Genomic DNA, 70,350 nt, shown 5'->3' with positions numbered 1-70,350 from the left:
GAGATGGGAGCCAAAGGGCCTGGGCACCCAAGGGTTCTCTGGTGTAGGGCTGGAGCAGCACCCAAGAGCTCCTGAGGCAAGACCACCTCCCACACTCCGCTGTGTCCCAAAAAGCATTCCCAAAACTCCCAGGAGATGAAGAGTTTGCATCATCGCAACCGCTGCATTGACTCCCTGGCTTCAGGAGGCTCTGCACTCACAGCTGTCTCTAGATAGACAGGGGCTTTGAGGAACTCCTGCGTGTTGCAGTGGGCAAAACCCTTTCACCAAGTTGGCTGGCCAGAGCATGATAGGGTAGAGCATTCCCTGACAGGAAAGATTGCAATTTCCACAAATTCCACACATTTTGAGACAGTTAAACAGAACAGAACTCTCCTAAGTGAGTAAGAATCAGTTACTAAGTTAGTAAAAATAAATTTGCTCTGTTTAGCCTAAACTAATATTCGTAGCATTTGACCAGGTTATCTGACTCCATTAGAAAGCTGTTACAGGTTTAAAGATCAGAAACTCAAAAAGTCATAAAAAATGACGAACTTGTACCCTTATGAGCAACAGTTCCCATGGGACATTACACCAGAGCACCCCTTTGGTCCGAAAGGGGCACACAGGAGCTTTGCTCGCCTACACACGGAGGAATAGGGCAACTAGTTCACTGCACACACTAATCCATGACATATTTCCTCAAGTATAAATAAATGGCATTTTATTTTGCAGACAAATACTGCAATAAGAGGATAGCCAGCAAGTTCATTCACTCTGGTATGGTCTTCACCACGAAGTCATCAAGCTTCACTGCTTTAATATTAGTATTGGGATGTAACATTGCAAATAGGTGAGTTTTGCAAATTAAGAAGTGAGTAAAGTGTTAGAGATACAAAAAACTACTTCAGAGTCTCATCCTGTGAAGTATTACAACCTTGTATTTTATTGTCTTCACAGGAGCTTGGGTTTAATAGCTATAGTGCTATCTAGAAAGAAGCAATTAATCCCTCAACATATGTGAATATGTTGAATATATGAATGCAGCACACTCTGATCCTGCTCTGTTCACGTTCCATTGTGCACCCAATACCATGCAATTAATACTAATAATCATTTTTTTTAACTTTTCTCTCTCCACTGCACATACTGCCAGGCAACACCACTCCTGTCCTGCTGCAAGGGGAGAACCTAGCAGTTTAGGGGTCTCCCCACTGAAACCAGCAGCCTGTTCTTTCTCCAGTGACTCCCATCCTGAGGTCCCTCTAGCGATATTTCGTCTATCCTGTGTTTCCTTATTCCTGCTGCTTGACATGGACCCCATAGAGCATCTATCCAGTGAGGTGTTTATCTCCTGGTTAACCCCTGGAGACACCAGGCAGCTGCTCCCGAGCGCCTGCGGTCCAGGGAATGGAGCCGGCACTGGGGCAGGGAGCGATGCGCGAGCAACGGGATCATCTTCCTGCCCGGGATGCACTCGGACTCCCCAGCAGGAACCAAGTTATTAAGTTTCCTTCTATGCCTCTTAACTAGCGAAAATTAAACCTCAGGCTGTTTGAACAGCCTGTCTTTTTGTTGGGTGTTTAATGAGGTCCAGCAAAATGGAGCTAGGCCATTAGGCACAACATGGATACAGAGAAAATCGTAACAAACCAGAGACAGAGCAAGACTAATTTATGAGTTCCCACAATTTAGATGGATGAGGCTGAATGTGCTGTATCTGGTAGCAAGGTCAAAAGAAGGTTATTACCAGAAAACTACCTGCATTGCAAAGATAATTTGGGGGAAGTAAGAATTGCTTCCATAAAAGATAATACACCATGATAAAATAAAAAGAGAATATCCCAATTACAAATGTAGCCAAAGCACGAACAAGGCAAAAAAAAAAAAAAAAAAAAAAAAGGAAAAATGAAAGAGACAAAGAATCGAGAGTCCTTCATCATACACACAAAAAATGCAATCCCTCATATACAGTAAAGGCAAGCATAATCCTCAGAAAGTCTTGAGAGTAGAATGGGCTGTAGATATTCCTGTCTGGTAAAAATGTTAGCATAATACTACACAATAGCTAGTTCTTCAGTTTAACCCTCTTTTTCCTTTTGGTCCACGAGTTGATTTAACGGGTCAGGAAGAGACCTCCCAAGCCTATAAAAATTCCTGACAGTGTCCAGGTGTGTCAGCACTAAGATTAAACCCCAGCTCTTTTCTCTACCACCACCTCCCTTTCTCACTGTGGTAGAACAAATGCAGGCCTGTGCTTCACATCCCTGGGAGATCTGCAGGATGGGCAGGAATGGGACCAACAGAATCCGATGGGATTCCTGAGGGCCGGAGCTGATGCAGCTCCATTTGTACTGAAAAGGGCAGCCCAAGCGTAGCAGCTCCCTGGTGCCTCTTTCAGATGGGCCGCCGTGGCCCTCGTGATGCCACATGCCATTTCAGCTGCTCACCGGGGGATTTATTTGATGCCCAGAGTTACTGTGAGCTCCTGTGGACTCATTCCAAATGAATGGGATGCAGGGACTACTTTTCCTTCCCTTGGACATCTACTAAACTAGCACCCAGGAAGAGTTTCAGTCACCTGGTCCCTTCCCTGCCGGTTTCATTGCAGCTCGTGTATACCACATCAGCTCTTATTATGCACAGTCAATAGATTGGCAAATTCCTTAAGCTATTACACTTGAACATGTGGGCTGCCCCCAGGAAAATAACCAGGGAAATCTGTTTTGCTGGCTCAGTGACAGGGAGAGGGTCAAGCTGCGAAGCAGAGACCTGGCAGCCTGGGATGGGTGGGTGCCTGATTGTCAGGGAATGATTCATGGAAAGAAGGAAGCATGGGCCGGGTTGTCTAGTAAAGAGGAAGAAGACAAAATGGTGGCAACCATTCCTGTGTCTCTGGGCAAATTGTCTCTGGGCAAATATAGGTCCAGACTGTCAGACTCAGTTGAGAAAAAAGAGCTGCAGAGGAGCTGGGGATGAGATAAGGCTGAAGTTAATGTGAGAGTCGAGGACAGGGGTCCAATGCCACAACGTGTCTCAGGCACAGATACGCTGTGTGAGCACAGGCTGCTCTTTGGTCTCTTTGGATTTTCCCTTTCCATTAAATGGGGATTATTGTACTCACCCATTATAAAGAGCTATTATTTGTATAAACACAGTCAGAGAATATAAGATTTTTAAGTATGACTTTGGAAGTGTGGCAGTATCCTGGGTGAATGAAAGGACTGTTCTGGAATGGGCTGAGCAGCTCCCGGCGTACTGCAGCACACGCACGTGGCAGCTGAGCACTCTGGCTCTTTCATATATCTAAATCATGGCCAAAGAACTGACTGTCAGTAAAACTTCCCTCTGGATAGAATTTCTTTTTTTCCAATCTAGGTTTATGCCTAAAAGAATAAAATAGGGAGATGGGGAGGAAAAATTTCTTAGAAGGCTTCCATGTTCTTCGTTAATTTTAGGGGAACACGGCACAGAACACCTGGCGAGCTTGAGACTCCCTCCAAGTGTTGTAATCAAGAACCGTTAGTGCAATTCCCCCTAAGGAGGTGTGAAGATGCCAACCGTGCTGCTGGCCACATGGCTGTCACACAAGTCTTACATTTATTCTTCAGAAGATCTTGTCTTCAGCCCTTCCAACTGCTACGTCACATCACTAAATCTCAGTTTTTCCTTTAGAGAAGGAAAATGCACTCATTTGCTAAAGCAATGCATTCACCAGAGATGAAACAGCATTGAAAGACTCCAGGAAAGGGCGCTGAAGGATCCTGTCCCACAGAATCTATAAGGTGCCACCAATAAAGATATGATTCATATTTTAGAAAGGACAAGCATCTCCCAAGGATTTAGTACCCTGGTTGGATATAGTGGGAGGGGGAAAATAAATGCCTAAAGTGGATTCTCTTGGCTTGTGAAGCTGAAGTTCCAATAAAAGTACCATGAATTTCTAGTAAAGGCCATATATATTCCATCAACACCTGAAGAAAGGAGAAAAAAGAAAAAATAATTTCTTGAGAACACAGAGAGATGGAGAGGCTAGACAAAATGGACTCTGACTGGCTTGTGTCCCGCATCAGTGACAATTTGGCAGTTCTGCATGGTGTCCATCACTATAGTCCAGAATGGGACAGAGGGGATAACCCACACCTACCTAGTCATTCGATTCTCACATTTCAATGAAGGAGGGCAAAATCCTGTGATCTGTCCAGGCGGATATACCGCATGATGTCCAGTTGCAAGGCCTGGAATAGCAAACCATGGTGCTTCATCCTGGCTCCTCCTCCTCAGACATATATCCAAGAAAAGCCCAGGAGCCTTTCAACTTACTGCATCATTTCGTAATCTCCAAGAACAGCCCCTGCTGCTCACCTGCCCTTTTATCCAACCCAGACACCTACGGATGATGGTAGAAGTTAGAGAGCCTGGCGGAGCTCACCTTTACCTGGTTCTTTTCCCCCTTCCCGGTATAAAAAGGGTAATATTTTGCCGGGATGCTCTCCGGGGAGGCAGCAGGGCTCTGCCTGCAGGGTCTGCCCGCACAGCATGGCCAGCACTGCAGCCGAGCCCGCACTGAGCATGTGCTGCTGCTTCCGCTGCTTCATCGGGAAAACAACCACCACGGCCAGGGGAAAAACACCCGAGGGGGCGGATAGGACATGGAGACGGCTGGGGGGAAAGGGGGAGCAGAGAGACGCTTCTTTTCATCTCGATTTGTTTGTTTAAACGAACCCAAGAAAATCTTCCCAAGGGGGATAAGCCCATGGGCACCAGCTGCAGACAATTACAGATGGCTCCTTATAACAAAGATTTGCTGTGAAAAAAAAAAAGAAAGAAAAAAAGAAAATAAAGAAACAAAGGAATAAAACCGATTTCCTCCATTTACAGGATTTGTTTGCCTTTATTCTCTTGCTTTTGCAGTCTACTTTCTATGCCTGCTATAAATGCAATAGTTAATGGAAAGCTGCTCCCTGCAAAGCGGCTGGGCGAGGCTCAGCCTGGCTCCCCTCCTCAGCAAACGCTTTCTCTCTATTCTTTTTTCCTGCTGCCACAAGGCTGCTTTCCCATGACTTTTCTACTTTCTGAAGCTGTTTCTCTGCTTGATCTGAGCCAAAAGGAAACGTGCTTTCTCTGAAGCACCATCTTCAACATGATTCTAAGTCTCCTTTGACAGTAAAACTGCTTTTTTCGAGAAGGTGAAATATGCCACAGATCTATGGTGGGCTTGGGAGGGCAAGAATGCACCAAGTGAAAAATGCACCTCGTGTGCATGGGTGTTTCATGGCTGCTCAGTCATGCCAAGTTCGATGCAACCTTGGTTAGATGGCTGCTAGGTCTGAGCTCTCCCTCCCACCCCCACTTTGCAAATTAGATCCGATTCTGCAGGAGAGGAAGGCAGATGGGTGGGACCTTCAGAGCAGAGACCAGCACACACGCCCATTGACAGAGGGATATTCACACTAATATATACAATAACTGAAGATTTTCTATCATCTAGACACATTTTTACCATGTCCCTTTGCCTTTTCCAAAGGGTATGCAAAGCCTACTCTGGATAAACTGCACCCTTAGCCACCCCCCATCTTTCTGCCGTTTTCTTGTTGCTTTTACTGATCTTTTAAAGGGAGAAAGCAATAGAAAATACACAGCAGGAAATACAGAGAAAAGCCAGTGAAAGAAGCAAGAAATATTGCCTGGGATCCCCCTGGCTGCTGCTCTGCCTGGGAAGGGGCACAAGGCAATATCACTTCTCGTTTTTGTCTTCTGTTCCCATTCAGACCTATATCCTTGCTGTCTAGGACTGAGCTTCACCCACTCAAGCCCCTCTATAAAGCGCTATAGAATTAAGAGCAGTTTTAAGAGAGAACTTTTTCTTTTCTTTTTTTTTCTTTCTATTTTTTTTTAAAGAAAAAAAAAAACACCCTCCAAACCCACCCACTGCTCATTATACCCTTCCAGGCTTTTCTTCTCCTCCAGGTTTCCCATTCCAGACATTTGAATCCTTTCTCCCCAGGAAAAAAAAGGAAAAAAAGGGAAGTGGCTGGAGTCCTGGTGAGGGCAGGTTCCCTGCTGCAGCAGAGCATCCCTCCAGCAGCCCAGCCCGGCGCTGGGAGGCAGCTCCGCGGCGGCGAGGACGACATGCAGCACTGCTATTATTCCCGTTCTTACTGCAGGAGGGAGGAAGGGCTCCCCTTGCAGCACTGGATTGCACTCAACGCCATCAGAGGACCGCTCCCCTGTAGCATCTTCTAATGAAGAAACGCAAGTTGTGCAAGATATGCGTGATGGGAAGCTCCGAGAATGCACAGAAACCATCTAGGTTTTTCTCTTTGGGTTCGGAGGCATTTTTTTTAGGGCATTGCTGCCAATTTCTTGCCAATCTCCTTTTATTTATTTATTTATTTATTCATTCCATGATCTGTTTGGGAAATAAATCATTTTCACAAAACAAAATGTAATTTCTAGTTTCTCTGCATCCAGCTACACAGTGAGCAGCTTTTTCTTAGGGGAGGGGAAAGAAAAAAAAAGCAAAGCTGCATTGTGTTACAAAAGCTGCATTATGTTACAAAAATAGCCATTAATTGACATGCAGCAGCATCTTCTTAGGGTTAAATGTAAGGTTGGGAGTATTTTAGATTAGTGTGTTTATCTTGTGTGAATTCATATTAAAATAAAAAGCCCACCTGCTATCTTGCATGAGAGGGGTGTGTGACTGGGAGAGGACGGGGAACAAAGCTGCCGTAGCAGCCCTCTCCCCACTACCGAACTCCCCCAAAATGCAAGGGAAAAAGAAAAGAACCCCCCCAAAGCTTGCAAGAACAGCAAGGAAATAAGCAGGACCGTGGTGCAGGAGCGGCGCTCACCTGAGACGGTGCTGGCCATGGCGCGGAGGCGGCGGGCGCTGCGGGAGCGGGCGGCTGCGGAGCTGCTGCAGTGCTGCGGGGAGGGCACGACTGACTCAGCGCGAGGGGGCTGCAGCCATCGGAGGCTGGGAGAGGCTGGCGGGCTGGGAGGACGGGAAGGGGAGGAAAGAGGAGGAAGGGTCACTAGTTGGGAATATTAATGAGCGCATCAGGCCTCCTTTCCTGGGTGGCTTTGACGGCAGATCCCTCCCAGCGCCGCTGCCTGCCAGGAACACGGAGGCGCGAGGGGAGGGGGAGCAGGCACACCCAGCCGGGGCTCGGGAAAAAGATGGGTTTTCCCCCTCTTCTTCCCTTTCTTCTCTGTTTTACACAGGCTAAACCGTTTTTCCCCTTGTCTCTTGAAAGCAAAAATGTGTGAATTCACTGTTTTTTTTAAAAAAAAACAGGTCGTTCCAAGGCTTGGCAAGCCACAGGTCAGGCAGCCTGAGCTCGCCAGGGAAATAAAGCCCAAACCTGAAGCTTGCGGCAGCTTTGGACAAACAGCAAAGGAAGGAGCAGCCGGAGGCCGCTCCGCATCCCGAGGCGGCTTCCGCACCTTCCCGCGCACAAAAGGGATCGCCCTGCGGCAGCGGGAGGAGAAACTGCTGCAAAAGTGGGGGAGCAAGAGCAGGACGGAGCCCTCCGGCCTCACCGGGCTCCCCTGCCTCTTCTATTTCATTTTTCCCCAGGTATCAGGAGCTCCTATTTCTCCGTTTTTCTCTTCCTTTTATATTTTCTATCATCTCTCCTGGCGTGGCTGTTGCAAGGGGCCAACCCCGTGCTTGCTTCTCAAGCACCGCACACCCACTCCAGACCAAAGACACCTTGTGGGCGCGATGTCCCCGCACCCACCGCCGGCTGCCGCTCCCCTGTCCCATCCGCCCGGCCACGGCGGCACGACCTGCACCTCCTTTTCCAGCAGACCCCGCAGCTCGGGGCGCTCGCACGGGGCTCCCGCGTGGCCTGGGGCACCTGCCACCCGCGTGTCCCCTCCTGGCACCCGTGTGTCCCCTCCTGCCACCCGCGTGTCCCCTCCTGCCACCCGCGTGTCCCCTCCTGCCAACGCAGCCCGAGTCGCTGCAATGCAGAGGGCCGGGCAGCCCCTGCGCTGCAGGGACCTGCACGAGTCGAAGCCACAGACAGCACCTACTGCACGCAATTAAAGAGGGATTTTCCTTCTTATTCCCCTTATATTTTACCTCCCATCCCTACGTGTCCTCATCTCTCAATGACATAAAAGTCTCTTTAGCACTGAAAAAAATTACTGTAGAATATCAAATCTGATTCGGAAAAATACTAACATTGTGCATAACATTTCAATTTATGTTTGGAGCAGGAGCTTTTCTAGTCCAAGGGGACAATTAATCTCTCTGTTCTGTCCAAGGCCTGTTTCCTAGGTGCAGCCTTTCTCTGCTTTCTTCTTGCGTTGAAACTCTCCTGCCAATTTTAAGCGTAATTATCATTTCAAGTTGTCCCTGATTTTCACTAGGGAGCATTTGAAGGCACTGGGTATTTTTTTTGTGACAAAGATTAGGGAAAATAGGGGAGCATTCTCCTAACGTGTCCTTTCCCTTCATCACATGTGATATCTACCCAGGCAGACTATTACAAAACAACAGATTTTTCTGAGAGAAACAGCAAAGACGCTGACTTTGTAGCATGCACTTTTTTCACTACTGCATTAGAAATATTTTCAATTGTTTTAACAGTTAAAGATCCCTATAGGTCTCATGCCAGAGGAAGGCATCTTCCAATACTTCCAATCATATTTTCAACAAATATACATTTTCAAGAAGAAAAGCAAACATGTCAGTTTACTGTAGCAAGTACATGCAGACTGCTGGGTGGGAGGACGGGAGGGATTGATCTATATATTTTGAAGAACAGAAAGAAAATTCCCAATGTGATAGAGAAACAGAGCAAACTATCTCCCCAATACTGGGTACATCCCCAAACCAGAGAGCTTGGGCAATCCTCCTTGTGCGTCATGATAGAGAATATCTAGGGCAGCTGTTCACAAAGGGAGATTTGTGTGCAAGATCTGTGGCTCTTACGGGAAGGTCACAGGCCTCTGTATTCTTATTTGTGGCTTTAAGTCTGGCATAAGTCAGGCTTGCAAGCAGCAGTATTTGGGAAAATTGAATCCAGGGACTAACGAAATAAGGTTGAAGGATGAAAAACCCCTGGTCTAAAAGAAAGAGCAGGGATCGTCATATATGACTCCAACCCAACAGCACAGCTAAGGCATTAGTGTAGCTATGAGACCTTCCAGTAACATTTCAGTCTCAAGGAGCTAAGTAGACTTTTTTTCATTAAATAATAAAAATCCTGCATAAAGCAGCAGTCAAACCCCCTGCTGTCAAATTATTAAGTCAAATTATTGAACAACACAGGAGAATGGAGATAAAGAATGTAGCTGTCAGGCAGAAAAACTACCTGAGCCCAGTTTAAGGAAACGCTGCAGAATTTAGGAATTTAGAAAGAGGAACCAGTGATAACAACATCAACAATAGCTCAAGAAAGTGTTTCCCTGAGGCAAGGGTTATTCTGAATGTTTCTTCTTTGGTGTCTATCATGTGCACCTGAGAAATGAGGCCAAATTGTACAGAGGAGCTGAATCACGAGGAGGGAGAAGAGAGGTATTAATTCAGTCACTTAAAAGTGTGAAGCAATCTATAAATTCAGGTCATCACAGGGCCTGTTCAGTTAAAACTGGCCAAGGGTGTACAAAAAAAAAAAAAAAAAGGGAAAAAAATGTAGAAGGGCAGAGCTAGAGCCCCGACCGAGGAGCCGCAGCTGGAAAAGAACAGAAAATGTGGAGCACGTGAAGCTGTTAGTTCTGATTTCCACAACAATTTGTCACGTGGCCTTCCCCGAATCACTAATCCCATCTGCTTCAGTTTCCTCATCGGACAATAGGTAATTCCTTCCAATAACAGGAGGATTGTGATTAAAATCAGTGTGACAAAGAGAAAGCAGTTTTAGTTCACGCATTTCCCAGCAGTCAAAGGGCAGCATGGCTCTGGATTTTCTGGAGTCAAGCAAATAAATAATTATGTGGTCAAACAAAAGTTTCAGATGGTTACCATAGGAACCATCTCATATCCTCAGGAGGGCAATGAATGGCAACTTCACCCTCTCATATCTAAGAGAAGAAAAACATCCTTCGCATGAATAGCAGTGGTCTCACGGTTGGTCGTTGCGGCTCTTCAGGCTCTTCTGTGCCAATCGTGGAGATTTTTGCTGTCCTCCAAACAGAAGTGATAATTGTCCTCCTTGCACCCCTGCGTGCTGCCAGCTTTCTCCCTGCAGGGTCACTCACGCATCCACTTCCCTGTGGGGGTTGAGGACTGCTTTTTTAAAGGTTTTTTCTTCCATATGTTCTTTTCTTATAGACATGTCTTTACTTTGTACTGCCCCCTTTCAAGGGAGAAATAGGTCACCCACGACCTTCACCACCTGCCAGCCCGAGGAAGCAGCGCAGACCGCCTGGAGCGCCGCGTTTCCGATGGGATGGGAGGCTCCTGGAAGCCGTTAACTGTCACTGTCACCATCCCCTCTGCCACCCTAAAAACTCTCTTTTCCCTCCCCAAACCCGTGGCCTGTAAAAACACACATTTTATCCTAGGGAGCCAAACCCCTGAATGAGAACCCAGGAACAAGAACGATGTCTGAACACACGTGTCACAACACACACAAACGCTCTGGCTGTAACAAACCTTTATGTTATTTTTTTCTGAGCTGAATGGCAAGCAGATCTTTCTCTTTACCCTTACAAGACGCTGTTCGCCCTGTTCCCGGTTTGCAGAAGCGCCGGAGCTGCCGCCGGCGGGGCTGGCACTGCAGACGTGGTCAAGTGAGGTGAGTGGTGCAGAGCAGGAGCCCTCGGAGCCGCTCGGCGGTGCTGAGTCATCCCGGCCCCTGGACAGGGCACATCTGCTGAGTCATGGGGCCTGCTACCCTCCCGGCGCTCCGTCCTCCAGGTAACACCACTTAAATTATTTTTACTGTTATTTAAGTAATGTTGACTTTATATGAGACTGATATTCTTCAATATATTAAAGATAATTTCAGGAAATAACACCAGAAAGGACAGGGAGGATTTGGCAGGTTTACAGCCAGTTTTAAACCTTTGTTATCTCTTATTTTAACTGTTATTTAAGTAATTTTAATTTTATATGATACTGATATTCTTCAATACATGAAAGATAATTTCAAGAAATAACGCCAGAAAGATCAGGGGGGATTTGACAGGTTTACAACCACTTTAAAAGCTTTATTTTCTGTTACAAACACCTCATTCCACATCCTCACAGCCCAGCAGTGCCACAAATCACTGCCTCCGCAGCCTAATCCTGCATGGCTTGCGCAAGCTATGGAGCTAACGCGCTCAGAAACACCCACCAAGCCAGGGCTTGCACTTGGTGTGGGACACGGCGGAGAATGAAGGCGATAACCCAAGGAGAGGCCACCAAAAAGCCGCAGCTCGGGGCTGTGACGAGGACACCCCTCACCGCCGCCTCTGGGCTCATTCGCTGCCAGTCTCGCGAGAGCGCGCGCGCGCCGGAAGTGACGCGCGGGAGGAGGGCGGGCGCGGGCAGTCTGAACGGCGGCGCGGGCAGGTGAGGCGGCGCTGCGCGGGTCTCCATGGCAACGGGGGGGGGAGGCTTGGGCCTGGACCCGGTTCGACCCGATCCGACCCGATGGGGCTCGGGGAGGTGGCGGCTCCGGCTACCATCGTGTGGGAGGACGGGCGGGCGCTGCGAGGGAAGCGGCCCCGTCCGGTAACGGCCTGTGAGGGCCCGGGGTTCTCCCCGCGGCGAAGGCAGGCGGAGCGGTTGCCGTTACCGGCGCCGCCCCCGTCGCGTTAATGCCCGTGTTACGCTGCCGGCACCGCGGGGGGCTGCTGCGCTAGCACGTGCCTCCTCTCCGGCCCCTTGCAGGCAACATGCCCAGGATCACCCTGAACGGCGTCCCCGTGGACTTCCCCTTCCAGCCGTACAAGTGCCAGGAGACCTACATGGCCAAGGTGCTCGAGTGCCTGCAGAAGGTAAGGGCCCGGCGCTGCCCCTCGCAAGCCCTGGAGCAGCAGGTTCCCTCTGCTGAGCTTGACCCCCACCTGCTTATGAGTGAGATCTACAGCTGCCCCCCTGCCAGATGTGCTCTAGGTCTTTTATTACACATATCTCCTTCTGACAGAGGAAAGGGATTCCTTTAATAAGAAGTCATGATTCTAACTTACTTTTCTTTGTCTCTATCCCCTTTTTTTTTCAACTTTCTCTAGCTTTTTCATTTTGTGCTCTTATTCTAGCATGTAGTTATTAAAACCCACAAATATGCAAGTGTTGTGCCTCTCAGTAGAAATACGGATTAGGATATTTTATCCTAACTTGGGAAAAGGAAGAAAAAATAAGGAAGCAGTTCTTATGTCCATGCAGTGTCCTTAGGTGTTTTGATTTTGTATCATTAGTGAATTGCGCAACCAGTGTAAGTTGCCATTTTATCTATGATGAGGTGATCTTGCCAAATGAATAGCAAATGAAGAATTGCTTTTTACAGTAGTTATTTTTGTTCTGGAATGGGTGAACAGGATCTCCAAGGTCACTCTTTCTTCTTGGAGAGGAAACTTAGGACTTCCATGGTAGCCCAGCCTTCCTCAGACACTTAAGCAGTGCCTTGATTCTTGCTTCGTATCTTTCCATATCGTAGTAAAAATTCTATAAGCATATTTATAGATAAATCATGTTTAAGTGCATTAAAAGAATTTATCACAGCTGTGCAAGCTCATCTGTTACCTGTTGTAAAACCAGTTGGAATTTATAATGTGCAGCAGGACACAATGTTTAAAAATGGATCCACTTGCAAAATTTTCTGCCAATACTTCGTCTGGATTTTGTGTTGTGGGATGTAGTCATCATTCTAAATAAAATAAGCATTTCATAAGAACCAATTCTCTAATTTTTCTTTTCTGCAGTAAACAGCAGACTTTTGCTGTGTCTTATGTTGAACTGCAACGCATTCTACTTACTTTAAGAAAGGAAGATTTCTCTATTAAGGGAAGGATGCTATTGTCTCTGGATTTTAGCTTAAATTTCACTAAGCTACCTAATGAAACTTACCTTAGGTCCTATACGTAAAAACTTTGTGGGATATGTTTGTTTCTGTCTTATGGTATAGTTTATTATATAGTGAATACTCTTCATGAGAAGATGCTGTACTGCATAATCATTTATTCTGCTGAATATTGAAATAACTCTATTTTTCTCTTCAACAAAGAAGGTAAATGGCATTCTGGAGAGCCCAACAGGGACAGGAAAGACCCTGTGCCTCCTGTGTTCCACTCTGGCTTGGCGGGAACACTTTAAAGATACTATCTCAGCCCGCAAGATTGCGCAGCGCATGAACGGAGTGGAGCTCTTTCCTGACAGGCCTATGTCATCGTGGGGCAACGCTGCCGAGGATGCTGACGTCCCAGGTACACATGTTGTATCGCTCCCACTGAGCACAAAAATCGGGAAAGATAATAAATGCTTTGGATTTAACCATTTCTTACAATGAGTATGTAATCATAAAAGTTACGGGGACATTGTTTAGCCTGGTTTCATACTATTTTATAGATTTTGTGGCTGTTTGATGTATCTTTAATTTTCTTAGAACATTAGAAATCTGCTTAGCTTGTTTCTTGTGTGTGACTAGTTGATATTTTTTTTTGCTCTCTATACAAAGCAAATAATTACTGCAATACCATAGAGAAAGACAGCTAATTATTAGCACAGAAAGCCTTATTATGTCTTCCCTTTTTTTTCCCCCTCTGTGTGGCAGCTTATTACACTGACGTTCCTAAAATAATCTATGCCTCCAGAACTCACTCGCAGCTTACACAGGTCATTAATGAGTTAAAGAACACAGTTTACAGGTATGTAGTATTATGATAATAATGTGAATAGAGTTCACTGTTATTGTTCCTTGAGCACTAATGGTTTGTGAAACTTCTGCAGATACAGCCTTGTAATAAGCAAAAAAGTATTGTGAATGACTGTAGTGCACTGGTTCTTGTCATAATCTTAGTTTAAAAATTATTGACACGTGCCAGATAGTCACCTTGTGATGGGTGATATTAATGGGTGACAACATCCAGATTATTTGGCTAAGCCATCATAAGAGATTTCAGTTTTCATAATGAATGATGAAAGCTGCTGCTCAGAGCTCTCCATAATAAACTGCTGCTTGATACCTCTGTTGTTGCTGGAGGAAAGAATACAATAAAGTCAAAGAACAAATAGCAGTTACAAGGCGGGTTCTGGTTTCCACCCATCTTATGAGCCTTTTGCGTTTGACATATTGTGCCCAAATTATGCATGTTAAAAATAAAGCAAGAAAGAAAAATACAGTTGCACATCAGCTTGCATGTTCTGTTTGTACAGGCCAAAGGTATGTGTTTTGGGTTCCAGAGAGCAGCTTTGCATCAATCCTGAAGTGAAGCGACAGGAGAGCAACCACGTGCAGGTGAGACCCTGGCCTTGTGAGTCCAGGTAGTGTGAATAAGCAATTGTTTTGGGTTGGTGTGTGGTGTGTAGCTTTTAACCCTGGCATTACATTTTGCTCCCAGTGACTGTGAAAGTGAAGGGTATTAATTTACCATGTGTTTTGAAGAGCTGGTGCAGTTTATTGTTATGTAGAGCATGAGAATTAAATTAATAGCTTGCGATCTGCCATTCGAGGGCTTTTCAACGGCAATAGTCGATTGCTTTAAAATCATGCTTCTGTGATTGATTTACCTGTTGTTTTTACTGCTAATATTAAAGATTACTCTTCTGAAAAATATTAGTGGCAAAATATAACAAAATTTCTTCTTGTCACGTTGCGTATTTTGTACTACATAAGTGTATGATGTTTAGGTGGACACAAGGACGTGTGATTTTAAAGCTAAAAAAAATTGTTACCATTTATTCGTTCTCTGGCGTTACGAAAAACTGATAATTCTTCACTCCTTAAGTTACCTTTTAGTGCTTGACAATCTGTGCTACTTTACTAAAATGTACTGTATTTTATAGATCTACATGTGCCGAATGAAAGTAATGGCCCGTGCTTGTCATTTCTATAACAATGTGGAAGGTGAGTTTGGCTGCAAGAATAAAGCTCTGCTTTTTGGAGAAGGAGATCTTTGAGAGACAGGCAGAGAAGATTAAAAGAGCTGGCAGAATCTGCTTCTGTGTGTTTATTTCGTATCTATGTACATGTATGTGTACAGTTTTCCTCTAGGTAGATTCCAGTCTTGAACAGTTTGAAGTTAAACATCAAATGGAGAGACGTATTATTTAGGAGAAGGGACACTGTTGACACAAGAACAACTGAAATTAACTTAGCTATGAAAAAATTAGGTTCAGAGTGATGAGAAGATTCTGAATTATTAGGGACATGAGGTGTTCTGTGGGTGTGCAGTATGGCAAGTAGCTTTGCAGGTAGAAGAAATAAAGCCAGTGCACCTAGAAAGGATTCAGTGTCTCTGTATGATACCTTTATTTAAGCATGTGGTTGTAATGTTATATCATTTTTCTTCACAGAGAAGAGTACAGAGAAAGAACTGATTGACTCCATCATGGATATAGAGGACTTGGTTAAAAATGGGAATAAACACAGGTGAACGTTTCTCTCTGACCTTCCTCCTCCTCTTTTGTGAACACTAGAAGTAGTAAAGCAATAATGAGCAATGTGGAGTGGCAAGATAGATTGCACAGAGACAGCTTTCAAAAACTTGTGTGGACTTAGGCTTTAACTTCTGCTACTGTAGTTCTCATAATGTAGTAAGGTGTTTCGGGTCTTACTTATGTAAAGACTGAATTGGATCAGAATGAGGCTCACCTGATTCTTGTGTAGAGGCTGCCAGTATTTGATTTGGCAAATTTTGCAGTTGTATTTCAAATCTAAGAGGATGAGATAGCTGATTTGTTGAGATTTAATAGTCTAGTCCAGCATTTACTTATTGCCTGAAGGGGAGAAGAGAGAATGCAGTAATGAATGTCCGTCTTTCCCCTGTTCATTCCTTGTTTTTGAGCTGAACAGCTTGGCATTTTTGACACTTCTTTTAACTAGTGTTGCTGAACTGGGCCCATATGAGTAGTGCTAACCATCTGCCCTGAAATCTAATGTGTCAGTTTCAGCTCATTAAGCAGTTGATTAGAAATCCTTGAGAGTCTGAAATAAAATACACGAATGTGGAGTGTTTCTCAGTATCATTGCAATTATTAATATTACTATTTCTCTTTAACAGAGCTTGTCCTTATTATCTCTCTCGGAGCCTTAAACAGCAAGCAGATATTATTTTTATGCCTTACAACTATTTACTAGACTCAAAGGTAATCTGCATTTTTAAGTGCAGTTGTTTCCCTTTTTTTTTTTTTTTTTGGCCTGTAGTGGGTAAAGCTAAAGAAACAATATATAGAAAACAAATGTATTGTGTAATATATTTCAGAACTAGTAAAAAATCCCTGTATTTTTCCCTGTTAAGTTCTTCCTCATAGTTAAAGATTTTTCTGTATTGTTTGTTTCTTTGAAATTGAGCTCTTGCAGTGTTGTAGAATATGATTTTTGGTTATATTTGACTTTTGAATGTATGTCTTCAGTCATATACTCTACAGTGCCTTTGCACACATTCTGAAATGTTTTTCTGCAGCGTTAGAAGTCACCTGGCTTCTAGCATGAGGAAACCTGGTTGGTAGAAATTGAATGTCCCTCATGGGGATAGTTGCTGTCTGTGTGTAAAAGCTGCTGTATAATAAGTTGTCCATATTTCATGAACAGAAGATGAAACTTTTGAAAACTCTGAGGAAACAGATCTACTGACATCTTCATACAAGTCAGCAAAACTAATGAACCTCAGTAGAAGATATTTTACATCCTGTTGTGTTTTGTTGTAGCAAACATTTATTTTGTTTTTATTTATTTATTTATTTTAAATCTGACCAATGTAAGCAAAGAAGCATTTTGAAGTGAAATGATACAGTATGGTCTGGGATGTTGTCAGAACATCCCCTTCTTGCAACGATAATACACTTTATTTATTTATTTATTGAAAAAAGGGGGGCTCCTTCACACATATCCCTCCTGGCAAAATAAAAGATTGAAGTTTAAGTCTGATAAAACTTGTGTGTCTTAATATGGTACACAGGATTTCTTCTTTATTATGATTTCATTTGTAAAGTCTGTAAACTTCTGTGAATGCATTTCATCACTTTGATTTCCAGAGAAAACGATTTCATTATTTACTGTTTTTCCAGGCAAACAGTATCCAAATCACATCAAAATCCAAATCTGTCTTATGAGCTAGTTTCTCAGTAAGTCAAATCACTTCTCTCTGACCTTTATGCCCATTACACATTTCGTGTCCCTCATTTTCAGAGCCGGAGAGCGCATAATTTGGACCTGAAGGGGACTGTAGTGATACTTGACGAAGCTCACAATGTGGTAAGTTGCATGTTCTTGGTCTGTTGCCATTTTTTTCAGATTTCCTCCAAGGAGAAAAACACATCACTGTCCTATTTCAAACAGTGTGTAAAAGCTGTACTTGGCTATTTCAGTTGTTGGTATTAACCATCATCAGTGTTTTGAGTTGCCAGGGCAGTTAGAGCTTTGCGAGTTTGAACACCAGTCTTTTGACTCTACTATGATTTTCTACAAGGTGGTAGTTTCCTAAAGCGGGTGTCTCCAAATCTGGTTCTGGTTCTCTGTCTTTGGAGTTCTCTTCCGGATATAAGAATGTGACAAGACCCTCATAAGAAGCTTATCCGCATCTGCTGTTCAGGTGTGCTAGATGACAAATGTGACTTCTAGTTATATTTCCGAGGTTTTTTTTTATCAGGACAAAAATAACATACTGCATCAAGAAACCTCTTGATTGTCTCAAAGCTGCAGTGCTTTGCTTAGAAAATGAAACACAAAGGAAACTTTGAAATATGTTCCCTTTATTCTATTAAGGAACAACCTAACAGTGAGATTCCTACTAAGCAGCTTTTCTCTCTCCCTCTTTTTTTTTTTTTTTTTTTTTTCTTTTGTAAAAAGGCCACTGAAAGGTGTGCTGTTTTGGACTAGAGGTAGTTGCAGATTTGCTATTCCACAGCCATTCATTTAGCAATATTTCTCTCATGTGAATGTCCCTGTTTCACCTTAGTAATTATTCTGAAATAAAACTGGCTTTGTTCTGAATGAAATATTGACACATGAAACTAATTAAACATACTTTTTTCTTTATAACTTATTTCTTGACAGCCATTGCAGTTGGCATGTGTGTATTTAAGCCCTTACTATTTCTTTTCATGTCTCCTGTTCATTGAATATTCTAGGAGAAGCTGTGTGAGGAGTCGTCGTCTTTTGACTTGACACCCTATGATTTAGCTTCTGCAGTGGATGCTATAAATGTAGTATTGGAAGAGCAAGCCAAAGTAGTTCAACAGAATGAAATAAATGCTGAATTCAATATGGAAATGGCCAATTCAGGTGTGTTAATAGCCATGGACCACTGTTTCACTGGGATTATAGGGTGTCCTTATCGAAGAGGAGACAATAATTTAGTTTCCCAGAAATTTGATTCTGATTAATAGATAAATAATTTTTATTTAGTAGTACTGTCAGCAAGTATGACCAGATATGGTCAAACCAACATGATATTAGAGGTCCTGAGAGAGCAGTGCATGGAATGCAGATGTCTCTCCTCATATACACAGATGCAGCCATCATAGCTATAATTTCTAAAAGGCATAAAGAAACTAAAGAATGAAGCAGAGATGAAATGTCCTATTTAAAATCATTCTTTTCTTCAGCAGGGCTGAACATGGAACTTGAAGATATAGCAAAGATAAAGAGTAAGTATTTTGTTGTGTTCAACAAAATTGTTATTGAAAGAATTTCACAAGGTGAGTTCCAGAAGTGCATTTCTGTGAGCCCTAACTTTTTTTTTTTCCCCCTTTGGTTTCCTTGAAGAAATTCTTCTTCAGCTAGAAAATGCTATTGATGCTGTGGAACTGCCAGTAAATGACAATGGAGTCACCAAAGAGGGGAGGTAAATGTATTCTCTTCCTGTTAGGGTGTTTGCATGTTTAGAGGTAAACAAACTGCAGCACACTCTAGTGTGAGCGTCTTGCCAGTGAAAGCAGTTTTGTGTGTTTACATAGCAAACATGCAATGGGACAGCAACAAATAAGTGTTTAAAGGTCTATCAGCAGCTGCTAGGTTTGGTAGTGCTATTCTAGCTTACGAGAATCTTTTTGGGTTGCCTAAAAGACCTTTCTGTAGGAAACGTGCCTAAAAGACCTTTCTGTAGGAAACGTGTCCATGTGAGTGTTTACTCATTGAGGCAGATTTGATATTTATGTGGGTGTTCTTACCCATTTGTGTCTTTTCTTTGTATATTGCAGCTACATCTTTGAACTGTTCGCAGAGGCCCAAATAACGTTCCAGACCAAATCCTCTGTCCTGGAGTCACTTGAGCAGATTTTACAGTTTCTTTCAGGCCGTAAGTGTGAACTTTTTCATTGTTTCCGTTGGGCATTGCAGCTCCTTTCCCTCTAATGTCAACAATTGGGAACCTGCATGTTTTGAGGAGGGAAGGAGAAAGGGATCCTCATTTGGATTTAAATTTTAGAAGTTTTCACATCTTAAAATATGTTCCTAGACGTCCATGTCTTTTATAAAAACTTGCTGGGAGGTCCCAGTGCCTCCACTAGGAAATGTTTTATGTCCGTTCATGTAACAGAGAGAGTTTTAAGTGCTGTTTTTTTTATCATATCTGATCATGAACACACATGCACTCACAGAGAAGTTTTGCAAATAAAGCTGTTCTTTTCCAAAGCCATCAAGATTGTGCCGGTGGAGCTGGGCAGCGTTTGCCTGATAGTTCTTTTGTATCTTCAGCTCTTCCATGGTCATGGAATTGTATAACGGGAATGTTAGGAATTGAGTAATGCCTTTCTCTTTCCTTCAATTAACAAGCTTCAGTTCTCCCTGGTATTTGTTTTTTAATTTGCCCTCTGCAAAGAAAAGAAAAGACTCAGGGTTTCACATGTTCTAAGAAAATAATTTAGCCAGTTCTCTCTGGAAGGCAAATAATAAGTATAAGTAAATATGAAAGACATCTCCACTTTGTGGAGACTAGACCACAGACTGTTGGCTCTGCAGATACATCCTTTGTGAGCCTTTCTATTCATCCTCTTTTTACCTAATATGTTTCTTTTTTCGGGCTGTAGCAGTCTGGCGTAACAGATGTGTCTGTTTACCCTTTCCATTGTCAGGTTCTCGTCATCAGCATATTTCATATGTCCTTTTAACTGCTTCTTTGTAGTCACTGTTACAGTCTTAGCAGAGGCTCTAGGATGGTTACAATGGGCTGTTTATAGCTGTAGCAAAACTAAGTTTTGTGTCTGTATAACAGCTAGTGATCGCCTTCCTATTCTTTAATTCTTTTTCTTGAGACCATTATTAATTGCTTAAGGCGCTTTTGCAAAAGCGATTGAACAGTTTAAACATGCTTGTTTTTTCTTAATTATCTCCTTTCCAATTTCTAATTTAGACAAGCTTTGAGAGGTTTTTGTAACTGGTTCAATTTAAAATTTATCAGTGTATCACTAATGAGAAACTTAATTTTTGCATGTTTTGCCATTGAATTTTTAAAATTAATGAAAAACTTGGAATCATTTATCTGTTTCAGGTGATATTTTTAAGCCATTGCAGTGTGTTGTGCTGGATAGATGAGATACAGATATATACAAGCGCAAATGCATTTGTGTGTGCAAAAAAATAATCCACTATTCTTCCCTGTAGGTACTGGCATATTTATCAATACAGCTGGATTGCATAAACTTTCAGACATTATCCAGGTAAATAATTAGTGCTGCTTTTACATATGCCTAAAACATGGAAAAGTTGGTTTAAAAAGTGTGGCAAGATATCAGAGACATCCATAATATTCTTGGTTAAATATGTTTAATATTTGATGGAAGACAAGAGGTTATTGGGGAGAGAGCTGCTGCTAATGGGATGGTTTGCTCTGGGCTGTGTGTGTGTTAACCGGGCTATTTGATAGTTTTGATTGTTTCCCCTTCTTTTGGAGATGCTAAATTTTAAATTTGACTGGTTTTAACCTCCACCAGGTGGAGCTGGGTCATTGAACTGTGCACCTTCAAGCCAGCAGTGTTTGGGGATGTGCAAACTTCTCATGAAAGAGCAAGGCAAGCTTAGGAACAAATCAAAAGAAAATAATTATAACTGTATTTTTTTCATTTACTTATTAACTTAAGTCATCTGTAAAATTAAAAAATGCCTTTAGTGCTGCAGGAGCTGAATGTGACACTGAAAGCATGTGAGTGTCTGCATGGTGCAGTCAGTCTTTGCCCTGCTGTGTGGTTACAAAACAATCAGTCTGAAAAACCTGGACGCAGTAAACTGAGAAGGTGCAGTGGGCCAGTGACCTGAAGTTCAATTTCTAGCTCCCCTCTTAATTTCTTGAGTGATGCTCAAATTCAACAATTACTTTCAGACAAAATAACAGCTATGATGTTACATGTTGGAAAATCTGCTTACATGTGGGATTAATTTCACTATATTCCCAGAAGTTGGTGATTTCAGAGCAGCCTCTCTACCTGAGTCCTGGGGGAATCAGGTTGAACCAAACCTTTCCCTAACAATGCAATGAGAACTTTGTTCCCTAGGCACTTTTTGCCTTGGATCTGAAAGATCTTTCTTCACCTGTCTTTAGTAGGTAGGTGACAATAATGGTGATGTCTTAATGTGTGTCGCTCATTGCTTTTCTCTCTTAGTTTAATACATTTCTTATATTAAAAAGTACTACTCAATGGCTGATACATGGAATCCCATGGAGCTGAAGACTCCTCTGGTTGGTAGCATTCTCTGGTTTGTGCTACCCTCTGGTAGCCTGTGTAATGGATTAGCTAACACTTTTTTTGGAAATCACTGACCTCATAGATCTTTTCCCTGGAAAATATGTTGCTTAGAAATGTAATCTATGCTTACAGAAAGCATAAAAGTGCCAAAAATATTGCTAAAATAGTATAAAAACAGGCAGGAGGCAAGTAAGGTCTATGTAAAGGTCTATATAAAAGCGTGTGGAAAGTTTTCCTCTTACCTGATAAAGATGATATCTAGCTATATTTTAGAGACTCTCGTCATCTTCAAGCCATTGTTAATTTAACCATAGGGAGCAACAAAAGGCATTCCTTTGTGTTCTGGCTTAGCTCAAGTGAAATATTTTGGGTCTTGGAATCCTGTTTAATCAGGAATGAATCATGAAATAATGGTCAGCACTGTCGAGTTCAAGGATACGTCAGCCTACGCATCTAGTGACTTCTTTGCAAGAAGAATAGATCTCGTCTCAGTTTAGGAATTTTCTCTCCAAAAATTAGCACAGAAGAGTCTGAGTAGAAACCATTGCATTTTTTTGTTGAGTTTGGCACACCCTTGTGATTTGGCTTGCTCAGATTTGTTGCATACCTTCTGAAGTGGCTCTTGGTACTACTCTTTAAATACCTCTGGAAGCCGGTGAGAGTTGCTTCTACTTTCCTATGTATTCTGCTGTTCTGATTATGTGATTATACCTAGATTTCCTCAGTTGAAATTTCTCACTTTTAAAACACAGATAATCTGAAATTAGTGAACCAAAACTTGTTTAGTCCTGGTAGGTTTGCAATACTGAACTCATCAAATGCAAGGACGTTTGTGGCAATAAAACCTCTTCCCAGTGACATGCAAAGTATTTTATTTTTCTAGAAATCTAACAAGTCCTCGATGTATGTTCTGGTGCACTGGTAGCAATTTGCATACACTAGTAGCAAATTTACATGTCTTAGACGTAATGCAGCTGTTGCTTTGTGGGCAAGGTGAGGCACAGGGAATTTCAACTGTTTGTCTGGGCTTTCAAAGCTGATGAGGAGGAGATCCAGAATTAGAGCCCTGGTGTCAGGGTTCCAGGCACCGCAGAACACAGTCTGCAGGGTATTGTGTGACCAGCCCTGGCACATGGAAGATGGTTTGACTCAGCCGAGTCATCTTTCCCCGAAAGCCAAGATCTCTGCTGCTGAAAATGTATACGTGGGCAGCAAGTCCTCCCTGTGATAACTCATTATCCCAAGATACCTTTTTAGTAGGGTGAGGTCATGGTCAAAGTCTTGCTTGATGCGCCGTAGTGATTTCTTGTTATAGAGCTTTGTCTTCAGCAGTTAATTTATCATAAGTTTGTTTTTATTAATGATCACTGTTTTAAATTCCTTTTTTATTTTAGAAGAACACTTTGGAAAATCTTTTTCGTACACTCGCTGTTTGGGTAATTTTCATAAGTTACTCTTTCCAGTAATTGTACTTTTTTTTTCTTTTTTTTTCCGATCAGTGCCGATCTTTTTGCAATTAGCTGATATTTTTATGAGCTTGGATAATTCCTTTTAAATGTCTGAAAGAATTTTGTTTAGAAAAATTAAAGTAAGTTATAAATATTTGAGAACCACAGCTGTTCTCACTGCAATTGCATTGCAATGCCATATGCTTAAATGAGCATCACCCTTAGTCATGAGACATCACATGCAGGAAAAAGAAAGAAATGTAATTCCATAACAGAAGAGCTGACAGAGGTTTTCCATTTAAGAAATGGACAGCTACGTGCAGTTACAGCTTCATTTGTATCGAAGCAGAGTATTGTTAGTGTAGAGTGGCGTGGCTGAAATTTTAAACAAAATTAGGGAACCAAATGGTTCTTTTAAAAGCAGTTGTGGCTCTTGTATCAATAGCCAAGTCACGTAGGGTTTGGGTAATACTGGCACTTGTGTGGGTTGAATATGTGCTTACACGGAATCCAGCCAGTCAGTTGGTTGCTCCTTTGTATGCATCAGGTGCTGAGGGTGCTCAGAGTTTAACACACAGCTATGAAGAAGAAAAACCTGTGTATTTAAATAGTGGCATCATATTTAAATACTGCATCATTTGACTCATCAAGAAGCCAAACAACTAGCAAGAGATGCCTGTAAAGATGTGTTTATTCAAGGTTCTCTGCTTTTTTAAAATGATAAAGGAGCAAGAAGATATATTTAAGTTTGATGCAGCAATAATTTTTCTGAAGGTAGTTCTTAGTGCAAAAGCATGTTAGAAATCTACTCAAAACACTTGTTAATCTTTCTCTCTGTTTCCATCCCTTTACCAGACAGTCTTCAACATTGATCCTCCAGAAGGTGTGACAGGTTTCACACCAGCCCGGGCCATATCCAAGTACTACAAGGTATGAGGTGCTCGTGAGTATTCAAGAGTTAGACTGGGGACAGAGTAGCAAATTAATGTTTTTGATTAGAAGGACGTGTAAGTTCTTCCAAAGAAAACCCAAAGAACTGCAGTAAATCTAGGTTCCAAGGAAAAGGGGAATCTAGGTAGTTCATTTTAAATAAAGAGTTTACTTCAAAATTGCTAAGGAAAGTGCAGCAGGTGCAAATTATTAAAAAACTGTAATACTTCATGCTATGCAAGAAGATTAGAAGATACAATGCTAAAAATTGGCTTATTGAAATTTATTTTGTCCTGGTGGGCAGTGCCCCAAAAATTCTTTTACTTTTTGGTCTTTGTTCAGGGCAGCCTGTGAAATGCTGTTCTCAAACTGATGCAAAATGTCTGGTTAAATGGTCATATTCTTCTCTGATCCTTCCTTAGATATGACTGACTGGAAATAAATTAGGAAAGAGCTAGCAAATAATATGGCCTTACTAGCATTATAAAAGCGACATTAATTATCATAACTACCCATGACATGGATGAAGCCTATTGAGGGATGAAGTGCAAGTTTCTGCAGCAATCTCTGGAAGAGCTGATAGGTTTTTCCTGCAGGTACACATTCATCTGGATAACAGTAATCAGAAGAAGAAACAAAGGACGGATCTCTGGAATTCATCAGCTGTAAAAAAACAAGGTATAAGAGTAGACTGTACAGACTGATACAAAAACTGGATTGTAACTTTTTTAATTTAAATAAAACAACCGAAGAAGAAAACAATAGAACAAAGAAACAAAACAAATTCTAATCTTTGTTACTTTGCAGTTTTGAACTAGGACTCTCTGGCAAATTATGCAGTGCTGTTGCAGGACTTTTCCTTAGGGAGCTTCAGGACTGAACTGAGTAACTCAGTTTGTCTGTACTCAGAAAATGCCATCCTTTTCAGGCCTGATGTCATAACTGTCAGCTGGTGCTCTTCATAGAGCTGAGAGGTCTGCAGTGCCTGGTTTGTATGCTTTGGAGAAGTGCTCAAGTTAAAACAGTCACTAGGTGGGACTAGTTTTTCAGAGCATCAGCGGGTTGTTTGTGTGGTGGTTGCTGCTGTTGCCGCTGCTGCTTGTTTTGTTTTGTTTTTTTAATCATCTTCTGTAAGGTGAAGAGATTTAAGGGTGTTGCATTGCCCTGGAGCCATCTTCCTCTTCATCAGCTTCCCTAGTGCTGCCATTGACTGGCTCATTCTGGAGCTTTATAGTGAATATATAATGTGCCACAAAAATAAATCTTGAGAATGTGAACTCTTAGCCAGAAAATGCTGTGCCTGGTAACAGCTTCAAGTGTCCTTCTGCTCTCATATTTGCTCTCTCTAACTTCTTCAGTTCTTAAGGGCAGTGTCTCGCTCCTTGGTAGTTTCAGTCTCAACTCCAGTTTTCAGTCCTTCATGGCTCAACTGAAACTTCTCCCTCTCCTCTCCTTCCTCCACCTACTTTTCTACCCTTCTTCTGCAATACTTGATGTCTGGAACTACCTCGATACAACCGTGTTTCAGAACAACATACTTAAAGGGAAAGAAATGGCTTCTGAGAAGGCCGCCGTAGGGAGCATTGAGCTGGATTTTGTTCCTCAACATCCATTTCACTTTTCTTGTAAGTACAGTTAGATGGAAAACAAAACAGATGCTCTCTGATTACGTAAGAAGGATGCAGAAACTAATGGTAGATTCTCTTTACTGAAGCCTCCTTCATAGGATACTTTCCAAGGATCTTTGTAAATACCCAGCTTCGTTATTATTTACCTAATTACTCAGTTAAGTACTCTTGAGAATGTAAGTATTTGTTTCACAGAAGATCTGTTTTTCAGTGAGAAAAACACTTTTTTTTTCCAAAGAATGGGTTTCCACGAATTTAGTGTTTTTAGACATAATGTCCTTACTATGAAGTGTTCACTTCACCAGTGCATTTCTGAATAGAAGCAGGCTGTTTGGTAATCTGCAGCTACTGTTTTCCGGGGTTATTGCTAAAACTAAGTTTCAAGTTACAGAAATACTTTTAAGTAGATTTTCCTACATCTGTAATGCAGAGAAAGGTTAAGAAAAATATTTTATGCTTCATTGCATGGTTTGAAGGATTTGTACACAAAAACAATGAAAAACAGTTGCAGAACCCTGTGATTTAGCAGGAACACTCTAATGCATTTATTTTTCAAATAAAAAGATTATTTGCAAGTACTTGGGCAAGGGATTAGAAATCTGTTGAGACTTGCGCTATCTGCAAGCGTAGCAGAGGCCAGACTAGACTGATCAAGTTTTTGGTCCCCTGTAGTCTGAATACATAGTGTATTGCATAGGAAACTGCAAACCTCCCAGGAATAGCTCTTTCCAAAGGCTTTTGTGGAAACAATTCACTGCAGCATGATTTTCTAAGAACTATAATTTGTGACAGGAGGCAGCATAGCTTGAGGGAACTGATAAGTTTATTGCCTTGGCTATCTGTCCTGTGCATGGATGCTGCTCACGAATGTGACATTAAACTATTGTGGTTTTACAGTAAGGTAAAATGCTGTTGCTTTTGATGTGCAATAAATCACCATGTTGGCAACAGTCCTTGTGTTGGGGATGAAACAAGCTGCAGTGGAGATATACATTGTATACCCTCCATACATCCACTCTATACAGTTCCTGCTTGTCAATGGGACCCCTCAAATGAGATTAGTGTTGTTATGCCTAAAGTCAAAATTGCAGAACTCCAGGCTGCAAATATATTGCAGCTCTAGCTTCTCCAAGAGCAGTGGATCAGTGCCTGGCAAGCATTTTTACAGGGTTCCCGAGATGGATATTTCAAACTGAGAGTTAGTGAGGCAAAAATATTAACGTTCTCTTCTAGACCCTCCTATGCCAGGGAATTTGGAGTTTCTTCTGCTCCTGACATAAGTGACTTTGCTCTTGTTTGTAGATATTTACTGGCCTGTCCACATACAGATCCAGTCACTACTGTTTAAATGTAACATGCACTAATTTTAGTGTGAATCAAAGATACCAGAGTTTATTTAATTTTGTAATTTAATTTCTCCAGAATCTGGATATCTTCTGCATGCATTTGCCCAAATGAGAGGGAAGAGGAAAAGCTAAAAATCATTGTTCTGTCTTGTAGTAGTAAGTGACTCATTGGGCACATACTCCTGGGGATTTCCTGAAACTTTCTTTCCTGAAATTTACATTTTGAAAACAAAGTTTATAGTCTTTGAGGGGCGTGCATGTGAAAGGCATGCATGATATACGGATGCTAGACTTTTTTTATTCTATAATTAAATGAATCATGAGGAGCAGAAAATAAAAGATAATGTTTCATTTGTCTGCCCTTGTTCTTGATCCAGGCAGTTGTTTCATGCCCCTCTTCCCTTTGCTGATGATAGACTTTTGGCAAGACCACCTGTGTTCTACTTATTTCTTTCATTGCTCAGCTGATGACTAGTGTGATTTGCACATTTTTCTCTACATCCTGTGTGTTAATAATTTTTATTTTCCTAGGTATTCAGTGTGGCACATGTTTTTGTATCCTCATCCATAAATGTTTTGGGTAGAATTAAAGCATTTCCCAGTTGAGTCCGGGGAAAAAAGAAAATTGATGGAAATGGGGATATAGTAAAAGTTTTTAGCTTTTAAGAGTTCCTAAAGAAGTGGAGTTCTTTTCAATCAAGATATTTTCAAGTAACTTCAGTTGTTCGTTCTTCATCCCAGTATTTTTGCAGATCTTCTACCATGCTTTCCTTTCCAATTGCCCAAGGCAGCTGGAAATGAACCGGTTAATGGATGGAGGAGTAAGGGAGTTTATCTAAGCAACCTCACAATTGCTAACAAAAAGCTCTCATGCTCTGTCTTTTCTCTAACAATCTTTTGACTAAGAATATAATTTGCTTCAAGTGTATAGGTTCGATGAACTTTTATACTGTATTTTGAGTGGACATAACAATTAAATCTGAAAAGGGCCAAATCAGCACACGCCGTATTTGTGGGATTTTAGCTCCAAATGATAGCTGTTCACTTGCAGAAGTTCAGATGCTGCTGTGTGCTGTATGCTAGGCAGTCACTCATTCTCCAGTGTACAGACTTGCTGCTTAGTGTTTTCTCTTTATCTGATTCAGGAAAGACCTTGAGCTACTGGTGTTTCAGCCCGGGCTACAGCATGCATGAGCTCGTTCGGCAGGGGGTCAGGACCATCATCCTTACCAGTGGGACGCTCTCCCCGCTCTCATCCTTCACAATGGAAATGCAGATGTAAGTATCTAGAGCTATGAACAGAAACATTAACGAAAACCCACAATCTGCCCTGATGCTTTTAGGTTTTAACTCAGAATTTTTGTGTTCTGCACTGCAAGTGCAGTAAGGAATGATTGAACATGTATGACTCGGATCTCTCTTTGGGGTTGAGTATGACTTAGATCTCTTTCCTGTTTTTCAGCCCTTTTCCTATTTGCTTGGAGAATCCACATGTTATTGATAAGCACCAGCTCTGGGTTGGGATTATTCCCAAGGGCCCTGATGGAACGGTGCTCACTTCTACTTTTGAAAAAAGGTAATGGATTTCCATATGGAATTCTAATGTGAAGTTGTGGGTTCCAAAACTAACAGTTTTGTTTAAAGGAGGGAGCTAGGGGAATAAGCGGTCTCCATAGTTCTTTTCTTGGATAAACACTATACTAAATAACACTATTTCACAAATAAAGTAGAAAGTTTAGAAATGCAGAGCTGGAAGGGATGGAGGGTCAAGGTCATGAATGCACTAATGTATTTTAGCGGCTCTGGTCAGCCTCAGTGTCCAGAAGCTCCATTTAAGCTCAAGCCTGGGCTGTCAGCCCCTGCCCACAACATGTTGTAAGAGTATCTGTGTCTAGGCCATCACAAACAGCCTCTGCTATTCCCTGAGGTGGAGCCCCCCATTTTAAATTTCTTGCTGAAGGCCTAGGTTTACTTGCTGTGCTGGAGGTGAGCTGAATAGCAAGCTTTTTATATTCGAAAATTTTTGCTATGACCTGCTTCCTCTTTGCATCTGCATTGTCTTTTGGAGGAAAACATGCCTGAAGCTTTGTGAAGTTTTTCATCATTTTTTTCCCCTCTGGTCTTCTGTCGCTTTGTCTCTGCTCCTTTGTTCCTCAGAGCACTCAGTGCTCCTGCTGCAGCTTCTGCTCTTTCTGTATGAGAAATGGAAAAGATGCTGGCAAGGAAAGTGAAGGCCAAAACAAAAGGTTTCATTGTATATCGACTTCTATTTTGTAATATATTCTAATGGTGATCTCTGCACTTAAATTTAATACGTAATTTTGTATTTTATTATACACAGCGACTGGTTTTGCACTTAGCAATTCTTTGAAGACACTAAAAAGTGGTGTTGCATGGGTGGCACTGTTGCTTTCAAAGAAGTAATCCTTCTTGTAGTAATGTGGAATGAGGGACCAGTTTCTTGTATGATATATACATATTCTTCTATTTTAATTTTCTTCCTGGAGCACCTTTTTTTATGTCTTTTTCAAATGTATTTTGAGTTCAATATTGCAGTCAAATCCCTGGCTGAAATTTCTTTAGTTTGTTATAGTCTGCTTCTGGTCTTACTTGTTTTCAGGAACATAGAGCTCAAAAACAGATCTCGGAAAGCTCATACGGAAAAGTGGAAAAGGGGGAAAGTGGTATTTACTACTTACCTTAAAGGGATAGTGGCATTTGTAGGCTTTGAAAAAATAACTTTTTTTTTTTCTTCTCCCTGCATGTACAAATTTCCTGGGAAAGCAGAATAGGCAAAACTGGATCTGTAAAGAATGAAAACTGAGGGCATGAAAAAACAGGTGGAATTACAGTCAAGACTAGAAGAAACAGATAAATACTCTCGTCAGTATAGAGCACTCCTGTGTCACTGCTGTGTCAATGAAAGCAGTGATTCACTTAGCTTATCCCACCAGTAAATAGTAACTAAAGCAACCAAATTTTCCCCTTCCCCACCTTCCTGCAGTCTTGCCACACCTAATTCATCAACTTTAGATAGTTGTAATATTAGTCAGGATTGGCAGCATCTACAGATTTTTTTTTTTTTCTGGCAGAAATTTCATCCTTAATTTATTAACATTAATCCTATTAATCCTAAAATTAATTACATAGGGTTGCACATTTCCCTGTGCTAAATGCTTGTAATGTTGAAGCTTAGATTGTCTTCAGTGCTAGTAATTAAAATATTTCATGACAGCAGTATCATGTAGTCATGGTATTACCCACAAATATTGTGTCCTTGGTATAGGTGATTGCTACAGGAAGGAGAGTAGTGGAAGCATGGATATGCCATTTTAGATGAAAATTATCAGAGGAAGTCATTATATGTGAAAGAAATACAGAAAATGAACTAAAATAATGTTTGATTTTTCTGCTTTGTAGATTTTCAGAGGAATATTTATCTTCTCTGGGGAAGACGATTGGTAAGTGAGGTGTTCGGATTTCCAAAACGGGCTGTTGCACAGGATTTTTGGAAATCTTTTGGAATGTGTCTGAAATCTTAAAGATAAACAATAAGATATAAAATGCAGCTCTTTACCTTGATCCAAATCATATCTGATTTTTGCATGCTGTTGTTTGCTCAGGCAGCTGGCTACAGCAATTGCATGTGAAAATCAAAGCAAATCCTTATGTGATATTTCAAAGTTCTATTGCCGGTTCTTTTTCTCTGGGCCAAACATGGAGGCTGTAAGTGTGGTCAAAGTGGTGCAAACTTGAAATAGATGCATGAGATGTTGCTGAAAAATAAGTCAAGCATCAATTTGCCAAAAAAAAAAAAAAAAGGATTTTAAGAGGCCAATGCAACAACAAGGCTATTGAAATGATTAAAGAAATTAACTTTTCCTGACAACAACCTTAACTTTTGATTAACTTTTCCAACAACCTTCATGCTGAGAAAGTAGGAAATACTTTAGAACAGAAAATATTAACAATGCTGGTAATTTATTTTTCCTCTACAGTCTATGCACTCTCTCTCAGGAGAAAGGCCCTGAATTAGATTCATTTGTCTGTCTTGTTGCAGGTAATCTTGTGCGAGTTGTACCCCATGGGCTGTTGGTGTTCTTCCCATCATATCCTGTCATGGATAAGAGCCTGGAATACTGGAGAGTATGATGTTTCTTCTGCCTTTATACGTAGTTTAGCTATGCACTTCAGGTGGTGTATAGTTATACTATCTAACCATGCTCCTTAAAAATTCTTTGTTAATAAGTAATTATAAAATGGAAAAAGTAAAATCCTAGGTAAGGTTTCTTTTGTTTTCATCACAGTGCGCTGAATTGCAGTACTGTAGAAATTAAAGCCCTAGAAGAATCTCATTACATTATTTCATTTGACCTCCAAGTTCATTTAATTTTATATCGCAGGGTGAGTCTCTAAGGTGTTGATGTTGAGAACTCCCTGTTTGGAGAGAAAATAAATGATTCTTATTTAAGGGCGTTTACATTGAGAGAGATTTCAACCAGCTGGGTAGTGCTTGAGCTATGCCAAGTGCAAGGGACTTCCTGGTATGGTTGGAGTCAGATATCTCTCCTGTTTGGCAAGAGAGAAACAGGCTATGGGGAAAAGACATAATGAACCACTTTTGCAGGCATTCCTGGTATTTCCTTGCTTTCATATGGATGTTTTTGGTGTATTGTCTGTTTAACAGGAGCATGATTTTGCTAAGAGAATAGAAGAAGTGAAACCAATGTTTGTGGAACCAAGGAATAAAGGAAGTTTCACAGAGGTTGGTAATTTGCAATACATATCTGTAATGCTTTCAGAGATGATGCTTAATAGCTTTTGTGTTTGGTTGTGAACTGTGTATTACTAGAATAAAAATCAAAATGTGCTGTGAACACATAATTCTTCCATCTGTCATTTCACTCTTTCCATTAGCTGTGCAGGATATGATCTTCATTTGAAATCCACTGATGTAACAGCTGCTAGTATAACATACATATGTACTGAGTGCTTCACTCAAGTACTTATCATCTTTAAAGGTTTTGTGGGCCTTTTCCTTCCAACTTCTTGTGCTTTGGGTTTTTATGAATTTATGCAGTACGTGTTTGATTAAGGATCCCTTTAAGTAGCAGATTGGTACTATGTGCAGTGGTTATTGTCGTTAGAGGTCTGCATCTGTTGGGGAAGCATTGGTGTGCACAGTATTTCTCTGTAATTGTGCAGCAATAAACTGCTAAATCACCACTGAAATGGGAAGACCTTTAGGGACTTTCCAGTATATTTTTATATGTGAATCTTCAAAATTTAGTATTTCATACATTTACTGTTTGCAATGGAAACCAATGAAAGAGAGAAGGCTTTGGACTCTTTAAGAAAAGGGCAGTTTTTAGTACTCATTTAAATAGCTTATAAAGGTATCAGTTGCAAGTTAAATATAAGTGATTTAATTTAGAACATAGCACATTCTGAATCACTGCTGTTGTTAAAGAAGATGGACACTTGACACAGATATGTATTCTAAGGCACAAATGTGAGCCACACTGGAAGGCACAGATAGGGGTTGCATATAAAGCAAGGCACTTTATATGTTTTATTCTGTCAGTGAACCTAAAAGGACATCCTCATCATAGATTCTTATTCTTTGTGGTTTTTTCCTACTATCTAACTGCAGGGTCAACATTAATTTTATGAGTTGGTGACTATTAAAATCAGACTTCTTCATAGGCACAAATGTCTATCTGCTTTTGTGTTCTCTGCTTGCCAGTAAATCATGTGCTGTTGAATATTAATTAAAATTCTGTCTCAACTTCCTAAGTCTTTGAAATTCCCCCACTTTTCCGGTCTTTTTTTTCTCGTTTACTTAGAGCCGCTTTTGTTTGTTTCTTAGAGTAAATAATATCTTTGAATTGCTTTCCTGGGCTGCCTTTTCTTACTCAGTGATTAATATTTTTTTCATATTTACCCAAGAGTATTCTGGATTTCATTTTAATATGAGAAGCCATTTGCTTATCAAAATCCTTACACTTACAATTATATTCCAGTAAGGAAAATGATACTAAGCCAAATTAATCAGATTTTTGGATTTCAGTGTGTGGGTCAAATCTATCTAAATTGTTTTCTATTTGTCCATATGTGAAGAGGATAATTCCACTGTTGCTGCTACTTAAACTAGTTTATCTTTTAGGTCATGGATGCGTATTATGATAAAATTGTCTGTCCGAAGTCCAATGGAGCTGCTTTCTTGGCAGTATGTCGAGGGAAGGTAATGTAACAGACCATTTATAATCTCCAAGATAAATTAGAGAGGTGATGAAAGAAAACAGCTTTGTTTTCAATTTGAGAACTATATTTATATTCTGTGACTGTAGTTATAAGTAGAAAAAGCAAGAGAAGTGTGATGCCCTGAAGCATTTTCACATTTATATCAATTGTATACATCTTTCAAGGGATATATCTTTGCGTTTCTTAAAGGGGATGAGCTTCAAAGATGTTTTACATTGCTTATTGGCAGCTCGTTCTGTTCACTGGAAGAAAAAAAAATTTGGAGGACACTTAAAAGAAACATCTGTGATTAATCATGTTAGAACAATGTTGCTGGAAACTATAAATACCTCTTAATTTAAGAGATGGCATTTATGTCAAGTTAGGGCCTCTGTGAACATTTGATGGCCTTTCATTTTACATTTTCCAGTGTTTATAAATTGATCTGTTCCCAGTGAAAGTATTTGCAGAGTCGTAAATTGCTCTTACAGCCTTTGTGCTGCTTCTGCCTAGAGCCTGCCAACAGAAACTTGACTTGCAACTTTTTGTTGCACTTCCAGTCCCAATTTCCAAACCAGCTGTAGGATCAATTAAGGAATATCACAGCTCTTGTGGGGTGGGACTCAGTGAGTATGCCTGTCCTTCTGACAGCAATATATTAGCCTCAGAGTCTGTGCAGAGACCATGGTTTTTAGTAACACAAGATTTAAGGACAGACTGTTTAAACTAGTGTAGCCAAAGGGTGCATGACTGCACATCTGGAAATACTCCAAAAGATAAACCAACAAAGGTATGTTAGCAAAAACTGCCTAAATCCTAGCTCCCTTTCAGCTGTACCTTCAGGATTCCTTCTCAAGATGTCACTTAGCCTTTAGGTTGCCAGTAGATTCTAGCAAGCATTTTTGTTCCTTGAAAGAAACTGCAGTGTCAATCCCTTTTATAAAGAGAAGGATTCCATATTAGTTTCTCTAGGGTTTATAAACATAAGGGGTTTGGTAAATTAGGTGCTGTGGGTAGGGGTTGGACTGCCTTTAGAAGTTAATCTTTTTGTCTGTGTGCGTATGTGTCTTTCTGTTGTCTAAACTGGTTCTTTACTAGCTGGAGGGACCTCTTTTTTTCTGTCCCCAAGACAAAATGTCCATAACTAAAACCATATGACTACTGGCTTCAGCTGGATGGGGAATAACATCCCGGAACATCCTGTGATTGTGCTCCTCCTTGGTGCTGGTTTCAGCAGGCTGGAGATGGTCACTTACCCCTCCATACCCGTCATACATACATACGTGTTGGTGCAGCTGTGCTAAATGATTCAGCTGAGGAAACAAACCAACTTTTTCTCCCATGTTATTTTTCAGTCCACTCAATTCTCTGGTCTTGTTCAGTTCACAAGCTTGTTGGCCAGCACAGCATGGGACGTGCTGCAGAGGCATGAGCAAGTGGTCAAAGAGAGTGAGAACTGCTTGCACTGATGTAAGCAGCACAGCTGGTGAATATGACATTATAGTCTGGCGGTTTCTGAGCAGATTTCTTCCATTATTCCTTTGAAATGATTCTATTATTTTTTTGTTGCAAAAGATTTGCCATATTCTTATTGTATATTATTCAGAGCATAGGAGGATTAAAGAGAGGTATTAACTGAAATTTAACACATCACCTCAGTGCAACTGTTCTGCTCATGCAGTAGTGAGACACAAATGAAGTAATGGTGTTGCCTTAGGCATGCTTTGTCAGGGCCTCCTAGGGGAAAAAATAAAAGAAAGATTAAGTCTTGCCATAAAAACAAAAAATCGAGTTGAAACTTGTTATATTTACAAACTACACTTGGCTAAGGATTTAATGTCATGGAGGAAAAAAAAAGGCCCAAGATCTGCAAGCTCACTCTGTGTCACTTCAGTTCCTGTTGGTAAAGGAAAACACTCTCTCTCCAGGCTAGTGAAGGCCTGGACTTTGCAGACATGAATGGACGAGGAGTCATCATTACTGGCCTCCCATTTCCTCCTCGTATGGAGCCAAGAGTTGTTTTAAAGATGCAATTCCTGGATGAAATGCGAAGAAGTGGGGCAGGTGCACAGGTAATGCAGGTCAAATTTTCACTGTTGACTATTTGCTAATTTGTTTTGTCATCTTCTCTCCCTCTTGTCTGTGTGGGTATATAGGCTCAAAAAACCAAAGTGTAATTAAAGTTTCAAAGTCCTGTGTGTGCCTGTTATATCTTTCTGAAGGATTTCTTTCTCCCAGAAAAAGGTTGGGCAGCAACCATTACCTGTGATAGCACTTGCTTGCTCTTTCTTTTTAGTATTCTTCAGACAAGAAAATGAATGGCATTATAAATTGTTCATTATCCTCCAGGATAGGTATTTGGTAATTAATTTGATGAGTTTAGTACCAAGGCTGTAAATAGCTCCTTAAGCTGGATTTTAGTACTTGAGTTTTCAGTGTCCCATAAGTCAGCTGAAGTGTTTGGGTGAACATGTATTTGCTTTTCTAGACTTTTAGTGATTAGACAGTCGATCTTGGTGGTCACATTTCCTAATGATTTGGAAAGCAATATGTGCTACACAGGGGATACCTTTTATGTGCTAACTAACAGGTCTTTTTCCCACCTACCGCAGTATCTCTCTGGGCGTGAGTGGTACAGCCAGCAAGCTTCCCGGGCTGTTAATCAGGCTATCGGCCGGGTCATCAGGCATCGCCAAGACTATGGGGCCATCTTCCTGTGTGACCAAAGGTGAAAACATGCATCAACATCTTTGCATCCCACCAGGTGTATTTGTGGTTTGTATATATAAATGAGCCACAGTTGAGGAGTTCAAAAGTATGATCTTACAAAACAGGTCAGGTAACAAACAAGTTACTCCCCTACAATAGTGCAATTGGTATCTGCTGATTCTAAAATATGTTATCTTGGATCTACCGAGGTAGATTATCTAGAAAGATACCAATAGTATTAATGCAAAATAACCTGATTTGTTGAATTTATGTGTGTGTTTCTTTATACAAGTGACTGCTGTAGTTTTACATTTCCCTCTCGTTTGAGAAGGCAGTCAACTGAAGTGCAGTTTGAAAGGAGAAGAAGGGAGGAAAGATTATGTTGTAAGAACAACTGAGAATTTGATAGCCTTCTGTGAGGAAACCTGATTGGGGACTGCGAACGTAGCACAGTTCAGTGCTAATTTTGTACACTTCAAGATCTTATGGGAAGGAGATATGGATCAGATGGTTGCACAGTACGTAGTATCAACAAAGCCCTGTTCTTTTGAGTGCAGATTTCTCCCTAGTTGTGAATATTGTGCAGTTAGGAATAATAAGAAAATAAAAGTTCTTTTTACTTGTTTTAGGCCCTAATTTATCATCTGGTTAATGCACCTGGCCACCTAGCAAAAATAATTCTCTCCTTGTTGAATCCTACACAGGTTCACAACTGGTGATGTAAGAGACAAGCTACCTTCATGGGTCCGCCCTTACGTGAAGGTTTATGACAACTTTGGGCATGCAGTCAGAGGTGTCTCTCTCTTCTTCCGTGTTGCTCAAGAAATCGTAAGTGTCCTTAAAATTTTTTTTGATTATGTTAGAAACTGGAACTACTAAGCCATGAGACCCACTCTATTTGGAATATCATGTTGCATTGGCATAACAAGAACCAGATGCAGAAAGCCAGTCATGTTAGAAATAATTCCAGACTTGCTAGATATTAGGACTAACTTCTAGGGCAAATTCCTGGGGCATGAGGGATTCTTCCCTTCCAAAATGAGAAATTAAAATTAGAGAAAACAGACTTGGATGATGTCCTTGGAGATGCTTTGACCAAATACAAGTTAATCAGCATAATAAGTTGCAGATGAATGAGACTGGATGATTTAATAACCTTTTCCAATGATAAATGGGAATTTCATGGTAAATAAGAACCAAAACCTCATGCGTTTTGATATTTTGCGGGGATAATATCTGGAAGCAGTTGCTCTGACTAGTGACTTGACTCCTTCTCTGTTACACAGGCTATTTTGTGCACTACACTTTATCTGTCTATGTCAGTTTCTAATTATTATGTCTTGTTGTCAGAAAAACATAAATCCAAAATGCTTGATGATCTTGCTATCAGATTTATTTGGGAAAAATGGGATATTGTCGGGTCGCCGCAGGGATTTCTGTTGCAAGGGGAGTAGTTAATGGATGGAAAAGTAGCTTTTGCCTACTGTAATGTTTCTAAACTGTTTGCAGATGCCCCCACCCGTGCCACAATGCCCTTCTGCTGCCCTGAGTGAAGGGGGAATGGCACCATCTACTTCATCTGACCAGATACCATCTGTGAGGAAAGCCAAGAAACTGGATGACCATGTCCCAAGTTTGAAGAGGAAGAGAGCAGGTAGGTTTAGGTCCTCATAGGTACCCTTCTGTTTAGTCTGGGTTATATTTGTTCTAAACCAAACCAGGGAAGGTGGCTCAAGAAACTGGAAGCTGAACTGGATCAGAGGGCAAGGAGGGCTCAATGACTGATGTAAAAGTCTGATCAGAGAGGGCATAGCTTAGCATTAGGGAACTGGGGAGGCACTTGGGACTAGCAGGCAAAGAAAGTGGTGAAACCTGAAGGTGTGCCCTGAAGAAAAGGGAGCTTTCAGGGAAATATCACAGATAGTTTGAAAAGTAAGAGCTGTAAGACTGTTTCTGAACAGCACTGCTTTTCCTATGCCCCTCTTCCATCCTGTTGTACAAAATGACTCCTACACAATGATCTGACTAAAGTGGTAGAGCACATTGACCTCCAAAGAAAACAATATTTTAGAATTTATGGTTAACTAGTGCCAAAGAGTGAAGTATTTCTCACATAAGAATCTCTTGCAGAGTGTTCTGCTCCAGATCACTCCTTGCTGAACAGAACAACTAAGCTGAATTTTAAAACCATGGTTCCAGAACAGATGCAATTGATTTCACGTTGCATCTAAACCACTGTGACTGCAGGCTGTCGATGAAAGGGCTGACAGCCTTTTTCTCTATTTCCAGCTGTGCGTTTATGCTCCTTCCCTTGAGCTGAATCTATCCATTGTGTAACTGCTGGTTGAATCGCACCAGTTTGCTAAACCATTTACCCTTCATCCACATGATCGCTAGATCTACCTCTAAGATGGGGTGGACAGCATGAGTGAACTGGAAGGAAGAAGCTGCATTACCTCTAATATCTGGTTCCAGATGCACTGAATTAGCTGTAACATCAAGCTGCATGCAGTCTTAATTTTTGCTTGAGTGTTTTGTACTGAATTTTTAACTTCGGCCCGCTTTAATTCTTTTCAAAATAGTGACTTTTTGTAGCAGCTGTCTCTGTTTCAAGTCATTCCACAAGAAAGAGGAAATATATTTTGAAGAAAATGCCTTCTGGAAGTAGCAAATTAATACTCATTTAACACTACCAGCAGTTTGAAGTTCTGATATTTGAAACCAAGTATATCTGGACCCTAGAGAATGGGAAAATGTATTCTGGAGAGATGAGGTGACAGTGTCTTGTAGGACCTAATACTGTGAGATTGTAGGCTTTAAAAACTGTGTATTATGATTTTTGTTTTTTTAAACACATTTCACAGAAAGGCCATTTAAAAGCAGGAACTCAATTTTGGGGCAATACATAAATCTAGTTAAACACAGACAGTAGTGGCAGTAATTTTTTTTGTTTGTTTGTTTTTAGTTTTTTTGGAGGGATGGGGGTAGAGTTTGAGTGGAATTCTAGCCACCAGATTGTGGTAGCAAATGCTTGAGCCATTTGGGGAGCGCTTAACCAAAATAAGCTTTTCAAGCCATACGATACAGTTCCCCCTCAAGATGTGGGAGATGGGGTAAACCAGCATATATTTGTGGGTTGCTACATTTAATCCTGAGGCAATAAGAAGTAACACAGAATGCAGGAGCTAACATGCTGGTTTTTTTTTTTTTTTTCATCTGTGTTATGCAGGGCTGTCAGTAAAGGGAGATGCAGCATCCAGCCTATGCATAGAATATGAACAAGAGCTGCTCAGCCCTAGAAAGCAGTGCACCGGCCTCTTGGACGCCCTGGAGCGAAACGAGAAGAGCCGTGAGGATGCAGAGGAGGAAGATGGCTTGCCAGGAGAGGAAAAGGTAGGAAAAATACCCTGGAAATGTACTTGCTTTAGAGTAGAAGCTGTAGGCTCTAAAATAAATGAGTTTGGCATTAGCCTAGAGATACCAATTCAACCCCACACTTGGGAAAAAAAGTTATCATAACTGGGCTTAAACAAAAGGTCTTGTTGGCTTTTACTGCATGAGCAACAGATACACACTTGTATTGTGCTTTATGATAGCTGATCATGTAGATTGCTGAAAGCAAGCCATGTTCTTCAGAGTGCAAAGAGCTTTAAGTAAAGAGGTAAGTATGCAGTTCCTCCTGTGTTGAGTAAGTGAACCGATGCTCTATTTTTTATAAAGGGGAAGTGGGGGAAAAAGAGGGTAGAAATGGCTATGAATTAGTAATCTTATAATTTGAACCAGAAGAGGTCTACTATTTCATTATGAATAACAAGGCTTATTATACTGGGTTTCTGTTCCCTTGGATTGGATTTTCTAATACATCCCTGACTGGACTGTTTTTCTCTTGCCATCTCAATCTCTGCAGGTGGTTGTTGATGAAGTAGCTTCCTTACCGTGTTATCATCAGCAGGGGTGGTTGACTGCTGGCTTGCAGGTTGTTTGGTCAGCAGCCTGTTTTGTGGACTCCAGGAATGCCTAGAAGATGACAGCTGCAGCATCCCTAAGCAGTTTGATTAGGGGAAAGATTCACAAAGGGAAGCTTCAAGGTGTAAGGAATATCTAGGGAATATTTAAGGGCCTAAGAGATATGGGTGTAGGGATGTGAGAATGCACAAGCCTGGAGTAACAGACAACGTAGAGAGTATTTATCTTATGTCATTGACTGAGAAATCCACTTCATTGCCTACAGGCAGCCTAAACATTCATAGTGAAAATCTCAAAATTATTCTCTGGAAAGCTTGGCATATCTCCCAGGACCCACTAACTCAGCTACAGTGTCATTTCAACACAGCTGCACTGCTTTGGGGCCAGTTCAGCATTTTATCAAGCCAGATAAACAGACTGGCTAATGGCTCAACAATGAGTCAGCTCATTACCACTTGCTGATGTCGCATTACTACTCATCTCTGCCTTGGAGGATTCTCCAGTCATCCTCTGTTGCACCCAAACTGGGGCTGAGGCTTTGGGGAGCGCAGTCTGGAGACAGCCAGTGCCTCTGAGGGAGCCGGTTTCTGCTCTGTGGCGATGAGCTAATGTTAAGAACTGATAGATCTGGACTGATAACATGGTTGGTGTGCTTTTTTGGTTTTCCCAACCGTCCATCACAGTTTCTCTTGTTATCAGCTTTATCCAGGATTTGATGAAACCATGTTCCCCAAATGCAGGAATTCAACTGCAGTCATTTTCAAAAAAAAAAAAAAAAAAAAAAAGGGCTGGAGGGAGAAGTGCCCTCTAAGAGTAAAGGTGTTTGCTGTCCCAAAAAAGAAGGAAAAAAAAAAAAAAAGTTCAAGAAATAGTCCCAGAATCCATGAATCCATTTGAGGAATGATTTGACCGTTGCCATTAATGAGTTTTCCCTTCGAGATATGCCCTGTGGAAGCACATCTGTCAGAAGCCCGGTGTCGTCGGGTTGTCCTGGTGCAGATGGTGCCTTTACCTAGCCAGGATTAGGAAGATGCCTCTGTTTGAGTTGCTGACTTGCGGGCATGTACCAGTTTGATTTACTGCTTGTATTCCAATTCTTCATTCTGTTGCATGGTATTCAAGTAAAATATATTTAAATGGCTTGCATATTTCCACATATCCTGCGCAGACTTGTCTGGAATTCAGTGTCCTTGCTGTATTAAAAGTTCACTGAAATCTGTGTTTCTGATTTGCAGCTGGCTCTACAAACCAGCAAATCTGAAGACCCTAGCTAGCTTGGATGTTTGGGTTTCTTTGGGACTTTTTTTAATGTTTGTGTACTTTTTAATCCTAGATCTGAATAGAGGTGCCGAGCAGTCATAATGGAATTGAGGGATATCCATGTTTTGCTGTTTGCTTACACAAACAAACAGCACTATTTACCAAATACACTGATGATCACCTGTTTGCTAAGAAATTCTTTTGTTGGGCAAGAGCAAAGAAATGAATCACTTGACATATCCCTCTTTCTCAAGAGGCAGGTAGAAACTAATAGGCAATATGGGGCTATCCCATGCTTCATCTGTTACTCTGATGATTATTTTTAATAGGGTTGTTACTGTGCTAATATTGGAGACTTTACTGTTAAGCAATTCTACTCCTTGCTTATGCCAACTCACTTCTCTTTGGGGCCTCAGTATATATTCATAATATCAGTCACTGCAGTGCAAATGCAATTCTTTGCTACTAGGAGTGGGAGATGCTGAAGAACTTATGAAACTACAAATATTTCTACTCCTGTCCCATCTGGTAAAATTACAAATATTTCTATTCTGGTCCCATCTGTCCTTAGATGCCAAAACTTCTTGGACTTCCTTTGTCAGTATGCGAAGAAATGCTCTGAGCTGACATTTCTTCAGAAGAAAAGTACTTCCAGGCAGGAGAGTGAAGAGTTGTTATGTGGGGAATCACTCATACATAGGTGTTCACTCACACATGGTCGTCGTGGAGTAGTTAACCATTAGACCAGGTTGCTTAATCAGAATTTGTGCTCTAAAGACCAGCTTTGTTTTCAATTTCCTCTTTTCTGAAACTGTGCACTAAGTGATCACCCTTGAGAAACAGATATGTACCCTGGGGTCTATTACACTGATTTAGCTTGAATGTTTTTTTTTTTTTTTACAGGAAATGACTAAGTTAAGGGAACAATAAGTTTGAAAAGCTTTTTATTTATTTATTTTCCTACCATCTTTCCAGGCACAGCGTCTGTCAACACTGTCCCTTCAGTATGAGAAGAGGTTAACAGACGAGCAGAAAGGAGGAAGGAAGAAAATAAAGCTAGTCAGCAATCAGGTATGTGTTTTTATACATATATGCCATCCCTTAGAATATTAAACTGCAGAATGTAGTAATTTGAAATTTCTGGGGAGACAGGTGACTGATGTGGGCTGACACTGGTGCCAGTACAATTATATCAATCCCCCACAACTGTAAATGTTCAGCTCTGCGTATCTGAAATCTGTTTCTGTCTTGCTGTTTCTCAAATGTAGACATTACAGGCAGAGTTAGTAGATTAAAAACAAAAAGGTCCTCTGGCTGTGGCTATCTTAAACATCCTCTCTCCTGTTGTTCAGGTGTTTAAGGCTGGAGGGTGTTCTTTTTGATCGACTGCAGAGCCTCAAACAGCACAACTGACCAATTGTACTTGGGAAGGTGGTCACATCCTACTGCAATATGTGGGTTTCTGTTGTGCATTATTTTTGCACTTGTGAATTATTGTTGTACACTGTTTTTCAAAGATGATTTGCAAACCACGGGTAATTAATTATGCAGCTTGTGACTTGAATTTCCTGCTTCATATACCTAAGAAGGTTTTTTCTTTTTAGAGAGATGAACATTTCCGGGAGAATAGCTCCCATTAGACTTGTGTTTCTTTTGTGGCTTTGAAGTTCTTGAATTTCTTTTCAGAGAATAACACATGGATACATGCCCTTTTGGATGATTACCATTACTGCATGGGACATGCTAACATGTTGGCTGAAAGCATTGCTTTGTGTTAAGTGCATTCTTTAGGTCTCAAGTCATCCTATTTACTATAAAGTCTTCCTGTCTTCTTAGCAAACAGATAAGATAGCAGATCAGACTGAGCCAACGAAGGCCAGGGCTACATCATACATTGCAACAGTGAAGGAAACCTTAAGCCAGGAAAACTATGATCTCTTCTCAAAGGCTCTTCAGCACTACAAGAAAACAGATGACTTCAATGCTATGTTATGTCAAATGAGCTCCCTTTTTATAGAGGATCAGAAAAAGCATATCTTGCTGCGAGGTATGACGACTTCTCTGGTATCTGTATGACATAGCCTTTGTCTTTTAATTAGTCTTCATTATTTCACAAGGACATATTTTACCTTTGAAGTAAGGATTGATCAAGATGATAACTGTTGATGTTCATCAATTTATATTGCCCCATCGTAGAGCAAATGCATTACTAGTCTAGTTATCACGCCCTACTTTGCTTAACAATTGGCCTAAAATAAAGAGTACCTGCATCCCATAGAAAAAATGTGTTATTTTAAAATCCTAAGTATAGCTTATTCCCTGTGATTTAGGAGGTAAGATGAAGAGTATGGTTGTGAGGAATTGGATATATGCATTCAGAAGAGTTCAGTGTTAAGACAGCAAGTGTACAGAATAACTACATAAATTTAATATTTAAATAATGGTGAGTATGAAGCAAGTGAGTGTGGGCAAACGTAGGTTTGCAGATTTACATGTTATTTGCCTGGATTTTTAAGGAATGCATTGAGAGGAACTTAGATTCCCACCAACATTTTAATGCGTTTTCTCTCTGATTTTTACTTTTCCCCTTAATTTGGTCAAATCAGCTTTGAAAAGAGGAAAGGAGCTGAAGCTTAAGCGTTTAATTAGTGAGAAAGGGAGATGGGAAGTCTGTGAAGAGCAGAGCCATTGCTGAAAAACAGCACTTTTATTGACCCTATCAACAATTCTTTTCAATAGCTGACGCTCCGTGGTAATAGTGCACATACTACAGCAGGAAACCAGAAGAGCTGCAAATCACATGAAAGAGTAAAGACAGATTTTTCTGACTTCTTTCAACTAAAAAAATCAGACAGGAAAGCCACTTTTGTAAATGCTTTTAAATTAAGGGAAGCTCCCTGTAAGTACTTAGTACTAATAGCAGCCACAATTTGTTTCCCACTATATCTGTCTTACTAAAGAAATAAGAAAACTTCTGATAACCAAATTAAGGTAAACATTTAAATCTGGTTTACAAAAAATGACAGATATCTGAAGTCTAAAGTTCATTTGACTTGTAGTGGCATTTAGGCTAGTGATAGGCAGCCAGTTAACAGTGGAGTAAGATGAGCAGTGAAATGAACAGCATGTCACTTGGTTTTTTTGCAACTTGCCTAGATGGATACTTGGAGGCCCACACACGGTTTGTGAGGTTGCTCACTTTCTTTTTTGCAAGTATCTCTTTCACAGAGAGGTAAAACTACTTCATATTTACAGTAGAAGAATTACAGTTGCAATGTGCAGCTATTGCAGGAAGACTGAACTGTATGTAACTTCTGTGTACTTTGTAAGCATTGTTATTGTATAAACTACTAGATAACTTTATTTACTAGTGCTTTTTAAATTTTCTTTCTTTTATAACAAACCTTGGCATCATATATTTCTGTGGTGTTTACCTATTGTGGACTGATTTATTTCCCCTCTGTTTAATGAAAGAATTTTACCAGTTTGTTCGGCCTCAACATAAAAAGCAGTTTGATGAAGCATGTTGTAATCTGACTGGAGTGGGCTGTGGCTACAAACCCGAGCACAGCCTCCGGCGAGAGCAGCGAGAGACCCTGGCCAACAAAATAGGTGAGGAGTTTATTTCCAGCACTGTGCAGGCTCCTGTGTGCTTTGAGGGACTTTATCCAGTCACAGAGCAAGACACACCTAATATACAGGAATGTCAGGTTGGAAAGCAGTTTTGATTAAGCCAAATGGAACTAGATAACCAGGACTCCAAAACATCAAAAAACTCTATATCTCCGGTTAATTAAATGAGATAAGATGCTCATCATAAGGTGTTTGTAGGGTGCTCAAGTGCCGTGTGTGCATTGGAGGTGATTATGTAGCAGCCTTGATTCTCCTCTCTACTTTAAACTCTATTTTTTTTCAATTAAATACACCTTCTTTCTCATAAGCCTTCTTATAAGTATAGATGGATGCCTGAGCATTTGTTACACCATATCTAGTAAAGATGACATTTTATTTCTTTTTATTTTTTAACAGATCAATTTAAATCTTGAATCTTATAGATCTGAAAACATTTTTGTGTGTTCTTCTGTCTTCCTTGCTACGCATGTAATGCCACCAGAATTGTGAAAAGAGGGTAATCATGTCATTGTAAAGCTTGTGAAGTCTTTGAAACACTGGAGAAATAGTTAAAAAAAAAAAAAAAAAAAAAAAAAAAAAAGCAGGGTCTTGTCCCATCCTCTCTTACCAGGGGAATACATCTGTATCTCAAAGCATAGAGTTGACACACTTGGAACACAGAATGATGCTTTTCATTCTTCCCTGGGTTCACTGTTAATGGACTGGTTTGATTTAACAGCAGAAAAACAGAGCCAGCAGAAAACCACATTCTCAAAGGACTCCTGCACTCAGCTGAACCCCGAGCTCCACTTGAACAAGGGAGGATTCCACTTAACAACAGGACTGAATAGTGCAGGTACACTTCATGTTAAATAAAAGCATAATTCCAAGTAAATATATACTATGTTTTATTATGTCACATATTGGTCCCTACCAGAGAATTTACAGTGTTTTCTGCATTCATATAGTAAAGTGTACATAATTTCTGCATGCACCCTCTAATCTCACACTGTTCAGTATTTATTTTTGAAAATCAAAGGTCCAGTTCTGATTTGATTGCATGATCTTCCTGAGAACATCTAGGATATTTTTCAGTATATTTCTAACAAAGAAACAAGTAGGGTAATTAGTACTTTTAGTTCATTAAGTTTTACTTCACCAGAGTCATTTCCTTTTTTTTTTAAGTTTCCTGAATGACATTTTTCTATGGGAAAGGGTTTTATCAGCTTAGTTTTGCCTTCTTTAGGGAGTAAAGAGTAGTCAAAAGCTAATCTTGTCTTTAAAACAAAAATCAAAAAAGCTGTCAGTTTTTCTTGTAAGGCTTTAAAAGCTTTTCATCTGTGAAGCCATGCTGTTTATTTAGATTTATTTTCCTGATTTTTGGTTGTTTTCCATGAACAACCTTTCTGTACTGAAATCTGCTTGCAGGTTAGCAGGATGTGCTTAATTGCTCCTATTTCGTTGTACTATTTTGTTTGTTGTTTCAGATTAGTTGTTCTCATTTGAATTTATGCATTCCTGTCTGAAAAAATAATGCCTTTTCCCCTTTCATAATAAGGGAGGATGAATCTACTCTTTGAATTAAGTCTTACTTACTTACCCTTAGGGCAGGCCAGCACAGCTGGCTAAGCCATCTGTTTGTGATGCTTCTCCTTCTTCAAAGTGCAGCACTAAATTCTACTTTTGCTGACCTCCATGCACTTTTTTGTGACCTTTTCTCTCATTCCTCAGGGACATGTTTCCCTATTAAAGCAAAACCCAGCGGAACTCTGAAGGTTCCACGGAATTAATTTGTCCAGTTCCGCTGGCAGGAGCAGGGCTGGGCTCTGCCCAGGGTCGTGGCGCGTTGTCATGTCACGTTACTGCTTTACGGTCGCTCAGGAACACCCTTCCCCACAAGGAGAGTGATGGATGCAAAGGGCAGACCTGCTGGCTCCCTTCCAAGAGCTGCTCATGTGGATTTTGTCTCCTAGGGAAAAATCCCAGCCAAGGCCCAGGGAAAGATGCTGAAAAAGCTTCCAGCTCGAGGACAGATGATCACCACCAGATGCTGAGGACTACGTATCTCAGGGATGTGAAAAAGGCTTTGAATCAAAGCTCGTACAACCGTTTCTATGAAGCATTGTTAGCTTACAAGAAGACAGATAACTATCATGCTATGGTATCAGTGATAGCAGCCCTCACCACTGAGACACCTGAAGACTTTCATCTCCTGCAAAGTAAGGGACATTAAATGCTTTTTATTTAATTGAAAAGAAGATACAGTGCCGTGATCTCTTGTAAGCAGTGGTCCCTCACCAGTTATTTGAAGTTAGCTTGAAAACTCCACTTCTTTGCATAGCTTTTTAGCATTGGCAAAATATCTGTGCCTTTCTCATTCTTTTATTATTTATTTATTTGTGAACCAGATAGATGGAACTAGCTGTAGTATACTTAATATCATCTAAGAGCAAAAAACAGCAAGGTTATGTTTCTTCTGCATCTTTAGTTTAGGAATTGTCTTTTTTTAAAATAATACTTAAAATAAAACTGAGATAAGACCTCTGTAACTCCAGTGCTACCCTTCAGTCGAGCCTTCATCCTGGACTTGATTAAGCGATGTCTCCATCAAGGAAATATTACATGTGCAATGTAACATTTTAATCCCACTTTTTTCCCGTGTCTTTTGGATGAGTTCATCTATAGGAGATTATGCATAATGCACATGCTGGGAAATGCTGAAGTGGTTTCATCTGTCCTCTGCAGGAAATGATAAATACATTATTGGTCTTGAAGAGATTGACTTGACAGATTTTTAGAAAACATTTTTTGTATTGTGTAAATTAATCGAATTCTTTTTTATATAATGAAGAATGAGAAAGAAATGAACTGTGTGTCACTGTGAGTCATAGTCGTTTCCTAAGTGAATTCCTATCTTTAGGGAGCAAATGTATTCACCTCAGAGGACTCCACTATGGGACTGTCCATGCTTGGCAATAAATCGTTGGTTTTTTTTGAATTTCTGAGCACATGTTTTGAATCCTCAACTAACCAGGCAGTAATGAGGGCTACTTTTTCTGAGAAAGTCTTTTCAGATACAGTGTCTTCTTGTTTTAGCTGGATCAATTGCTTCCTGAAGCACTAGATCCAATATTTATGGTTAGCTGTAGAGAGTGGAAGAATTTCCAGGCAAGTGGACAGCTTCCAATACCAAATACTCATCTGCCTTCTGGCAAGGAAAACCCCTGAAGTATAAAATCAACAAAACAATCAGATGTTCCACCATGCAGCTGATACTCTGAAGAATCCAGTCGGCGTTGCTCAGCTTCCAAAGCAACAAGTATCCTGTTGTCAGACATTGCTTTTCCTGTGTATTTGACTGTGTTTTCTCTTGGACAGGGTTTTCCATGTTTGTACGCCCTCACCACAAAGAGCAGTTCAGGCAGATGTGTAAAGATTTGACTGGGCTGGTCTGCGGCGAGGGAGAGAAGCGACTGCAGCAGCAGGTGCAAAACGAAGGGAGCACTGGCTCCAGTCTGAAGAACTGGTGCACGAAAGCAGAAGACAACAAAGCTCCCATGAAAGCTCCCAGCCATGTACAAGGTTGGGAATGAACATTTCTTGACTTTATATTTTTACTAGTATTATTGGGTACAGTCCAAGAGCCTTAGTTGTGAGCTCCCTGCACTAAATTGTGTAAAGGAAGGTAAAAGCAATTGGCCCTGTCCAAATAACATAAAAAATGAGTATAAGAGAAGACAGTGGGAAGGTGTAGATGGGGAAGTACAAAGGTACAGGAAGAAAATCAGTAATAGTGCAGTTTCCTTTAAAATGTGCAATAGGTTTATAGCTGAAGGCAGACTTTTGCACCTATGGGGCTGCAAGAGTGGATCAAGACCAACTGTACCTGGGGAGAATTTACCACAGACCTATTTCAGTGTAAAAGTTTTCCCAATAATAGCATTATAGGCAAATAACAGAAACTTCTGTTACCAATGTGGCTTACAAAAATAGTTATTTAAATTATTTGTGGAGGGGTGTTTTGTCTTTTATTCTTTTTTGATTATTTTTATACAGCAAAATCTCACTGGGAACTGCTGCTAATAGACTCTTTGCAAAGTGCCATGGATTGTGTCCTTTGTTACCCTGTTCTGTGTGGTGTTCTTGTGCTCACATGCAGCTGCCTCTAAGAGCGAGATGCCAGAGAAAATTCAAAGAAAGATTTCCTCCTTCTGCTTCAGCCAGGAACGCAAACCTGAACTGCCAAAGACAGAAGTATCCAAAGGAACTGGCAACGTGAGAGCCACCCCGAGCTCTGGAGCTGTGCCCATTTTTCCTCTACAAATAGAGCCAGAGTATGGTACGTATAGGTGAGGTTTTAAGTGCAAATCTCCCCAATTCTCTGGAATAGGATAAATTACACAAAATGAAAATTGTGTCACTGTACTGATTAGTGTGATAGGCTAAGTGGAATTTGTACGTTCTGCTTGTTGCATCTGTTTTATTGAAGGACTGCATTTTCTTTAGCCCGGTGATGTAATGGTTTCCTGAGAATTTAGAGATTTTTCTTGCCGACTTCCTTGTAATGCAAGGATGTAATCTCTGTTTCTGAATGTGGATTTGAAGCGTAGAGAATGAGAAAGGCCATGTGAAAGAAATAGCACAACAGAGGCTTCTTCAAATTCACTGAATGCACCCTTGGTCTTTGTTTTCTATAGTGCACTGCACGCATGTATGTGTGAGAAATGCACATGTTACTGGAATGTAGTCATCCTCCTCTCCCTCTCTCTCTTTCTCCCTCTCATTTGCTGTTCTAGGAAGATTCTACTGCTCTAACTGCAAATCTGAGGACGATGTGCCTTTTAAATGTCCATTATGTGCCTTCACGTGCTGCAAAACATGTTGGGAGCAGGTCTTAAAGGTTATCTTGTTATTGATTTCAGTTTTTCCTAAAACTGCTAGTGGATTTTTATGTTTTTGAAGAGAACCATGTGGAAATCCATGGAACTGTCATTTCTCTGTTTAGACAAACAGCCAAGCAAACAAAAACAAATCATGATGAAAGGTTTACCTCCAGAGCATCTCCTCTGGCATTCCCATGCCCTTCAGTTTGATTGAAGGCAGACTCCTGCCTTATGCTGTGGTTTGGACAGTCTGTGCAGTTCTTTCAGAGCTGTTTCCAGGTGTTTTTCTTTGCAGGGTGATTCAGGCAGCAGGCCTTAGACATCAACTGGAAAAAAGATTCTCTTGTACATCTGAATCCTTGTTTAAACATTTTTTCCTTGCCTAGTTCCATTATTCTTTCCCTTGTAAAAACCTCCTGTAAGGCACTATCAGGAGATAATGGCAAATTCTTGCTCGTTATCCTGTCCCCCAGTCTTCCTGGCTGAATAGGCTCTTGGTTGCAGTCCCAGTTCTTTGGGTAAGAGGAGGTAAGTAATGCCTCAGTGTGTGTTTGGCAGCATCTTACTCAACACTTGATTCCCTACACTTGTATTTTGGAGAATAATCAGTGATGCCTGTGATCCTTGGCATTAAAGCACAACACAAGAGTATTGAGTAGTTCTGTAGGTGGTGAAAGGGCTGTTAATCAGTAGAGCTCAAGGAGCAACAAAAACAGAGAGAAGGAAGAGAAATTTCTCTCATCTTTGAACGTACAAGCAAGCATGCAATAAACAGTCATTTTGATTCCAGAGAAAGGTCTCTTTCTCAGGAAGAGGATGCCGAAGTACGTCAGCTGAATGTAGAAAATAAACAGTACATAGCAGAAATGAAATACAATAATCAAGACTGACTTGGTCCAATGGCACCATAAAAAGAATGTGGGAAAGTACAAGAACACTGAAGGAAGGCACCTCGTGTTTGCTGTTTGCACATTGGAAAACCAAGCCAGTTGCCTACTTCAGAGTACTCAATTATTCCTTCTGTGACAGAGTATAATCAGGCTGTCAAGCTATCATGGACCTTAGAAGCATTCAGCAGTTTTTTTTCCCGAACTGAATGCCTCTAAGTTTGCCTTTAAAATGTGTTTACCTCTGCTTTCCAATCTATGATTGCCTCTATCCCAACTAATTACATTTTGCAAGTGGTCTAGTGCAGAAAACTCTGTTGCTTTCTCTTGATTTTCCTAAAGATGCATACTGAGGTTCCAAGATTGAGAAAGACAAATCAACATCCACTCTTTCATGAACAATGTCCTCTGCTTCAAGGAATACTCCACTTCAGGGAAGAGTCAAGATTTTTTTTTAGTCTGTGTTTATAATCTGTGGTGCTGAAGAGTGAAGATAGAGGAACGGAATTAAGATCTGGAGGGTTTAATGGTTGGGTATGCACTCATAATCCCACAGGGGAAATTTTTGCATTATCTCAGCCCATAAAAATCTGCACTGTAAATGTCGGCAGAAGAACTCTTTTTGCCAGCAAGATATAACTTGTAATTATTATTTTTGCTGGTCTAAGGATTCACAGAAGTACTAATATAGTAAATTAGTGGATTTCACCTTAATTCCCAGGTTAATTTGCCTCTTCATAGTTCATAAACAAATTACAAAACCTGATCAGCCTTCATTTTTATTAAAAAAACACTCTTTGTGATTGTGCTTCTTTTAGACTTGGGAGGTTAAAGTGACTTTGATTTGCTAGATTACTCTCACTTCAGAAAGCCACATATAAAATTTTATTTTGGGAAATTGGTCAGTCCCCATTGATGTCAATCATTATCAATGACTTCCCCATTTGCTGCATCACCTGAATAATCTTGCAGGTCACAAGGAAACTTGATCCCACACTTTGCCAGCCAAAGGCAGGAGCACGAAAACAGCTGTTTTCCTTCGGAAGATGGAAGTTTGCTTTGGGATAGCATAATACAGTTCTTTGGGGAGAAACTCTGATAAAGAGCAAAAAAAGACAAGCACAGTTTAACGAAAATATGAACATAATAACAGATATATTGAGTCAGGTGAAAGTCATCCAGTCTCTTGATGGTGGCCAAAAGAAGATGCCTCCAGGAAATACTCTTAACAGCATGACAAGCACAGGGCATGATTCTTGCAGGTAATCTCAGCTCAGTAATCTCTCAGTTTATTCTCAAGAGTAAACTTGGTAGCTTCCTGAGCCAAAAAAAAACAACAAAAAAAGGTTAGTCCAGGTGCCTCAAACCTAGAGGAACAATCTCCTAATAATTCCATCCCTATTCCTGTTCATGTCTTGGTTTGTTGAGTCCATTCCCAACAACGGTGGGATTTTTATGGCAGAGACAACCTCACCAACAGGAAATGAGCAACCATCCATTTGTGGTGTCTGTGCTGTGAACTCTCATCAGATAATATTGGGGTTTGTCACCTCTGACTAGACTGGATTTGAAGATTGACTGTTTTTCTTTGACAAGTTACTCACCATATTTCTTCAGGTTAAATTCAGTTTCAGGCTCATTGTCTTTATGAAGGAAGTGACTAACAAGCCAGTATTCAATGGCGCAGTGACTTGTTTTTGCAAATTGTGATGTCCTTTCCAATTTGATAGTTTTATTTTAACAGCTGGGGCAGTCAGTGAATAATTTTGAAATATTTGGGAAACTTTCCACCGATTCAGGGGGTTTTAAAGGGATTAGTGACAGTGAGGTGGCTGATTTTCACCATGTTTGGTGAAACAAGGTATGCCAACATATGCTCCTTCTGCCCTTACCTTCCAGTACAGAGGCCTCAGCTGCTTTTTAGTATTGAAATATGTAATTTATTTGTGCTCTTCTACTAGAGCACAAATATTCCAGAGAAACTGTTGCTTGTTCTCATTTATGCCATCTATAGTATGGACAAATAACCATTGACTGTAGTGCGGTTCTTCCAGTAAGGAATGCTTCAGCATTTCAGCGTATTGAGCTGATAATACTGACTTCCTTGCAAATATATATGTGTTTTTAACTATCTCACTCTTGAAATAGGCAAAGCATTTTCACTTGGCCAATAACTATTCTTAAGAATAAACATAAAATTAGTCAGAATTAATTTGTAACCTGTTTTGTTCTGGACTGGACGCTAAACTCTTGGAAGAGCATTTCCTTTTTGGAGCATAAAAAGGATGGTTTGGGTTCATCAGGGGGTCAAATGACTGAAAAACAGATTCTTGAAAATCAGGATGAATTGAGAAGGAGACTGAGCCCTGCATGGAGGCAAAGGCTTCCTCATGCACTGTCTTTTGCCCTTCTCTTCCTAGCAGGGTGTGTGGTGGCGTGAGGAACTGCTTGTACCTTGTTCTAAAAAATCTTAGTCACAGCCCTTTCTGTCACTGATGTCCAGCAGATCACTTCCTTCTGATCCGTGCTGGAGGAAGTGGGAGTTCAAGGAACTCCTCTCTGATGTTACGGGATTTTACTAATACCACGTACTTCTAAACTTCACAACAGCTCTTGCAGCCTCTGCGTTTCCTCATTCCTGTATTTTAGCCTTCCCGAAAAAGAGCTGTAATTCACCTGAGATAACTGCTCTGAAGTTTGTAACCACTTCACTGGGAGGCTTTTTTTCCCCTCATTTTATTACTTGCCAGTAAAACTGCACAGTGTCACTGCATCTCAAAATAGATAGATATATCATCTTGAGGGCTGTCTCATATGGCTAGCATGGCTCATATTTCATATTGCATGATTACAAACTTAATAGAGAAATTCAATATGTATTCTATGTATTGTGTTCATTTACAGATGATGAAGAAATGTCCAGAATGCCAGAGTGATGTAAAGAAGAAGCAATTAATCCAAGTTTTCTTCTGGTAATAATGTCATCAAGAGAAAGGGCAAGTACTTTATATCAGCAAAAAATTATTACTGGACTCTCAGTCTGGAGGGAAACTGGTTGAAGGCTCATTTAAATGAACTCTGGACTGCATGCCATGCTCCATGACTTCACATAACGTTTTCCCATCCAGTGCTTATCAAATCTGGAAGATTTCTCTCTTCATCGCTGGCAGGAGACAAAGCAGTACTGCCCTCAGAGCAAAGCAGCTGAATTTCACCTTGTTTTAGCCTCTAAATTCGGTAGTGACTTCTTTTAGGCTGAAATGTTATATTCTGAGGCAGCCATCGTTAATTGTCCCTTCAGATAATATTAGATCCTGGAAAAAACTCAAGCAACAGCACTACAGTGGAATTGAGCTGGCCTAGTGAGGAGGCCAGAATGCCCTTCCTTACCAAACTGGTGTTCCTGGAAAATATGATTCATGTACTCTTGGTGCTTGGCAGCAGCTGCTGTTTCTAATAGCATAAGATACTGAAAGGCTCATTTTTATTTTTCCCCCAAGTAGAGAAAATAACTAATTCATTTTAATCTTCAAAATAATTGGAGTTGGAAAGGGGAGGGGGCTTCATATTTCCACTCTCTGTGAGTAGTGAATATTGATATTTTCTTAAATTGTATCAATTTTAAATCTTCCATGGTTACTATAAAATAAGTAAAGTGTTTTTATATCTTAATTAGGCTGTACTTGTGTTTTTTTTTCCCTAAATATAAATAAATTGGTATTGCTAAGTGTTATGGCTTTTGTGAAAAGGAACGACTGATTGTATCACTTGTTTTCAGAATTTCCTAGGAAAAATATCCTACAGGTGAATTTCAGACCACTGGATTTCTGTCAAGGGAAAGGTGAGAAGTATTCTAACAATTTTTCAGGGAGTCCTCTATTTAGAGAGAGGGGAGTTAAAAAAAAATAATAAGTGTTTAAGCAATCAGATTCTATTGTTGATTAAAATCCATGCCTATTTAGTTTATTATTTTAGTGCATTGTTATGTTAATGATGATTTTGATTCTGGAAACATGGACAAATCATGCAGAGAAAGCTCGAGGTCTTGCAAATAGAGCAGTAAGAAGTAGAGGGTTGTTGAGCAGCAGGGCAGCCCGGGGCCTTGCTGCTCCGCGCGTGGCTGTGCCGGCCGCGGTGCAGGTTGCTCCGTTACCGCTGGAGGGACGTCGCAGCACAGCCCGTGGCTGCTCCTTGTGCCACGAGGAGCATCCTCAGAGGGTGAGGGAAACCGTGGCTTCGCTTGCCTTTCCCTAAGGGAAACTATGCCGGGAACTTCCACGGCACTGCAGGATCCAGCAGTTTCTCAGCAATCAGAATAAAAGGTATGTGTGATCGGCCAGAACAAAAAGGATGATTTTTACACCACCACTACCCCATCCGGAATAATTTTCTAGCCATGCACCCTTTCCTGCCATGGCATCTGCTGCTCCCACTTGAAATCGATCTTTAGCTGCTGCTTTTCTATGTGGTTGGAATTGCACTGCTCCAGGTCGGAAGCGTGCTCCCGAGCAGCGTGGAGGAATGCCAACACACACACCCACAGCGTGAGCCCAGGAGCTTGTCCTTAGCTGCAGCTCACCTGCACGTGCTCCACTTCTAGTTTTAACAGGCCTTTCTTGCTGTCATTCCATGCCTAGGTGCAAGGAGGCTTGCTGGAAAGCTACACCTGCCACGCTGGGAGAGGGGGAAGCAAGCTGGGCTTTGTGGTAGTGTCCCACAGACTCCTCAAGGGTAACACCTAACCTCAGACTTGTCTCCTGTCACCATAGCAGTTCCTCTGGGTTTAACGTGAAACAGTTTAAGATGTGAACCCAGAGGAACTCCTATGGTGGTAGGAGACACCTCTGAACTTGAGATTAGGTCTCACCCTTGCAGATTAGCTGGCGTCTCTTAACTGTCACACTATTAACTGTTAAAGAATGAGGGACCCTGCAGGGGCTCAGGACTGTGGCAGGTCCCCTGTAGCATTATCTGACCTGCCATCAGACCTCTAGCCCTTTCCTTCCCATTTCTTCAAAATTTCTGCTCAATGACTGAGCAAAATCTTCACCAGCTACTCCCAGCAGCAGGTTGCTCCAGAATCCCTTCTCACAAAGGGCTGCACCCACATTCCTTCTCTCCCTGTCTTCCAGGGAAGCATTCAAAGTCTTTTAGGTCATTCTGGGTCTTTTAATGACCCTGGTAGATTCCTTCTGAATGTGTTTAGAGTGACATAGGAAGGAGCTTTTCAATAGAAAAGTTGTGTTTCTCATTGGAATCTTCAGAGAGGCTCAGAGCCATGTGAGCCGCATTAACACGCGGCTCCTCCTGGATGGGATCTGTTTTCTTTGCCTTGTCCCTGCAGTTGCGCTGACATTACGGCCGCAGGAACACGTACGAGTGCAACCACCCCTGCATCCAGCAAAACCTTGGAAGAGGAGCACCAGGACCCAGCTGTCAGGATGTGCTGCAAGAGGCAGATAGCAGTCTTTCGTCATCCTGAAACACGTTGCTTTTACAAGGAAAAACAGAGATAGTACATTATTTGTGAAGACCTGAAAATGATGAAAATTATGAAAATAGTACTGAGTAACAGGATCTGATCCAAAGTACAAGTCTTTGGGGGAAGAAAACCTTTAATGGACACTCCTCTCTGATTTTTGGGAAGCAAATGACACACAAGCTATGCATCATGGAGGAAATAGATATTAATTCCTTTATATTGTCCCTGCCTTGCACTGGCATGACTGTATCTGCAACAGTGCATTCAGTTTTAGTGGTGTCATTGAAAAAATTCCTGTGTTTTCTTAATCCTAGCTGACAGACAGGAGAAGTTAGAAAAAACACTGTCATACCAAGAAAGAGATGAATGGGGCCTTTGGAGAGGCGACCGCTCGGAGAAAGCGTGGAATCTCTTTGCTTTTCAAGCTTTTCTCTGTATAGCAGTGAGAAACATGATTTCTTGCAGAAAAAAAAAGTAGTTGTGAAAAGTGCTGCTTCTGGCCATGCTGGAGCTCCACATCTATCAGAGGCTACCTGGTCACCTGGAAGAACAGAAAAGGTTGTTTTACCAGATGTACCTCTAAAAGCAAAGGCTTACACAGGGAAGATGTGGCATTTTGCAGGAAAATTCAACTGACAGCTTTTCATCATTATTAAATTTGAACTCAAAATAACCACTAACCTGTGCTACGGTTTGCGGAGGAGCTTGTCCCCGGCTTGGTGTGTGCAGCTCTGCTCACTGCAACCAGTACCAGGGCTTCCCACCAGCGTTTGCCTAATGGGTCTGGATTGCCCTGTCCAAATTGCAGGTTCCAAATGCTGTTTGTTCGGAACAGCTGTTATCTGAGCTGTGTTTATCTCTTCACTCGGGAGTTTGCAAAAGTCTAGATGAGGTGTTTTCTGCCCCCATTTCCTGGAAAAAGTCTCAATGAGTCAGGAAGAGAGCAGATAACAGATTAAGGTCCTTATGAAATCCATGGTGGAAAATGGCAGGGGGGAAAAAAGCTTCCTAGAAAAGGGAATGTGCTGGTTTTGCACTAAACTGAGAAGTGTGAGGCTGTCGCCAACTGAGGTGAAACTCAGCTAAGAGCTCTCATGTGAACTCCCCCGTTACACACGTGGAGATCTCTGGGCTTGATGCAAGCGGCTGCTTTGGCTGAGCAGAAACCTCTCTCCAAGGAACGTGTCCCCATCACGTGAGGAGCCCAAAGTCACGCTGCTCAGAGCAGTTGCATCAGGTCAGTGATTAAATATGTCAGATTGAGGAAGCAGAGCCCCAGCAACTGGGGCTACCCCTCAGCAGGATTGTGTTTGGAGGCTACATGTGTGTATAAGTGAGATAAACAGCAGTAAAGGGCAGTTTTAAAGGGCAGGCCGTAAAAGCAGCCTGCGCTTAGGTTGCCGGGCGTGATAAAAGCAGTTACGAGCAACGGTGCCGGGGAAGGGCAAAGTCCCTCTCCAAAGGCCTGGACCCAAATGTTGGGAGCAAAGGGTTGCAGAGCTCCAGGCTCCTGTTTCTGCTGCAGGTTGAATCCACATATTGCCCACAAAGAGCCGTGGAAATCCCGCTCCCTTGTGTGTGACTACTGGCTGTTCGCTTCTATCCCAAGGGTTAGATCTGGTGTTGCAGAAGGCCAGTGCTTGGATCTGGGTCATTAACACACTCCAGGGATTTGCAGGGGACTGGGGAACCTCGCGGGCACCTGAGCAGAAAGCGGCCACCTTCTCCAGCATCCTCGTTGCGCCCCTTGGTGTTTCCAGACACTTGGCGTTGGCTTTCTGAAAAGCAAAAATACACAATTCAGTTTTGGCTGTTGGGAAGCAACAAAAGCATTTGGGAATCCCGAATGCCAGGAGGAGAGGACAGGCCGATCAGGGGGCTACTCCTGGAGGTGACGACGGCGCAGAGCCACATCTCGGTGGCCGTCATGGCACAACAACTCTGCAAACGTGCAGACCACAACCGGCCCTGGCGCTGGGCTGCCCAGGGCAAAAGAGACGGCGCGACCCAGAGTGAGGCCAGAGGAGGATCCCGAGGAGGCGGTGATGGTGGCAGGGGCCGGGAGGAAGGCAGGGAGGCTGGAAAAGAGAAAGCTGCTTCCAGGGCAGGACCTGGCTCTGCCAAAGGGGCTCAGAGGGGACGGAGTCAGACCTCAGTGATAGGATGAAGGGCAACAGCCAAAGGTTCAGCAAGGGAATTTCCAGTGGGATATAAGGGAAGAAATGGTCACTCCAGGAGCAAGCTCTGGGACCCAAAGAGGGGATCCCCATCCTTGGAGCTCTCCAAAGCTCAGGAGGATGAGCTGAGCCCCTGATCCAGCTTGGAAGCTGGCCCTGTTTGGAGAAGCAGGTTCGTTTGGAGACCTCCACAAGTCCTTTCCCCCTAGACCATCGTGATTCTATGAAATGGCAGATATTTGACACTCCAAAACGCCCAGTTGTAGCAGCTACCCAACGCAAACGAGTGTGTCGGAAAAACGGGAGACCTCTGAGAAAACCCTGAGCTGTGACAGATGCTAGAGAAGCCTCATGAATGTGTCAGTTTTATAAATATCCTGCGTTCCCTTGCGGCCCTTGTGACACCTGTGTTCTGGAGGAGCTCTTCCTTGCCACCAAACCCATGGGGGGAAGTTCAGCGGCGCCCCGGCGGGACCGAGTGCACTGAGGCGCCGCCGGCTTTTCCGAGGAAGCGGCGCACGGTCCGGCTGAGCCTTGGCCGGAGGCCTGCGCAGCAGCGGAGCCAACGGCAGCGGGATGCAAGTCAAGGCAAAAATTCCACAGAAAATGCCTCGTGGGAGGATATTGTAAGACTTTTCAGTGTCTCCGCATGGAGATGCTTCCCGAGATGTTCTAAGCAGGCACGTTCAGAATGTGTTTCCTGTTGCATGGCTGCTGTCCCGTGGGCTTCTGTTATCCAGTCGCTCTTTATCCCCACTCTTATCCAGGGAGCTCCTGTGCTTTGCTGCTGTAAAACCGGCCGTGTGCTCTGCTCTAGTGCGAAGCCAGCCCTTGAATCCAGCTTTGGACAGCGGAGGGATGAGGAAAGGTGGTGGCCAGACGTCCTCGGGGTGGGAGAAGGGACTCAGGGGAGAGCTGGTGGCCTCGCGACAGGCAGAGGAGAAGGTTCCTGATCTGTTTTTCACGCCTGGAGACAGCAGACGGCAAAATGCAAGGGAATAGGCTGTGCTGGGAAATATAAGCGGTAAGTGGAGGAGTTTTCTTTTTTCCAGAAAATGTGGCAGGGAGGAGGGAGAGAGGAAGGACAGTGGCTGCTCTGCTCCCGTGGAACGAGTCTCAGCTCTCCCCTTCCTCACTGCTTTGCGGCACTGGTCACACTTGGAGACAATGTCACCGAGGGAAGCGATGGGCAGGTTTGGCTTGTCCCCCATCCCGGACAGAGCCGAAACGGAGCCAGGAGAGGGGAGCTGGGCAGCGCGGTGCTCCCTGCGCGCGGTGCCAATGAGCCATAGCTTTCCTTGGCCCAGGAGGATGTTTTGCAGGATGGAGCACAAGGGTAAAGCCCCATTTCGACTTCTTTGCACGTGGGCAGTAACTAGGAGGTGCTGGCAAATGTGCTCATGCAGGGTCCTGCTGCAGCTCTGCTGTGGTGGGAATGTCCATGTCCACCAGGACTCCTGCCAAAGCAGCCGTAGTGTAGCTACATCCCAGCTTTCTGGGGCTGCCGTTACGCTGCGAAGAGAAGGCAAAGCTACTGCGGCCAGCATGGAGCACGGAGCTCGCGGGTCAGCCTCAGAGCTGCTGGAATGGGAAAGCTGGAGCTGGGGACCTGCTTCTGCGGAGGCACCGCGGAGCTGCCGTAACCTCGGGGAGCTTTAGAGCGTCAATGGGAATCGCTCAGCGAGCGCCGTGTGCCGGAGCTGGGGAGCAGGGGCTCCCGCTGCAGCCCAGCAGAGCCAGGGATGTTTTCCTAAGCCGGAGCAGAGCTCGGCAGGGCGGTTGGGGGCAGTGAGAAACGGGGAGCATCTGGGCTGTGTTCGCAGGCAAACAGTGCCTGCAAGAGCGACCCAGAAATGCAGCCTGGGAAGTCATTTACCGCTCCGGAACGGTGCGTGCCCGCGGGAATTTCCCTACCGTTCCCCGGCCGCAAAATAAAAACAAAAAAAAAAAAGCAAAATTATCAACATAAGATTTGCAAAAAGCACAAAACCCACCTGCTTCCTCGCCCCGCGCAGGCAAATATCCTGCCCGGGGGGTGTTGGGCGCCCGTCCGTGGCGGCGGCTGCGGCGAAACAAAAGCGCCGGCCCGGGCGGGGGGCGGCCCCGGGGCCGCGGCGGTTGCGCAAGGGGGGTCTTTCCCGGGGCGGGTGGGCGGGCTGCGGCTTTAAAGGTGCTGCCGGGAGCGGCGCGGAGCGGGGCGGCCGGAGCGCGGTGAGGGCGGCAGCAGCGCCCGGCCGGGGCGGCGGGACGGGCTCCGTGCACGGGGCCGGGACGGGGGATGCGCCCGGGGGCCGCGGGACGGGCTCCGTGCACGGGGCCGGGACGGGGGATGCGCCCGGGAGCCGCGGGACGGGCTCCGTGCACGGGGCCGGGACGGGGGATGCGCCCGGGGGCGGCGGGACGGGCTCCGTGCACCGGGGATGCGCAGGGGTGGCCCGGGGTCTGTCCGCGCTGCTCGGGGGGTGCCCAGGGTCTGTACCCGGGGGATGCCCGCTGGGGAGCGGAGCGGCAGTTCCCCCCAAGCCGGGGCTGCCCGAGGAGCCGCTGTGAGCGGAGCCCGCGCTCCCTTTGCTACCTGCCGTCTCACACCTCCCTCTTACCGTTTGCAGCTGGAGGACGGGGCTGGCCCTGCTGCTGCACAGGAGAGGAGAAGAGAGGAGAGGAGACGAGAGGAGCTCTGCTGCGGCCGCTGTCCCCTCTGTCCCTTGCAGCTCCAGCCACCCAGGAGACCTCCCCACATCACCCGGCTGCTGCCCGCGCCACCCCGCAGCCCGTCGTGCCATGCTGTCCTGCCGCATGCATCCACACAAGGTAACCGCTGGCTGCTGCTCCAGGCGCCCTGGAAAGCAGAGGGGGGACATAGGAGATCGTGAGGTTCTCCAGTTCTGTCTGCACTGGGCTTTTGAAACCCCCAAAACCATTATCATTCATATGGCAGACACTAGTATATACTTCTTTGGGAATCTTCTTCCCTTCCGCTTCCTAATATGGGGAAGCTCTACCCAAAGATGTTGGGAACCTACAGGAGTAATAAACCAGCAAAGGAGAACGTGCTGGGACAGCATTTATGGTTGAAGGAGGGAGCGGAGGGTCTGTGTGGGGACACCGGGGAAGGATGTCCTGGTTCCCAGGAGCGAGGGGGAAGGAGAGGAGCAAGCAGTGCGATGGGTCTGGTCCCTGCTAGTGCTATTGCTCTACTCTGGGAGGAAAGCATGAGGCTAAAGCATCATCTATTGCATCTAGAGTGATGACTGAAATGAATAACTAATGCTGTGGCGCAGCTGCCACGTTGTTGCTTCTGTCCTCGCAAAAGAGCGAGCAAAAGCCAACAGCGCTTTGCGTTTTTGCCGCAGTGGATGCTCGCTCCTCTCTGCCTGCTCCTGGCTGAGCTCGGCGCCGGCTTCCCGCCCACCTACCAGTGGAAGGACGCGGTGACGGACGCCAAAGTGACCTGCCAGCAGTGCCCGCCGGGGACGTTCGTGGCGCAGCACTGCAGCAGCGCGCGGCCCACGGTGTGCGCGCCCTGCCCGGACCTGCACTACACGCAGTACTGGAACTACCTGGAGAGGTGCCGCTACTGCAATGTCATCTGCGAGGAGAAGCAGGTGGAAGTGCAGCAGTGCAACGCCACCCACAACCGCGTCTGCCAGTGCCGCGAGGGCTATTTCGCTGAAAACGAGTTCTGCATCCCACACTCCGAGTGTCCGCCCGGCTCCGGCGTGATCAGCGCGGGTACGTACCCCTGCTTGCGGGCAGCTTCTCATAGCGCAATGTCGCTGCTGGAGGTCAAAACCTAGGAGAAAAAGAGCAGCTGATGATTTTCCTCTGCTTATTCCCTCTGCTTGTGGGATTTTTTTCCCTGGAGAATGTTTTGTTCTCAATTTGTATTTTTGCCACTTTCCCTTGCCAAGACTGTCCCCATACCACAGCTGTAGGAATTCCTGGTGGCTTCACCCAGCTTTCTGGGCAGACCTGGTCATTTCAGAAGATGATTCAGGACTCAGTGTCCTGACTAGCAGCAGGACACTCCGACATCTACTCTGGGCAGGTGGAGAAGCTTCGGGAGCTCCTCCTGGTTTGTCATCTCTCCTCCCTTGCAGGGAGGTAGCCAAGAATTTGAGGCGGGGAAATGACAGTTATCTGGACTGAAAAGAATTGCTTACAGTGTGAGGGCAGAGGTGGGGAATGTGTGTAGCCCTGAGGTTGGTTTATACGCTTCATATTGAGCAATTTGAATAGGTTATATTTAAAATACTGCATGCATGAATATGACAGGTTGCAAAAGAGTAAGATGGGCTCTGCAAAGCCCTGGGGCTCACGGGACCATGATGCTGTCCTGGTGCAGCACATCGCCGCACCAGGAAGGACCACAGGCCTTTTCCCCTTTTGGCAGTTGTTTCCATGACACAAACGCGCTCCTGCATCCCTTGGTGCTCTCTAAAAACAGCGGGTTGCAGAGGAGCGAGTTTCCTTCTCACCCTGCCCTGAGTCACCGCGGTCTGGGCTCCCTTGGGAAACCACAGCCGAGCAAACCAAGCCGGCGCGGGTGGAAGCAGCGGGCTCCGCTCGCCGCGTTGCGGGCACCGAGCGTTGGCAGCAGCTCTGGGCGCAGAGGGCAGATGAGAAACGTCTCCTGCTGCAGAGGACTCTGCTGGCCTTGGTTCCTTGGGGATCTAGGAAATGCCTGTTACCAAACCCAGTGATTCAGCAAGAGGTGAAGCAGATTTCCAAACCAAGCGGGAAAAATCCCACAAGATGGAAACACGGCGTTTGCCCTGTGGTAGCCCCGAGCAGTCACACGAGTGAGCCAGGCCACTTGGCAAGGAACAACTTTTATCTCATTTTATTTATTTACTGCTTGGCGCATGGCTGCTCGTGGGGACGTGGCTGAGCGCGGGCAGCAGCTCCAGAGGCTTCCAGCTTGGAGCACTTTCCTCTAGGGATGTTTTTTGTTTCCCCTTTCCAAATATTGGACATCTGTCGGGGACATCACCTGAACTGCATAGGGGCTCTGCTCTTGAAGTCAGAGATAGGTTGCAAGAAGGTAAAACCCTTGCTCTAGGTATAGGAAGAGGAGGTGACAGGGCTGTGGGACCTGGTGGTGACAAGGCCATTTCCTCCTCTTTGTAAGAGCATGAAGGGCCCCCGGGGCAGGACCGGACTGCGGTGCCGCTTTGGGCAGGCAGCTGCGCTGGCCCCGAGCCCTATGAGGGAGCCGGCAGCATCGGAGCAGGCGCCGGCAGCATCGGAGCAGGCGCCAGAGCTTTTGCTTTCGCTTGGCCGGGAGCCTCCTGGCTGCGCTGGCCGCGGACCCGAGCCCCTCGGCAGCCACGTGCTCAATGCTGGCCCGTGGGCCGGCCCCTGCGCTGGCCCTCGGCACCGGCGGGTGACGTTGGCTCCGCATCCCGAGGTTTGTCGGCGCATGCCAAGCGCGTTGGCATCGGCGCTTGGGAAGAGCCTAGGAGAAGTGTCGCTGCTTGCCCTGCAGCTGAGCACGTGATTTTGGGGGTGGAGGGACAGATAGGGGAGGTGACAGTCTGCAGAATGTCACCCTCGTGCTCAGACACGCTCCGATGCTGTTTGCGCAGCCGGTGCTCAGCGCCGCCTCCGGGCCCGCTCGCTTGGGCTGGGGAGGGCCGCGCTGACCCCCGCCTTGCTGTCCCCAGGGACCCCCGTGGAGGACACGCGGTGCCAGCCCTGCCCGCGCGGCTCCTTCTCGTCCTCGGCGTCCAGCCGCGAGCCCTGCCGGCCCCACCGGGACTGCTCGCGGCAGGGCAAGGCGACCAACGTGCCGGGCAACCAGTACCACGACACGCTCTGCACCGCCTGCGGCCTGGCCAGCGGCAACGGCACGCGGGCCCCAGGTGAGCGCGCCGGCCGCCCGGGTCCCGCTGCCACGGGTGACAAACGAGCATTGAAATACGGCGGTTCTCCCGCCTCCCCGTCACCGACCGCTGCGTGGAGCAACGGACGCGCTCGGGGCTTGTGCAACTGCTGCCGGCAGCCGCCCGCGCTGGCTCTGCGCCCGCCGTGCGGATGGAGCTGGCAGCGAATTCCCAGGGCGTTCCGGAGCCGCTCGGATGAGCGCGCAGGCGCCGGCACAGGCCGTTCTCCCGCTCCGTGGCCGATGGCGCGCGGCGATACCTGCTCACGTGTCACGCGGCGCATCCTGGCGCGGCCGAGCCCGGCGCCGCGGGGCGGTTTCGCTTCCTCTCCTGCTTTCAGCCCGGCTTTTTGGAAATGTTTTAGTATTGCCCCCAAGGTGCATGAGAGCCGCAGCAGAACCTGGATTTGGGCCCTTGGGAAAAGCCAGGAGGGAGTCCAGGGTGCTCCAACACAGAATGCAGTGCCGGGATTCCCTGCTGTCGGAGCTGGGCAGGAGCCTGGGGCCAGCACGAAGGGTGGGAGAGCACGGGGGGCTGCTTGGCCACCAGCATCCATGGCAATCCCAGGCAATCGTGAGCCAAAATGCACCCGGGAAAGTGGGTTAGGAGGATAGCGGCATTCCCGGCAGTGCTTGGCGAGCTGGAGCCCATGGTGGGATGCGGGGTACGGGTTGCTGCGGGAGGAAGCGGGATGCTGCTTGCAGGGTGCTGTGGTGGGATGCAGGATGCTGTGGCGGGATGCAGGATGCTGTGGCAGGATGCAGGATGCTGCTATGGGATGCAGGGTGCCATGGCAAGATGCAGGATGCCGCGGCAGGGTGCTGGGTTAGCCGGCTCATCGCTCACCTTGGGTTGGTTCCCCGCGTCCCCCTCTAACCTTGGGGCCGTCTCCTCCCGGCAGCGCTGGCAGACGAGGACTGCACACAAGCCGCGATCGACTTCGTGGCCTACCAGGACATCCCCGTGCGGAAGCTGAAGCGGCTGCAGCAGATCCTGGCGCACTCGCCGCGCAGGCCGGCGCTGGGCAGCCGCGCCGCCATCCAGGAGAAGTTCAGGACTTACCTCATGCAGCGCAAGGAGGGGCACCACGAAGTGACGCGGGAGCTGCTGGGCGCCCTGCGGGCCACCAAGCTGCACGCGCTCGAGGAGCAGGTCCGCGAGCGCTTCCTGGCGCACGGCCACACGGACTGAGCTCGCCGCGGCTCTCGGTGGCTGCTGGTGCTGGTCTCGTCCCCACTGCGGCTTCACTAATTTATTGAGCTGTCCAAAAACCAACTTGAAGCGCCCGGCAGAGCAGGGCCGGAGCCGCAGGGCCCCCCGTGGGCACTCGCACCCGCTGCCCGGTCTACAGTGCTCGAGAGGGGTCCGTGTTTTATCGGCAGAGGAACAGATGCCCATGGTCATTTTCCTGGGATAGGAGCCCATTTCCCCCTCTTTAGACTGCTGTGCTGCTTAATTTTTGTGTGTTTTTTTTAAAAAAAAAATTGGGGTTTTATTTTTATTTAATGGCATTTCCACAGAGGATTTGCTTGTGTTCAGGTTCACAGAGGAGTCTCCTGAGACGGTTGGGATGTAGGATGCTCCCAGAGCCACTGGTACAGCTGGCTTGAGGTGTATGTCTGAACTACCTGATTTTGTATCATCTGTAAAGAGGAGAAAAAAAAAAAAAAAAAAGCAAAGAATCTTATTTTATTACACAAGTCTCCATCACCAGAGTCCTTTCCTAGTCTCATTTGGGTGGTGGGGGGTGAGATCCAGACCAGCTTTTGCCTCCTGCTCATCCCTACCCTGGTTTGGCCCCTGCCTGCTCCTCAAAATGCCACTTTCAGCCCCAAACCACCCGCGGGTGCCGCAGTGTCCGTGAGCCTGTCCCCCACACATGTGCCATTGCATAAGAGCAGGAGAGCGGCGCCCGGCCCCGCTCGTGCTGACGGCACGGGGTTATTTTTAAAAAGTTTCACGTGCTGCTGCTTAGGGAAGTCCGTGGGGGTTGACCCTCCTTGGGCTTTCTCTGCCTGTGGCAACGATGACACAGAGTCCTGCATCTTCCGTCCCCGCTGCTCTTGGCTTTTTATAGCTCCTCTGAGCCGAGCGGGTGCCAGGAATAGCCTGTGGTTCGGGACAGAAGTGATTCCCCCGGGCGGTAGCGCAGCTCCCCCGAGGGCTGCTCTGCGCGGAGCTCACGCGTGGGACGGGGCGATAACCCTGGGAAAGGGATCCCAACCACGGCTGGGGGCCCCGTGGGTTTTCCTGGGCAAGCTGGAAAACGGGATGTTTGGAGCGGCAGGGAAGGAAGCAGTTGGATACCCCTGGCATTACCTGGGATGGGTGGAAATGAGGGGTTCCAAGGCAGCAGCGACACGGAGCTGAGCCTGGGTCCCCACCAGCAGCAGAGCAGCCCCTTCCCGTGTCCCTGTCCCTGCACACAGGAGTTTCCCCATGTCCGATCCTGGCTCTGCTGAGCTGCTTCATCCAGTGTTCCCTCCCCAGGTGGGACTTGCCCCCCATGCACCAGATTTGGTGTCCTTGCTCTAAAATAGAGTAGGAAAGGAGGGTTATTAGTGCAGGAGCTTGCCAGAGCACGCTCCATGCTGGAGCAGAATATGCGGTTTCCATTTCAGATTAGTTTTGTTTCTTCTTGGAAACTTTGGGAATTTCTGGGGCTGTTCTGTCCGGTGAGGATGCTGGACTGGGATCCTCCCCCCTTCAGCCCCCACGAGTGAAGCTGCTGCATTTGAAGCCTCAGCCTCACCCCTGGGTTTGCAGGAGTTGAGGTATCACTTGGGTGACTCGCAAGAACCAGATGCTTCTGCACTTTGTGTCAGTGTGAGGAGCAGCCTCCTGCGCCAGGACAGGCCTTGGCCAGAGCCACCCCTACGAGAGCCGTGTGCTTGGTGCCAGCGCTGCCCTGTGCTCAGTGTCACCTCTGCCATGTGCTCGGTGTCACCGCTGCCCTGTGCTCAGCGCTGCCGCACTTGGTGCCACTGCTGCCGTGCGCTTGGTGTCACCGCTGCCATGCGCTCGGTGCCAGCGCTGCCACTTGCTCTTGCAATGCCAAGAAGCTCTGTGAGCGCTCAGTGCTCTGCAGCTTTCCCCATCAAGTTTTTGGTTTTTTTTTTTTTTTTTTTTTTTTTTTTTGCCCTGGCAGCAGCAAGGTCTGAGTTTTGGGGGCTGTTGGGGTGTTTTTAGCACCGGTGCCAGCCCAGGTGCCGGTGCTGCAGCCCGGCCGAGGCAGCCTGCAAAGTCCTTGAGGGGCCCTGGCACCATTTCCAGACTTTTTATTGGAATAGCTAGGCCTTGTCTGAGGTTTCCCAGACAAGTTTTGCGCAGATTTAATCAGAATTTCTCCACGGCAAAGTTTTCCCTTGTGCAGACTCGCGGGCAGGGTAACAGCAGGGGCTCTTCCTCTCAGACCTCGACCTTTCTCAGTCACCGTGTTCGGTTCCCAAGCACATGGACCCCACTCGGGTTCCAGGAAAAGGGCTTTGTTATAAAACCCTACGGGAGATTTTCCCATCACCGGATCCGAGCAGAGCCGGAGGCCATGCAGATCCCGCCGCTCCGCATGCAGGGGGTCCCGGAGCAAGCTGGGATTGACTGGAAACGCGTTGCCTTGACAAGGCAAAAAAACTTACAGGATTAAAAACCCCTTTCGGTTTTCACTGAAGTTTCCAGCATCCAGAAAGAAAAGCGGAACAGGAAAGCAGCACCAACTTCTTGCTAATAATTCAAGTGACTCTTTTCCTTATAAGTGGTGTCCAGGGACACAGTAACACTGAAACATCTCCCAAGATGACTCAGATATTTAGTATAGAGAAGATAATTTCCCCAGTGCTGTGGGCCCTGCATAAAAGGTCCCCAGCACACGCCAGTCTCCAGGCTGGGTTTCCCTAGTGCCCTTTGCTCTTAAGTGCTTAAAATCAAGGGGAAAATGCACACAAAGTCCCACAGCGGCTGGTCCGATCTGCTCAGGCCTGGCTGCTGCCCATGGGCCTCTGTTCTTCCTTCTTGGCACAAGTTGCCTCTTGGGGACCAACCGCAGGCAGAACCTGTGGCAAAACACAAGGACAGCCTCATTTCTTCCCTAATTTCTGCTCCTCTCTGTTCCAGGAGCTTCCCAAAACTGGGATGTCTCATAGAGTGAACAAGCGTTTTCCTGGGAGCCGGGATCTCCTCCTTGGACAGGGAGGAAGCGAGAGGGCTCCCGAGCAGCGCGGTACCGGCTCCGGATCGGGTCGGTCCCTGGGTCGGTGTCTTGTAGCCATCGGCCTCCCATGGCAGCTCCTTCCAGAGCTGCTTTGTCATCCAGTCATTTTCCTCCTATTTTTTAAATTAAATAAAAATCTTTTCCTCATGCTGACCAGCTCCCACCTCCCACAAACCCGCTAAAACAAAAATCCTCCTGTTACGAAAACGTGAAAAACCTCAAAAATGTTACTGGAAAGGAGAAAGGTCGGTTTGTTGATACTACTGACCATAAACAAGCATGAATGCTTTGGTAGCCTTAGAGCTGGAACTCCCGAACGGAGCTCCCGAGGTCCCGTGACGCACTCCGGCCGCGTGCCGAGGCTGGAAGCTGCCTGAGCGGGTCCTCAAGGGCTGTTGGTGCCTCCTTGGAATGAAATGAGCTCTATCCCATGCTCAGGAAGCATTCGGAGGCCTTTGCAGCAAGGATGCTCCAAAATCACCCATTATTGCTACCTGGTTACAGCACAGAGACTTGGCGACGGCGTCCTTCACCCGTGGCCTCCTGAGTGGCTCCGGTTGTGTCTTGGCGATGCTGAAGAACCAGCAGAGCCGCTCTCAGTGCTGAACGGAGATGGGAGCTACAGAAGGAAAGGGAAAATTCGTCTTTTTTTTTTAACCAAAACCTTGGATCCGGTTCCTTGCGGCGGCTACAGAGCGTGTTGCAATTCTCGCTAATTCCTGGAGTTCGCTTCCAAGTGCTTTGTGGAAGGGCAGTGTCCTCTAGAGTGACGCTTGCTTCTGCCTGGAGGCTCCACCGTTTCCTCCTAGGAATGAATCCAGAGAACGGGATCGGGCTGAGGCGCTTTCTGCTCACCCCGCCACTCTTTGAGCCCCAGATGTTGAGCAGAGCGCAACAAGTCTCCATCTGCTGCTGCATCCCCTCAGATGGATTTAAAATAGAGCAAATCGGTTAAACTTTCTGATGCCCCTTGTTTACATAATTTTTTTCTGGGAAACTTGACCAGGAAGCTTGGGACAACAGATAGAAATGTGCACTTACACAACTCCCTGGCTGTTGGGGACAGCGAGTGCTTTTGGGCCAACGTAAAGCAGGGGGGGTCTTCCCAAAGCCGTTGTTTGCTCACGCTTCCAAACCCTTGGCCTTTTCCGTCTTACTCAACGTTTAGGGGAGGGGAGGCCGGTCCGGGGTGACTCAGCAGCGCTGCAGAGCGGCGCGCGGCTCTCGCAGGGATGCGGGAAGGGCGCAGGGAGCGCTCGGCGGGATGCGGGAAGGGCCGGGCTCCGGCTGCACGGTCCCTGCGCCCGGGATATCTTCGTCCTTCCACAGAAGGGATGAGCGGTGGATCCATGAGCTGGGTCCGGCTGCTGAGGGTGTTTTCCACTGGGAAGCCCAAGGGACTGGAAGAAGGGCTGGAAAGTTCGGACCGGCTGCCCTGAAGGGCTTGCTCAGACACGGAGCTTGGGCAGGAGGTTTATCAGACCCATCTCGGACTTCCCACAAGACAAGGAGCTTAGCGGGAACCATGGAGGAAGAGAATAGGCGTGTGAGTCCCCCAGGCCTGACTCCGAACCTGGGACCGGGTCATCCCGGCACCGGCCGGACGAGCTTCTCCTTTTCCCCAGTTCCACGTCGCGCGCGGTGACTCAGCACCGCTCACGCACAGGATCCCCACGCGCTCATGTGACATTTACTGCCTCTTCCACAGCCGGCGAGGGGAAAAACTTCTGTTCCCATCGCCTGCGGGTGACTCATCACAATTTCCACGGTGCCGCGCGCGTGGGTGCCGCTCCGGGCGAGCTCAGCCCGTGCGGAGGCCGTGGCCACGCGGAGGCTGGATCTGATGGATTCTCCTCCCACCACCGCAGGGATCTGGACGGATGCACGGGGACGTCGCACCGGTTTAGCCAAGGAGCCCCGG

General features: G+C 44.3%; 3 protein-coding genes across 3 annotated transcripts in view; 2 read left to right on the top strand and 1 right to left on the bottom strand.

Annotated features, from left to right (window-relative positions):
- The window catches only part of STMN3 (stathmin 3), an 11,103-nt gene extending 4,224 nt beyond the window's left edge, over positions 1-6,879 (bottom strand). The window contains exon 1 of the mRNA XM_010213948.2: positions 6,837-6,879. Within this exon, the coding sequence (XP_010212250.1) occupies positions 6,837-6,855 (19 nt within the window). The 5' untranslated portion in view covers positions 6,856-6,879. The remainder of the gene's footprint in view (positions 1-6,836) is intronic.
- Positions 6,880-11,790: 4,911 nt separating this feature from the next.
- On the top strand, positions 11,791-53,759 carry RTEL1 (regulator of telomere elongation helicase 1). The gene is made up of 35 exons (XM_010213946.2): positions 11,791-11,925; positions 13,152-13,350; positions 13,698-13,791; positions 14,300-14,381; positions 14,930-14,990; positions 15,440-15,515; positions 16,147-16,231; positions 17,274-17,339; positions 18,215-18,368; positions 18,695-18,733; positions 18,852-18,930; positions 19,286-19,383; positions 20,688-20,743; positions 24,070-24,144; positions 24,741-24,822; positions 28,264-28,396; positions 28,581-28,694; positions 30,539-30,579; positions 31,179-31,264; positions 31,806-31,883; positions 33,285-33,362; positions 35,290-35,433; positions 35,974-36,089; positions 36,775-36,898; positions 37,580-37,724; positions 39,300-39,463; positions 42,272-42,367; positions 43,133-43,343; positions 44,771-44,908; positions 45,648-45,764; positions 46,882-47,127; positions 48,287-48,490; positions 49,068-49,247; positions 49,705-49,808; positions 53,583-53,759. Exons 1-35 carry the CDS (start codon positions 11,824-11,826, stop codon positions 53,652-53,654), a joined length of 3,939 nt encoding a protein of 1,312 aa, XP_010212248.2. The 5' UTR covers positions 11,791-11,823; the 3' UTR covers positions 53,655-53,759.
- A 7,359-nt stretch (positions 53,760-61,118) lies between these two features.
- TNFRSF6B (TNF receptor superfamily member 6b) lies at positions 61,119-65,413 on the top strand. Its single transcript, XM_088523619.1, has 4 exons — positions 61,119-61,148; positions 61,691-62,069; positions 64,004-64,201; positions 65,124-65,413. Exons 1-4 carry the CDS (start codon positions 61,119-61,121, stop codon positions 65,411-65,413), a joined length of 897 nt encoding a protein of 298 aa, XP_088379745.1.
- Positions 65,414-70,350: the final 4,937 nt, after the last annotated feature.

The sequence above is a fragment of the Tinamus guttatus genome, unplaced genomic scaffold, assembly GCF_059628265.1.
Source record: "Tinamus guttatus ecotype Peru unplaced genomic scaffold, ASM5962826v1 Tinamus_guttatus_pri_ptg000194l, whole genome shotgun sequence".
Taxonomy (NCBI): Eukaryota; Metazoa; Chordata; class Aves; order Tinamiformes; family Tinamidae; genus Tinamus; species Tinamus guttatus.
The sequence above is the reverse complement of the archived record's forward strand: the minus strand, read 5'-3'. Positions and strand labels throughout refer to the sequence as shown.

Coding starts and splice junctions, on each gene's coding strand:
- TNFRSF6B (XM_088523619.1), top strand. CDS start 61,119: ATGCTGTCCTGCCGCATGCATCCACACAAG. Junction 61,149..61,690: donor GCCGCATGCATCCACACAAG/GTAACCGCTGGC, acceptor TTTTTGCCGCAG/TGGATGCTCGCTCCTCTCTG. Junction 62,070..64,003: donor CTCCGGCGTGATCAGCGCGG/GTACGTACCCCT, acceptor TGCTGTCCCCAG/GGACCCCCGTGGAGGACACG.
- RTEL1 (XM_010213946.2), top strand. CDS start 11,824: ATGCCCAGGATCACCCTGAACGGCGTCCCCGTGGACTTCCCCTTCCAG. Junction 24,145..24,740: donor CCATATCCAAGTACTACAAG/GTATGAGGTGCT, acceptor TTTTTCCTGCAG/GTACACATTCATCTGGATAA. Junction 47,128..48,286: donor AGACTTTCATCTCCTGCAAA/GTAAGGGACATT, acceptor TCTCTTGGACAG/GGTTTTCCATGTTTGTACGC.